At 39.5% G+C, this 72089-nt stretch overlaps 2 protein-coding genes and 1 non-coding gene across 8 annotated transcripts; 1 reads left to right on the top strand and 2 right to left on the bottom strand.

Annotated features, from left to right (window-relative positions):
- Positions 1 to 32261: 32261 nt before the first annotated feature.
- Positions 32262 to 32752, top strand: LOC138879820 (uncharacterized). The gene is made up of 2 exons (XM_070159457.1): positions 32262 to 32579; positions 32699 to 32752. Exons 1-2 carry the CDS (start codon positions 32262 to 32264, stop codon positions 32750 to 32752), a joined length of 372 nt encoding a protein of 123 aa, XP_070015558.1.
- A 5216-nt stretch (positions 32753 to 37968) lies between these two features.
- On the bottom strand, positions 37969 to 55008 carry LOC104234560 (mRNA export factor GLE1-like). Of its 6 annotated transcripts, XM_009788143.2 has the most exons (18): positions 54752 to 55008; positions 54407 to 54504; positions 53942 to 54109; positions 53682 to 53837; positions 52107 to 52227; positions 51830 to 51978; positions 50909 to 51080; positions 50327 to 50507; positions 48576 to 48617; positions 47240 to 47349; positions 46388 to 46447; positions 44098 to 44168; positions 43807 to 43888; positions 43446 to 43532; positions 40904 to 40987; positions 40551 to 40682; positions 38643 to 38765; positions 37969 to 38562 (listed from the first exon to the last, which is right to left on the bottom strand). In XM_009788143.2, coding segments are annotated over exons 2-18 (2013 nt in total). In that variant the 5' UTR covers positions 54409 to 54504; positions 54752 to 55008; the 3' UTR covers positions 37969 to 38289. The 6 variants fall into 6 exon arrangements, with proteins under 6 accessions (XP_009786445.1, XP_070016086.1, XP_070016088.1 ...); XM_070159985.1 differs by lacking the exon at positions 48576 to 48617 and having other exon boundaries at positions 47240 to 47352; positions 54752 to 55007; XM_070159987.1 differs by lacking the exon at positions 46388 to 46447 and having other exon boundaries at positions 54752 to 55006.
- Positions 50086 to 50191, bottom strand: LOC138880579 (U6 spliceosomal RNA). Its single transcript, XR_011403310.1, has one exon. It is a non-coding gene; the product is annotated as a U6 spliceosomal RNA (small nuclear RNA).
- Positions 55009 to 72089: the final 17081 nt, after the last annotated feature.

Below are 72089 nucleotides of genomic sequence, written 5' to 3'. Positions count from 1 at the left end.
GTTCGTGAAGGTTCGTCTGTGCAAAGCATCGCGTTCGCGGAGTAAGAGAGCGTTCGTGAAGAAGGAAAGATGGTCAAAGTTATTTTGTGCTTCGCGAACGCGAGGCTTCTTCGCGACCTCGCGTTCACGAAGAAGGAATTTTTTGGGCAGATATAAGATTTCAAAATTGAGGGTTCTAGCCATTTTTATCAAAACTTAAGCTTGGGAGCTTGGATTTGAGCGAGATTTTGAGGGATTTTCAGAGATATCAATTGGGTAATGATTCTTAACTCATTTTTGCTTGTAACCCATTAATCTAAACATGAATTCATCCTTTAATTTCGGAATTTGTATGAAAAATGGGGAAAAGTTCTTAGGCCAAGAAATTGAGTTTTGATTGGGGATTTGACATCGGATTTAGATAATTTTGGTATGGTTAGACTCGTGAGAGTATGAGGATTATGAAACTATAAATTTTACCCAATTATGAGATGCCAGCCCGAGGGACGTTTTGGTCATTTTACATATTTTTGCGTATTAGCTTAGAATTTAATTGTAGAATCAGTTACTTGAAGTGTTATTTATATTATGCAATTGAATTGAATAGATTTGAGCCATTTGGAGTCGAGTACTTGTGGCAAAGACGTGGTGTTGGGTTGATTTTGAGCCGGTTCGAGGTAAGTGAATTATCTAACCTTGTGTGGGGGACCTTCCGCTTAGGATATGATTGTCACACCTCCTTTTTCCGCCCCCGCGAGGGGTGAAAGAGTTTTTCCAATTAAAGGACAATCGAAACGGGATTTATTTATTTATTTCAGAGTCGCCACTTGGGAGATCTAGGGTGTCCCAAGTCACCAATTTAATCCCGAATCGAGGAAAAAGAATGACTCTGTATTATAGTCCGCGAACTAGAAATCCGGATAAGGAATACTGTTAACCTGGGAGAAGGTGTTAGGCATTCCCGAGTTCTATGGTTCTAGCACGGTCGCTCAACTGTCATATTCGGCTTGTTTATCTGATTTTATACAATTATGCGCTCATGTGCAAGTTTTAACTCTTTACCGCTTTTGTTATTATATTTTAAAAGAATGTGAACATCGCTTAAAAAACATGTCTTTGGATTTCGTCACATGAAATGCACCCGCAATCCGGAACACAATTTTATTCAATGTTTTGGGATTTGGATTTGGGTCGCATGAAAAGCGCACCCGACTTTAAGAAGGTAAGATTATTAAACACGTGCCTAAAGAGCCTATCGCGTCCTTATTTCTGGGGACAGCTGTGAAGTTTGCTAAACGACTCCTCCCGAAGTCTAAGTAATTAAATATACATTTATTGAGGGCCCCGCAGTTTGTACCTTTTTTTTGGCGAGGCTCGTCTCATTTATTTATTTATTTTAAAAAAAGGATAATCCTAAAGCGGCTATGTTTTCTATTTCGTTTGTCTCTAGAATAAAAGAAGAAAATACCTAATTTATTTACATGCTTGAGAGTTATTATTAAAAGAAATTTCGAACCTAAATAGTTAACATCGAAGATAGACGGGAACATGGGGGCTAGCACAGTTTTGGGCCCAGGTCCAGCATACCGGGCGCAGAACTGGACCTGGGCCATTTCTATTTTTTTTTTTTACGTCCGACCTGCGGCTTACTTTTACATTTTTGGTATTCACAATAAGACGAAAATGGAATCAACAACTACAAAACTCCTTTTATGACTCTAAATAAACAAACCTGTTAATTAAAACAGTTTAAACTACTGATTAATTAGCCTTTAGCCTTTATACGTATTTGAAACATGCTTTGCACAGAAATGAACTGAAATAACAAAATGCTACCATTACATTATTGGTTCTTGTAGAATAACATGCAAGGCGTTCTATATACTATTACTGCTCGATACTCAATTGTACATAGCAAAGCTACTACATGCCTTCTAACAAATGAAACTAATTATCCTTTTACACAACTTAAAATTTCAGAATATATGAAACCAAACGTTAAAATTTCAGTTCTTCATCTCATATTCATGCTTCAAATTTTCAGACCTACAACAGCCATGATAAAGTTGTGTACCTGGTAGAAGAACAAAGATACAGTAGAAAAGAAGTCAGCAGTGATAGCAGCAGTGCAGCAGCAACACAAGCAGCACTCAGCAACCAAACAAACCCAGCAGGCAGATTCAAGAACCCAAAAAAACAAGCCCCAGCAAGAAAATCCAATGATAACCAAACAGGGAAACCAGCGACAGGTTTGAACCAAAAACAGAAAACCAGGAGTAGCCTAATGAAACAGTACTCAGCAAGCAGAAAACTGGAGACTACCAAGCTAAAAATCCAACAGTACCAGCAGAAAAACAGACAGGGGCAAACAACAGTGATTTCTGATTTTTGTTAAACACTCAAAGGCAAAGACAAGTTGAAGCTCTTTGATGTAAAGCTTAAACTAGAATGAGGATCAAACATCCTTAACACTCTTGTTCTTTTCTTTTTAAATTCTGCAGCCTTCTTCTTCAACCTTAATATCTGATTTTTCTAACCTCTTCCCCTTTAATGTCTAACCCCTTTATTCTACCTTAAAAGCCTATTTATAGGCCAAATACAAGCAAGCCCCCAGGCTGCCTCGTTTCCCCAGCCCTCAACTCTGCCTATAACTCCCTTAAACTAATCAAAAATGCCTAATGTCCATCCTCCTGACAGCCCTCAGCATGTATTTTCTGCCCAAAGGTATGGGCAGCCTATAATATTTAATTACACCCCCCCATGCTACCAAGTTTTGTTCCCCACTATTGTATTAGTTTAATCTTATTTCAGTACCCTATGTCAACCCATCTTAAACTAACCAATTCTGCTTTTTTTTCACACCCCAAACTACCCCTTTTAACCCCTGCTATTACTGTTTTAAACCTAAGCTTCAGCAGTCTGAAATTTAAACTTCTGAAAGTTCAAACTTAAACTATCCTAAACTGAGTTCCAGCTATTGTACTGCAGCTACGAATCATTCACAGATAGTTTAAAACAAACAGCTAAACGACAATGATTCGATCAGTCATACGAAGCTATATGAATCAGAATATTTGAACATTCAGTCCTATAAACTAATCGACAACATTTATCTAATCGACTACACTAATTATAACATAGAACAATCAGTCCATCAAACAAACAACACGAATAGGGCATCAACTGCCTTCAACAATTTTGCACGACACAGGGAATCCATATGAATTATATGTTCAACGATATTAATCAAATCGAATATACATCTTATTATACATATTCAAACATAAACAGAAGAACAATCGACCAAATAAAAGGTCTTACGAAGACGGAGAACAAATTGGAAGAAAAATATCAGAAATACCAAACAAACTAATTAAACATGCAGACAAACTCAAACAACAAAAATAGAAAAGAAAAAGGGAACTCACTCTGGAAGCTCAAACACAGACGACCCAGGCCTGAACTGGATTTGCCCATTTGAGGTCGAACAGACTTTAATCGAGGTGTTCTCAACCGAGAACACTTCGATTAAGGTCTATTAGACCCCAACCCTCCATTTAATCTGGCCGGATTCCAGGGTTTTTGTGTTCTAGGGTTCGAACCAGTCTGATTTGGGCCTTGAGGATTTGTGGGTAGATTCGGACCAAACCAAGCTTGGTTTGGTCACGAGTGAGGCCAGGGTGGTGACTGGTGTGAAACTGGGGTGGGTTGGTGTAGGTCAGGGTTGGGCTCGAATCTTCAAATTAAGATTTGAGATGATGGGGGATGATTCGAGGCAAGGGGGTAACAGATCCGTGTTCAGGGTAGTTAGGTGCATCAGGGGTGTTACTTTAGTGGTCACCAGCATCGTGGCCGCCGGGTTCACGGTGAGAGTATATGGGGGTGGCTAGGGTTTGTCCAGGGGTGTTAGGTTAGTCTCTTGAGAGAGACGATGGAAAAGGGGGGTGTTCGGATAGGGGCGTGGGGTAAAGGTTTAGGCTTATATACGTAATGGGCGGTTAGATCCTGGCCGTTGGATGAAGTGAGATCGATGGCCAGGATCTTTTACTTAATGGGGAACGGCACCGTTTGGCCTTGGTTGGGGGTCGGTTTGAACCGGTTACTGGGTCGGGTTTGGAAACGGGTTGCTGAAAGGGGTCTTGGACCGTTGGATTGGACTGGATGGAGGGCTCAGATCGAATGCCCTATGCGGCGTCGTCTGGTGGCGTCCCTGGAACCCTGTTCTGGACTGTGTCATTGCAAATTGGTTTGGGCCTGATTTTTTAGTTAAATTTTGGCCCAAATCCGATCTTTTCTTCTTACAATTAAACCAAAAATTCCTAAAACCAAAAATTAAACTACACAAATATTAATTAACACCTAACAATAGTTATGACAACAAAATGCATATTTTTGTGATTTTCGCTTTTAAAACCAAATTATGGTTAATTAATTCCTAAATGTACCATTTATTCCTAAATGCATGCAACATGTATCTTTGTATTTTTAACTATAGCAAGGCGAGCATTTACGGACAGAACAATTATCAAAATGTCACGTAAGTTCTCAAAATTGTACCCGAAGGTAACTTGTTTTATTTCTTTTCCGATTTCTTTTGGAGTAGTTTCCGTGAAGCAAACATACTCACAGCTGCCCCTCTTTGTTCGAAAGCAAAAAGAGCTTTCGTGCAAAGATAGAGTGAGCAGACACGAGCGACTTTGCTCGTTGGAAAACTCTGTGTGAAACATTTTGTTTTGAAAAAGAATTAATCGAACCTTTGCTTCAAAGGTTTCCTACATATCCCTGGCTAGAAGGGAATCAGGTTAATGTAGTTTGGGAAGTTTTGGTAGCTGAGACTACCATGGAACTGTGATTTGGCTGTTACTGCTGCTGTATGTTGTTACCATTGCTTTACCGATCTCCTTGTTACACCGTGCTTAAAAGAAAAATCAAGAAGCTAGGCTAGACTACGGATCATGAGATCTCATTTATCTTCAACTTGTTCTTGTTGCCTTGCTTTCTTGTCAACTTGTGCTTCTTTTGGTGCTTTTCTTCCGAGAACTTGGGGATGACACTGGCCTTTTGCTTTTCTGAATACCAGTTTTCATCATTTTGCTCGGTCCGCTGGGGATATGGCTTCCTTCATTAAACTCTTTGGTGATTCCACTGGGGATACAGCTTTCTTCATCAGATTTGTTATGCTGGGCATAATTTAATGTTCACAGGCCGCTTCTTTCAAGACGCGTCTTTTCTTCCTTTTGACTCATGCGCTTGAATTTGTGCTGGGACCTCTTGTTGCAACCTTCTGCTTTCCGGTGCTGGGGATTTTTATTGTTTCCTGCTGGGGATTCCTGTTGTAACCTTCTGCCTTCCTCTTGTTATACAGGTGGGAGCCTATTTAACTAAGACATAAAAATATTCCTCTCATTATACAGGTGGGAGCCTATTTAACTAAAGCATAAAATTATTCCTCTCATTATATAGGTGGGCGCCTATTTAACTAAGACATAAAAATATTCCTCTCATTATACAGGTGGGCGCCTATTTAACTAAAGCATAAAAGTATTCCTCTCATTATACAGGTGGGCGCCTGTTTAACTAAGACATAAAATATTCCTCTCATTATACAGGTGGGCGCCTATTTGACTAAGACATGAAAATATTCCTCTCATTATATAGGTGGGCGCCTATTTAACTAAGACATGAAAATATTTCGCTCATTATACAGGTGGGCGCCTATTTAACTAAGACATAAAATAATTCCTCTCATTATACAGGTGGGCGCCTATTTAACTAAGACATGAAAATATTCCTTTCATTATACAGGTGGGCGCCTATTTAACTAAAAAAAAATTCCTCTCATTATACAGGTGGGCGCCTATTTAACTAAGACATAAAATATTCCTCTCATTATACAGGTGGGCGCCTATTTAATTAAAGCATAAAAATATTCCTCTCATTATACAGGTGGGCGCCTATTTAACTAAAGCATAAAAGTATCCCTCTCATTATACAGGTGGACGCCTATTTAACTAAAGCATAAAAGTATTCCTCTCATTATACAGGTGGGCGCCTATTTATTTAAGACATAAAAATATTCCTCTCATTATACAGATGGGCGCCTATTTAACTAAGACATAAAAGTATTCCTCTCATTATACAGGTGGGCGCCTATTTAACTAAAGCATAAACGTATTCCTCTCATTATACAGGTGGACGCCTATTTAACTAAGACATAAAAATATTCCTCTCATTATACAGGTGGGCGCCTATTTAACTAAAGCATAAAAGTATTTCTCTCATTATACAGGTGGGCGCCTATTTAACTAAGACATAAAAATATTCCTCTCATTATACAGGTGGGCGCCTATTTAACTAAAGCATAAAAATATTCCTCCTGTATAATCATTATACAGGTGGGCGCCTATTTAACTAAAGCATAAAAGTATTCCTCTCATTATACAGGTGGGCGCCTATTTAACTAAGACATAAAAATATTCCTCTCATTATACAGGTGGGCGCCTATTTAACTAAGACATAAAAATATTTCTCTCATTATACAGGTGGGCGCCTATTTAACTAAAGCATAAAAGTATTCCTCTCATTATACAGGTGGGCGCCTATTTAACTAAAGCATAAAAGTATTCCTCTCATTATACAGGTGGGCGCCTATTTAACTAAAGCATAAAAATATTCCTCTCATTATACAGGTGGGCTCCTATTTAACTAAGACATAAATATTCCTCTCATTATACAGGTGGGCGCCTATTTAACTAAAGCATAAAAGTATTCCTCTCATTATACAGGTGGGCGCCTATTTAACTAAAGCATAAAAGTATTCCTCTCATTATACAGGTGGGTGCCTATTTAACTAAGACATAAAAATATTCCTCTCATTGTACAGGTGGACGCCTATTTAACTAAAGCATAAAAATATTCCTCTCATTATACAGGTGGGCGCCTATTTAACTAAAAAATATTTCTCTCATTATAGAGGTGGGCGCCTATTTAACTAAGACATAAAATATTCCTCTCATTATGCAGGTGGGCGCCTATTTGACTAAGACATGAAAATATTCCTCTCATTATACAGGTGGGCGCCTATTTAACTAAGACATGAAAATATTTCGCTCATTATACAGGTGGGCGCCTATTTAACTAAGACATAAAAGTATTCCTCTCATTATACAGGTGGGCGCCTATTTAACTAAGACATGAAAGTATTCCTTTCATTATACAGGTGGGCGCCTATTTAACTAAATAAATATTCCTCTCATTATACAGGTGGGCGCCTATTTAACTAAGACATAAAATATTCCTCTCATTATACAGGTGGGCGCCTATTTGACTAAGACATGAAAATATTTGAATTTGTTTCCTCGTTCCTCCGAGAAAATTTTTGACAACGGCAGAAAATTTTCTGCCCCGGTCTTGGTGACCTTCCTTGTGGCATGTCTTTCTGTCATCATCAACCTTTATTTTCCTGTAGAAATCAAAGAGAACCTTGTTAGTTTTAACATGGTGAGTGATCGTGTCACTCCTGCTGGGGGATGATTTTCCTTTCCCTTTCCCTTTCCCTTTGCTCTGTGCTCCCAAAACTGGTTGGGGATAAAGTTGCTTGCTGGGGATGATATGTCTGCTGGGGATGGTATTTCTGTTGAGGATGGTTTTTCATTTACCCTTTCCCCGCTCTTTGTTGTCTAACCCCCTTGGACCTTGGTCCGTGATCTATCGAAGTTCTTGTTGGGGATCTTCTTGGAATTTGGTCCACAAGTCCTTCAACCATCATTTTCCGCCTTTTTTCGCGTTCCCCTTAATTTTATAGGCCAGTTTGTCATTTGGTTTTGCAACGAACCGCCTTTTGTCTTATTGCCTTGGCTTTGGCCTGTCCCCTTCGCATTTTGTTTTGTACCGTTTTGGCCCCCGGTAGTAAACTTTGAAAAATCCTTCTCAAAACAAATTTCTGGAAAAAGTCTTTTAGACAAAGAAATGAAAAAGATAGAAAAAGAGAAAAATCTTTCTGAACAAGTGCTGGGAGAGAAAAAAGAAAGAACTTATCTGGACAGTACGACTGGTCCCAACGATCATGTCGTGCATTATGGATTAATCGACCCAGTCTATTTGTACCAATCAATCTTCCTGATGGCCTCCCTTGCTGGGGATAAATAGGTGCCCACCTCTTCGCAAATGAGGATCCTTTTTGCCAATCTATCTTGTCGCCTTATAGTGCCCTTCGAGGGGTTTTCACTAATAAGACTCTCTCCTTTCTCTCAGCTCCCGTCACCTTATGGTGCCTGTGAAGGTTTTCACCAATAAGACTCTCTCGTTTTATTTCTCTCATCTTTCGTCGCCTTACGGTGCCTGTGAAGGTTTTCACCGATAAGACTCTCTCATTTTATTTTCTATCGGGGAATTGGAGTGTTGCCGATATGACTCTCTCTCCCGGGGATTCTTTTCGGCTATCAATTTATTTCCAGTTTATGATCCTCTTCTTTGCTGGGGATCAGTGTATTATTCTCGGTTTTCATTTGCTTGACTCGACATCTCTCGGATATTGATCGGGAGGTCTTTTTGGGACATCGATGTTGGTTTTGTGTGGGTTTAAAGAAAGGTTATCAAAATTCAAAAATAACTTCGACGGGTGAAACACTACAACTCTTGGAATCAACCCCTTTTTGAAACTTCAAAACATAACTCCTGCCCCAGTTTTCTTTCTTGGGGATTTTTTATATTTACACTATGTGGAGTTATGCACACTATGCACTATGACCGAGCCATGAGGCGCCTACGTATCCTCTTTGAGGAATCAGGCCAAACGTAGTTCCTACGGTTCCTCTATTTTCTTATGACCTTTATCTTGTTTTCATTTTTCTTTTAATTTCTTTTCTCTTTTTTCATATATTTTTTCTCATTAGTGATTCCAAAAGAGGGGTATGAAAGAATAACTAAGGCTCAAAGGGGGAAGCAAAGGTTAAAAGTGTTTGGATAGAAGAAAGAATTGCCTCCGTCATTTCATTATCCAATAAGTACCAAGTACAAACAAACGAACCAATAACTATCATAATCAAATAAATTATGCATAATATCTTTTGACTGCATCAGAATTGATAGCCATGTCGACGCATCTTCCTTCGATATCTGTTAGACATAAAGCGTCGTTGGACAACACTCTGGTCACGACATAAGGCCCTTGCCAATTTGGGGCGAACTTGCCTTTTGCTTCAATCTGATGTGGGAGGATCCGTTTCAATACTTGCTGCCCTACTTCAAATTTTCTGGGGTGCACCTTCTTATTGTATGCTCTTGCCATTCTTTTCTGATACATCTGGCCATGACACACTGCTGCCAATCTTTTTTCATCTATTAAGTTCAACTGCTCCAGTCGAGCTTTGACCCATTCGTTGTCGTCAATCCCGGCTTCAGCGACAATTCGGAGGGATGGAATTTCGACCTCTACTGATATTACTGCTTTAGTTCCGTATACCAACAAATAAGGAGTTGCACCTATGGAAGTCCGGACTGTAGTGCGATAACCCAACAAAGCAAAGGGCAATTTCTCATGCCATTGTCTAGATCCTTCTATCATCTTCCTCAGTATCTTCTTGATGTTCTTATTGGCTGCTTCAACTACTCCATTCGCCTTGGGACGATATGGGGTGGAATTGCGGTGTGTAATCTTAAACTATTGGCATACTTCCCGCATCAAATTGCTGTTAAGATTTGCACCATTATCCGTGATGATCACTTTTGGGACCCCAAATCTGCAGATGATATGGGAGTGAACAAAATCCACCACTACCTTCTTGGTTACCGACTTGAAAGTTTTAGCTTCAACCCACTTGGTGAAGTAGTCGATGGTCACCAGAATGAACTTGTGGCCATTGGTCGTTGCCGGCTCAATAGGCCCAATGACATCTATGCCCCATGCAACAAATGGTCATGGCACTGACATTGTATGCAATTCTGTCGGCGGAGAATGAATCAGATCTCCGTGTATCTGACATTGATGGCATTTCCTCACAAAATTGATACAATCATGCTCCATAGTGAGCCAATAGTACCCTGCTCGAAGAATCTTCTTTGCCAATACATATCCGCTCATATGTGGCCCACAAACTCTAGCATGCACCTCTGCCATAACTATCGTGGCTTGACCAGCGTCTATACATCTTAGCAATCCCAAGTCTGGGGTTCTTCTGTACAACACTCTTCCACTGAGGAAGAAACCATTTGACAAACGCCGAAGGGCTCTTTTTTGGTCTCCAGAGGCCTGCTCCGGATATATCCCCATCTTGAGGTACTCCTTTATGTCATAAAACCATGGCTCGCCATCCACTTCTTCTTCTACCACGCTGCAATAAGCATGCTGATCACGAACCTGGATGTGCAAGGGGTCAACATACATTTTGTCGGGGTGGTGTAACATTGATGCTAAGGTGGCCAATGCATCGTCAACCTTATTATGAACTCTCGGGATATGTCTGAATTCCACTGATAGAAATAGCTTTGTCAGATTGTGCAAACATTGTTGATATGGTATGAGTTTCAAATCCTATGTTTCCCACTCACCCTGAATCTGATGCACCAGGAGGTCTGAGTCTCCCAAGACCAAAACATCCTGGACATCCATATCTGCAGCTAGTCACAAACCCAAAATGCATGCTTCATACTCTGCCATGTTGTTGGTACAATAGAAGCGTAGCTGAGCTGTAACAGGGTAGTGACGTCCTATTTCAGAAATGAGTATTGCTCCTATTCCAACCCCTTTTGCATTTGCGGCTCCATCAAAGAAAAGCTTCCAGCTTGGTTCCTCGGGTAATTCCAGCTCACCTGTATGCATTACTTCCTCGTCTGGGAAATACATCCTCAAAGGCTCGTATTCTTCATCAACGGGATTCTCAGCCAAGTGATCGGCCAGCGCTTGGGCTTTTATGGTCGTCCTCGTCACATAGACGATATCAAACTCTGTGAGCAAAATTTGCCATTTTGCTAACTTCCCTGTAGGCATAGGTTTCTGGAAAATGTACTTTAATGGATCCAAACAGGAAATGAGATAAGTGGTATACGAGGACAAGTAGTGCTTCAACTTCTGAGCCACCCAAGTTAGGGCGCAACATGTCCTCTCGAGTTGAGTGTACTTGACCTCATATACTGTAAACTTCTTGCTAAGATAATAAATGGCCCGCTCCTTCCTTCCTGTAATGTCGTGTTGCCCCAACACGCAGCCAAACGAATTCTCCAGGACCGTCAGATAAAGAATTAATGGTCTCCTCGGCTCAAGTGGAACCAACACTGGTGGATTGGAGAGATACCCTTTGATCTGGTCGAAAGCCTCTTGACACTCCGTCGTCCAGTCTACCACAGCATCTTTCTTCAGCAGCCAAAATATGGGTTCACAAGTCGCCGAGAGTTGAGCGATGAACCTGCTGATATAATTTAGTCTTCCCAATAGACTCATTACCTCCGTTTTGTTCTTTGGCGGTGGCAAATCTTGGATGGATTTGATCTTGGATAGGTCCAACTCAATTCCCCATCGACTGACGATGAATCCTAACAGCTTTCCTGATGGAACCCCGAAGGCGCATTTGGTCGGGTTGAGCTTAATATCATACCTTCAAAGTCTTTGAAAGAACTTCCTTAGGTCTGCTACATGGTCTTCCTGACGCCAAGACTTTATGATCACATCATCTACGTACACTTTAATTTCTTTGTGTATCATGTCGTGAAACACAATAGTCATTGCTCGCATGTACGTTGCCCCAGCATTCTTCAATCTGAATGGCATTACCCGATAGCAGTAAGTTTCCCATGGTGTGATGAAAGCCGTCTTTTCCGCATCTTCTTCGTCCATTAAGATCTGATGATATCCTGCATAGTAGTCCACAAAGGATCTGATCTCGCGCCCAGCGCAATTATCGATCAGGATATGGATGTTGGGCTATGGAAAATTATCCTTAGGACTTGCCTTGTTGATATTGCAATAGTCGACACATACCCTGATTTTTCCATCCTTCTTCGGCACTGGTACCACATTGGCCAACCAATCGGGATATCGAGTGACCCGAATAACTTTTACCTGCAACTGCTTGGTCACTTCTTCTTTGATCTTCACACTCATATCCGTCTTAAACTTCCTTAGTTTTTGCTTGACCGGAGGGTATGCCGGGTCAGTGGGCAATTTGTGAACCACTAGATCTGTGCTTAATCCCGGCATATCATCATATGACCATGCAAAACATCTTTGAACTCAATGAGGGTTTTGATTAATTCCTCCCTGACGTTTGGCTCAATGTGGATGCTGATTTTGGTTTCTCTGACATTATCTGCATCCCCTTGATTTACAGCCTCGGTGTCATTCAGATTAGGCTTGGGTTTCTCTTAAAATTGGCACAGTTCTCGGTTTATTTCTTCGAAGGCTTCATCCTCGTCATATTCAGACTCATCGTCATAACTGATCTCTTGTATAATTAAGTCGGAGTCAGATTGATTTATTAGACTAGGTCGAAGATCCGTTGTGCATGCCATGTCATTAGAACCAGTAAAAAGAGAACTGTTCAGAAAGAGTAAAGAACAAAACAAAATTAAAATGAGACAAGAAAAGAGAATTTTATTAAAAATGCGGGATAACAGGGTTCACACTTGTACAAAATAAAATGAGATTTGGATTACACCCTGGAATAATCCGAAAAACAAGAAAGAAAAATCAAAGCCTACTACCAGGACTCCCCCCCCCCGTATAGGAAGAGGAGTAACCGTCCAATTGTTGGTTTTGGCCTCAGGCCCCACAAACTGTATGTCTGCTCCGCTGGAACCCTCTCCAACTTCTACCATATTGACATCAGCAAACAGCCTTTCGAAGCTCTGATTCAAATCCCCATCCATCCCAATCAATGGTCCGAGAATTTTCGGGACCGGTGACCCCTTGGCACTTGCTTTAATAAAGGATCTTGAGAGACGCGGAATGGGTTTTGGAAGAAACCAAACTCTCTTCTTCATTTTCCGCGCTCGCTTTACATCTGCCATAGTCGGTTTGAACCCCAATCCAAAGGTCTCCAAATTCTTGGGCAATGAGACAGGTTGAACAATCCCCTGAAGCTCAGCCCCCAGGCCTTTTCCTGGCACAAACCCATTACCCAACATCTATGAAACCATCATGACCGTTGCGGAAGCTACCCTGGGGTGTGGAATGATTTTCCCCTCGGGAATCTTGTTTGTTGACACTACATCGAAAATCTGGTAAACCCAGGGACCTTTGTCATCATTGGTTTCTATGAAGGGAACAATGGCGCCTCCCATGGTGCATGCAGTGTCCTCCCCATGCAGCACGACATCTTGTCTGTCCCATTCGAACTTGACCATTTGATGCAAGGTGGATGGCACCGCTTTGGCCGCGTGGATCCACGGTCGTCCCAACAAAAGGTTATAAGATACTGCGGCATCCAATACCTGGAACTCCATGGTAAACTAGACCGGACCGATGGTCAACTCAAGTATAATATCCCCCACGATGGCTGTTCCGCTTCCGTCAAATCCTCGGACGCAAATGTTGTTCTTGTGGATTCTACCATGGTCAATTTTCAACTGGTTCAGGGTGGATAAGGGACAAATATTGGCACTCGAGCCGTTATCCACCAATGCCCGAGTAATTGCCGAATCTTCACATTTGACAGTCAAGTAGAGAGCTTTATTATGTTTCGTGCCCTCCACTGGCAGATCGACATCAGAGAACGTTACCCTGTTTACCTCAAAAATTTTGTTGGCAATTGTTTCAAGGTGGTTCACTGAAATTTCATTGGGCACATGAGCTTCATTCAGTATCTTCATCAGGGCCCAGCGATGCTCATCTGAATGGATCAATAGTGACAACAACGAGATATGGGCCGGTATTTTCTTCAACTGTTCGACAACAGAATAATCCTGCACTTTCATCTTTTTCAAGAATTCCTCCGCCTCTTCTTCCGACACGGGTTTCTTTGCTACTGCTGGGTTGGACCTTCTCAACTCCACTGGAGCAAAACACCGTCCCGATCGAGTCAGTCCCTGCGCCTCACAACTATCCTCCTCCACTTGCTTTCCCTTGTACATCACCACTGCCTTTTCATACTTCCAAGGCACGGCCTTGCTATCAATCACTGGTAATTAGACTACCGGCTTTATGGTGACCAGTTCCCTGCAGACCCCTTTCAACACAACTACGGGTGTGGATGATGTCCCTGATACTACCAATTTGGCTGGCTCTGGTTTCTTTGTTGTGGTGGACGGATTCTTCCCTAATATCACCACTGGCTTGACATCTTCCCCCTTTAACTGTACCCCTAGTCTCCTACTGGTCGATTCTTCTTTCGGAGCGGCCTGGATCATCATCACTGTCTGTGAGGGCTTCCTCGGCTCTCCTCCCTTATACACCAACTCGATCATGTGAGCTTCGTGGTGTGCTGGCAATGGGTTCTGGTTGATATTGGGTGCCTCCGGTGCCTGGACCTCTATTTTGTTGGCATCAATAAGATCTTGTATTGTCTGCCTCAACCTCCAACATTTTTCGGTATCATGCCCTAGCATTCCTGAGCAGTACTCGCAGTTTATCGATCGGTCCAAATTTGGGGGTGGGGGGTTTGGCTCTCTAGGCTCGACAGGACTCACCAAACCTAGCCGTCTCAATTTGTGGAACACGGCAGTATAGGTCTCTCCCAACTCAGTAAAAGCTCTATGTCTCTGTAGCCTGTCATTTCTAGCAGTTTGACTTCCTCGAAAGCCCGCCCTTGGAGGGTTCATGTATGCTCTTGGTGGAGGATAGGCATTTTGTGGTGGTGGGTATGTGTTTTGTGGTGGTGCATATGTGTTTTGGGGAGCCGGCGCGCGCCATTACGGGCGAACCGGAGGCTGAGTGTATGTTTGGGCTTGGTGCACGGAGAAATGTGGTTCTAGAGGTGGATAGTAGTGTTGTGGCGGGCTGTATGGATAATTTGGCCTGTGGGGTCTGGGTTGGTTGTAGTATGGTTTGCCGGACCTGGACCAACTGCCTGCCTCAACCGTGGCGACTTCTTCTTTCTTCTTCCTTCCCAACGCACCTCCCGTGCCGCTCTGAATAGCCTGGGTCGTTGCCTTGAGTGCTGAGTAATTCAGGATTTTATCAGACTTCAACCCCTCTTCTATCATAACCCCTATCTTTACTACTTCATTGAAGGATTTTCCAACCGTCGTCACCAAGTGACCAAAGTAAGTTGGATCCAGCGTTTGTAGGAAGTAGTCCACCATTTCTCCCTCTCTCATGGGAGGATCAACCCTGGCTGCATGTTCTCTCCAGAGGAAACCAAACTCACGAAAGCTTTCCCCAGGCTTCTTTCCGGTCCTCAGCAATGTGAGACGGTCGGGGACTATCTCGAGATTGTATTGAAAGTGACCCGTGAAAGCCTGCGCCAGATCATCCCAAGTGTACCATCTGCTGGGATCTTGCCTGGTATACCACTCCAATGCCGATCCACTCAAGCTTTGACCAAAATAAGCTATCAGTAGCTCATCTTTGCCGCCTGCGCCTCTCATTTTGCGGCAAATACCCCGTAAATGTGCCATAGGATCACCATGCCCTTCATATAAGTCAAACTTAGGCATCTTGAACCCAGCCGGGAGTTGGACGACCGGGAAAGGGCATAGATCCTTGTAGGCCACGCTGACCTGGTTGCCCAATCCATGCAGGCTCCTGAAGGATTGCTCCAGGCTTTTGAACTTCCTCATTATCTCATCCTGCTCTGGGACCTTAACCGGCTTTTCAATCTCCGACGGTACCTCCAAGTGCGGATTATAGGTATGGGGTTCTGGTGCATTGAATGTGGGTTCAGAGGGATAGTACTGTGCATCGTGAGCTTGAAACAATGACTCACTGGTTGATCTTTGCAGTGTGGCTGGTGTGGGTCCCATAAAAGTGGGAACATTTGGTGGTAGGAAAGGTTGATGGGGTGGTGGAGCTTGGGAATCATAGGGGCTTCTCTCCTGATAATGGCGGTGATTTGGGAAGCTCGTTGAAGGGCCAGAGTGAGGGTAGTCCGGCACATGCCCTAGTGGTTCAGGGCTCTTTTGTACTTTAGCCAAAGCTAATTGCATCGCATTCATCTCCAACCCCATTCTTTCTATCTTCTCCATCGCTTCTTTTAACAACTGGCTTACTGGCCTTTCTTCCTCGGTACTGTTTTCTGAAGTAGTCATGCTTATTGGTACATGTCCCTTGGATCTGGTCTGATAAGGGTGTGTTTCCAGAACGCTTTAACGACTAACTGTATGGTATTTGTGGAAAACAACAAACTTGTTAGCGTTAGAGTTTAACAGATTCGGTAATAGCACGTTGGGGATGCAATGTTCCTAAGTAGTTAACCATTTCTAACATGTTTTTGCTTCAAATGCATACGTCATCCCGACTTGCTTTGTTTGTGCCTTTAAAGTGTTTTGGGAAACCCCCGTTTTTCTCTCTATTGTTCTTTCTTTCTTCCTTCTCTTTTTTTCTTTTTCTTTCTTTCTTCTTTTTTTTTCTCTTTTCTTTTAGTGGCGGTCGAATCTTACGTGGATTGCCTACGTATCACGTCCCCGCGTGAATCAGATCGGGCATAGTTCTGCCACAAAGTAAAGACACAAAATTCTTTTGGAATCATTCAATTCATCACCAAAATTTGCTATTACAAACTACTTATTTCAAACAAAGAACAGCAATAGTACAGATTCCAAAATTTTAACCTGACTCGATGAAAAGAAAAAACAACATATGGGAAGACAATGGACCCATAAAGCCAACAAACAAGACTCGAACTAGGGATACATTAAAGATTCCAACTTAGGTGCTTGCGAGGCATCGTTCGGCCTTTCCGCGGACTTTGGTGTAAGACCTCTCTGCAAACTCTTCAACTCATTCATGATCCGGTGGACGTAGCCCATGATGGAGGCAAGAAGGGTATCACGAGGTATTTTCTCACATGCTAGGCATCTCATGTAGATGTAGTGCCCAATCTCATCAATCCTTCCTCGGATGTTGTCCCTTTCAACGAACAATTGCTCTATTCGCCGGTTCTTTAGTCCCAGTGCTTGAGCATTGTCGGCGAGTCGATCCTGGAACCTTTCCATTTGTCTTTCCATTCTGGTCATCATATCATAACAGCGCCTTCTGTCAGCTTGGGTATCTTGGGCTTGTTTGAAGATCCGCTCCTGAAGAGTGGAGTTCGTTTTCCTTAATATCTCGATGCTCATTTCAGAATCCCTTATGACTTGTTGCAGATGCTTCCTCCGGTCCATTGTACCTTTTCCCATCTGACCCTCATTCTTGTTATGCAGGCTTCAGATCTCTCCAAGTCCTCTCGGCTTTTGCTGACCTAACTCCTCAGCTCTGCTATCAACCTTTCATCGAAGTGACGTTTCTGTCGGTCGCTGTTACTCTTACTGACTTGGCGAATTCGGGCTTTCAGTGTCTGGTTTTCTTTGGCTAATTTGTTCTTTTCACCCTGTTCCGAGGCGACTTGCACGTTGTTCTCAAATATAAGCCTTTCAACTTGTCGCTTCAGTCTCCCGATTTCAGCCCGGTAGCCTTCCTCTCTCTTTAACCAGCCCCACTGTTCCTGTGAATCATCTGTAAATTGTTGGACGTGAGCTCTTTTAGCAGGTCTCTGACAAATCTGGAACCTTCTCCTGAACCAAACATCGTACTTTGGGTCTACCTCACCCTTAGCCAGTTCTTGAACCATAGTCTTGGGCTCCAAGAATCTACATTCGTGCCACAACTTTCTAATTTTTCCTTCGGGAAATACGACTCCTGGGCTCAGCTCAATGGCGTGCTTGCTTAGATCCTCATCAGTGGGAATTACTTGAAATTTTCCTAGCTGGCATAATACCCGATGAGGAGCATATGGTTGGATGCTCCGAAGTCCCATCAAAAGAATATGACATTCCTCAGCCACCATGTATATTACCTCAGTATCAGTCAACCACCCAAATGCCCATTCAATTTGGTCGGCTGTTGTTGACCTCAATCGTGTAAGCCATGCTTCGACACCTTCGGGGAATACGACGCCTGTCATTCGTTTCTCAAAACCGCTGATACAGTTTCTCTCGGTTAACCCGTGGTTCATGTATCCTGCTCGGTGATAGAGGTGTTCTTGCATCCACAGCTAGAGTAACATATTGCATCCCTGGAAGAACTTGCCTCCTTCTCGGCATATAGTTAAAGCTCGGTAGATTTCGGAAAAAATCAAAGGAACCACAGTACTATCAGTTCTTTTGATTGCAACATCAGCCATCCCTACAAGGCCTATCTCTACTTTCTTATCTTTGCGGGGACAGACCACGATTCCCAGGAATGTTGTTATGAATGCCAAAGTACGTCTCGCTTCCCACTTGTTTCTGTTCCCAGCATGAATTAGTCCGAGGTTTGGTTCTTCAAAACCCTGAGGAGTACCATACCGTTGATATAAGAATTGGAGAGAACAACATCCTCTCGACAAATCATCATTTTTCACCTTCCGACTAATGCTTAGAAAATCCAAAAACGCGTGCGGAGATACTGGTCTTGGTGAAAGTAAATACTGTCCTCTTAATTTTCCATTCAATCCCGCATATCCGTCGACTTCCTCTAGTGTAGGTGAAAGTTCAAAGTCAACAAAACTGAATATATTGCGGGTTGGGTCCCAGAACGGTATTAGAGCCTCGAGGATATCTGTCCTTGGCTTGATATTCAGCAGACTGACAAAACCTCCCAAAACTCTTCCCACTATCTCTTTACTATCGGCTTCCAGATCATTCCACCACATGTGGAGTTGTAGAGGGACCTCGCTAAAGACTGAGAACGGTTCATTTTGATTTGTGCTCATCCTGCACATTTATTAAGGTAATTAAAGAAAGAAAACTTTTATTAGACTCAAAACAGAACTGTTTGTATTCGATTTTTTTTTGAATTTTGAAGATGAAGGACTCGGTTTTCAGATACGGCCTTTCAGCACTTCAGGGACGAAGACTTTAAGGTTGTGTGGGTATACCGGTCAAAAATCACAAAAATGGCCGTTTGTGCAAATTCAGCCTTTCGGCGCCCCTTTCGGGAATACTCGGCTATTTATGGCAAAACAGCCTGACTTGATTTATTTTCTGATGAAATTAACATTTGACATATTTTGGTTATTTTTGGCAAAAGGGGAGGTTGGACCCGATTAGGGAAGCCTACGTATCTCACATCCGGTGAGAATCAAACCGGCGTAGTTCGCCCAATTAAACAAACTATCTTGAAACATTCCAAGCAAAATAAGTGAAAAAATATTTTAAAAAAAACTACTTTTTCAAACACAACCTAATTTCGCTTCCGTGGGCAAATAGACTATTTTGAAACAACAATCAAGACTCTTTTCCCATAACAGAACAAACTATTTTTCATTTTCCATTTTTGCAGACCAGACAAACTAAAAAATGATAGACTCCTTTTTTCTAAATAAATAAAATATTTTTCAAAATTTCGTCAGAGTTTCGACACTATTTAGACATTGTTATTATTTTATTTTTTTTAAAACAGAAGATTAACCCTATACACTGCTATATTATTTTTTTTATTTTTTTTTTCAATATTCAAAATCGGTCATCATGGAAGTCTACAGCAAATAAATGCACAAACGGTGAGTAGGATGCATCAGGATGGTCTTTTCTGTTTCAAGTTGCTATTCCTAGACGGACCCAACCCCTGTGTTGAGCCCCCTAAGTCAAAAATGCGCATGATGCAGGTAAGCGTTCCTACTAAGGATCCGGCATGAAGTTGAGTTATTCTAGGTTCAGAACCTGGGTGTTTGTTCTAGACCTGGCTTACCCGAGCGGACAGCTCGAGCCGAGGGGGCAGCGTACCGGGAATACAGAAGCTTCATCGGCTTAGCAACTTGTCCGAACCTCATTCTAAATTGGGATTTGACACTATACAGAAAAGAAGTCGTACGAAGTACACCCTTCTTCATGATTTAGAAGACTCAGAGAAGAGATGGGTTTCGGCACAGTTTATATACATTTCACAAAATATCAAAGCGGTAAAAGCAGTTAGTTAGCACATTAAGCACAGATCATGTAACAAAATCAGATAAAGCTAAACACAACAATTTATTCTAAGCTCAATTTCTAACACTGAACCAGTGGTTCTGGGTTAACGATCCCCAGTGGAGTCGCCAGAGCTGTCACACCTCCTTTTTCCGCCCCCGCGAGGGGTGAAGGAGTTTTTCCAATTAAAGGACAATCGAAACGGGATTTGTTTATTTATTTCAGAGTCGCCACTTGGGAGATCTAGGGTGTCCCAAGTCACCAATTTAATCTCGAATCGAGGAAAAAGAATGACTCTGTATTATAGTCTGCGAACCAGAAATCCGGATAAGGAATTCTGTTAACCTAGGAGAAGGTGTTAGGCATTCCCGAGTTCCGTGGTTCTAGCACGGTCGCTCAACTGTCATATTCGGCTTGTTTATCTGATTTTATACAATTATGCGCTCATGTGCAAGTTTTAACTCTTTACCATTTTTATTATTATATTTTAAAAGAATGTGAACATCGTTTAAAAAACATGTCTTTGGATTGCATCACATGAAATGCACCAGCAATCCGGAACACATTTTTATTCAATGTTTTGGGATTTGGATTTGGGTCGCATGAAATGCGCACCCGAGTTTAAGAAGGTAAGATTATTAAACACGTGCCTAAAGAGCCTATCGCGTCCTTATCTCTGGGGACAGCCGTGAAGTTTGTTAAACGGCTCCTCCCGAAGTCTAAGTAATTAAATGTACATTTATTGAGGGCCCCGCAGTTTGTACCTTTTATTTGGCGAGGCTCGTCTCATTTATTTATTTATTTTAAAAAAAGGATAATCCTAAAGCGGCTATGTTTTCTATTTTGTTTGTCTCTAGAATAAAAGAAGAAAATACCTAATTTATTTACATGCTTGAGAGTTATTATTAAAAGAAATTTCGAACCTAAATAGTTAACATCGAAGATAGACGAGAACATGGGGGCTAGCACAGTTTTGGGCCCAGGTCCAGCATACCGGGCGCAGAACTGGACCTGGGCCATTTCTATTTTTTTACGTCCGATCTGCGGCTTACTTTACATTTTTAGTATTCACAATAAGGCGGAAATGGAATCGACAACTACAAAACTCCTTCTATGACTCTAAATAAACAAACTTGTTAATTAAAACAGTTTAAACTACAGATTAATTAGCCTAAAGCCTTTATACGTATTTGAAACATGCTTTGCACAAAAATGAACTGAAATAACAGAGTGCTACCATTACATTATTGGTTCTTGTAGAATAACATGCAAGGCGTTATATATACTATTACTGCTCGATACTCAATTGTACACAGCAAAGCTACTACATGCTTCTAACAAATGAAACTAATTATCCTTTTACACAACTTAAAATTTCAGAATATATGAAACCAAACGTTAAAATTTTAGTTCTTCATCTCATATTCATGCTTCAAATTTTCAGACCTACAACAGCCATGATAAAGTTATGTACCTGGTAGAAGAACAAAGATACAGTAGAAAAGAAGTCAGCAGTGATAGCAGCAGTGCAGCAGCAACACAAGCAGCACTCAGCAACCAAACAAACCCAGCAGGCAGATTCAAGAACCCAAAAAAACAAGCCCCATCAAGAAAATCCAATGATAACCAAACAGGGAAACCAGCGACAGGTTTGAACCAAAAACAGAAAACCAGGAGTAGCCTAATGGAACAGTACTCAGCAAGCAGAAAACTGGAGACTACCAAGCTAAAAATCCAACAGTACCAGCAGAAAAACAGACAGGGGCAAACAACAGTGATTTCTGATTTTTGTTAAACACTCAAAGGCAAAGACAAGTTGAAGCTCTTTGATGTAAAGCTTAAACTAGAATGAGGATCAAACAGCCTTAACACTCTTGTTCTTTTCTTTTTAAATTCTGCAGCCTTCGTCTTCAACCTTAATATCTGATTTTTCTAACCTCTTCCCCTTTAATGTCTAACCCATTTATTCTACCTTAAGTGAGCCTATTTATAGGCCAAATACAAGCAAGCCCCCAGGCTGCCTCATTTCCCCAGCCCTCAACTCTGCCCATAACTCCCTTAAACTAATCAAAAATGCCTAATGCCCATCCTCCTGACAGCCCCTCAGCATGTGTTTTCTGCCCAAAGTTATGGGCAGCCTATAATATTTAATTACCCCCCCCCATGCTACCAAGTTTTGTTCCCCACTATTGTATTAGTTTAATCCTATTTCAGTATCCTATGTCAGCCCATCTTAAACTAACCAATTCTGCTTTTTCACACCCCAAACTACCCCTTTTAACCCCTGCTATTACTGTTTTAAACCTAAGCTTCAGCAGTCTGAAATTTAAACTTCTGAAAATTCAAACTTAAACTATCCTAAACTAAGTTCCAGCTATTGTACTGCAGTTACGAATCATTCACAGATAGTTTAAAACAAACAGCTAAACGACAATGATTTGATTAGTCATACGAAGCTATATGAATCAGAATATTTGAACATTCAGTCCTATAAACTAATCGACAACATTTATCTAATCGACTACACTAATTATAACATAGAACAATCAGTCGATCAAACAAATAACACGAATAGGGCATCAACTGCCTTCAACAATTTTGCACGACACAGGGAATACATATGAATTATCTGTTCGACGATATTAATCAAATCGAATATGCATCTTATCATACGTATTCAAACATAAACAGAAGAACAATCGACCAAATAAAAGGTCTTACGAAGACGGAGAACAAATTGGAAGAAAAATATCAGAAATACCAAACAAACTAATTAAACATGCTGACAAACTCAAACAACAAAAACAGAAAAGAAAAAGGGAACTCACTCTGGAAGCTCAAACACAGACGACCCAGGCCTGAACTGGATTTGCCCATTTGAGGTCGAACAGACTTTAATCGAGGTGTTCTCAACCGAGAACAATTCGATTAAGGTCTATTAGACCCCAACCCTCCATTTAATCTGGCCGGATTCCAAGGTTCTTGTGTTCTAGGGTTCGAACCAGTCTGATTTGGGGCTTGAGGATTTGTGGGTAGATTCGGACCAAACCAAGCTTGGTTTGGTCACGAGTGAGGCCAGGGTGGTGACTGGTGTGAAACTGGGGTGGGTTGGTGTAGGTCAGGGTTAAGCTCGAATCTTCAGATTAAGATTCGAGATGATGGGGATGATTCGAGGCAAGGGGGTAACAGATCCGTGTTCAGGGTGGTTAGGTGCATCAGGGGTGTTACTTTGGTGGTCACCGGCATCGTTGCCGTCATGTTCACGGTGAGAGTATATAGGGGCAGCTAGGGTTTGGCCAGGGGTGTTAGGTTAATCTCTTGAGAGAGACGATGGAAAAGGGGGGGTGTTCGGATAGGGGCATGGGGTAAAGGTTTAGGCTTATATACGTAATGGGCGGTTAGATCCTGGCCGTTGGATTAAGTGAGATCGATGGCCAGGATCTTTCACTTAATGGGGAACGGCACCGTTTGGCCTTGGTTAGGGGTCGGTTTGAACCGGTTACTGGGTCGGGTTTGGAAACGGGTTGCTGAAAGGGGTCTTGGACCGTTGGATTGGACTGGATGGAGGGCTCAGATCAAATGCCCTATGCGGCGGCGTTTGGGGGCGTCCCTGGAACCCTGGTCTGGACTGGGTCATTGCAAATTGGTTTGGGCCTTAATTTTTAGTTAAATTTTGGACCAAATCCGGTCTTTCCTTTTTACAATTAAACCAAAAATTCCTAAAACCCAAAATTAAACTACACAAATATTAATTAACACCTAACAATAGTTATGACAACAAAATGCATATTTTTGTGATTTTCGCTTTTAAAACCAAATTATGGTTAATTAATTCCTAAATGTACCATTTATTCCTAAATGCATGCAACATGTATACTTGTATTTTTAACTATAGCAAGGCGAGCATTTACGGACAGAACAATTATCAAAATGTCACGCAAGTTCTCAAAATTGTACCCGAAGGTAACTTGTTTTATTTCTTTTCCGATTTCTTTTGGAGTAGTTTCCGTGAAGCAAAAATCACGTGCTCACAATGACATATTTGATAATTGAAATGCCTTGTATGTGAGGTGACGAGCGCGTACTTGAGCTAATTGTGGAAAATCCGATTTTTTCTTAAGTATTTCAATTGAATTCTTTTTCCTGTTTTATTATGCTTGTGAATTTAGCATGTTGCTAGTTTAGAAAAGCATGTTTAGTTGACTTAATTGCCTATTTTATTAAATTGCCTTAAGTGTATTACCTGAAGCATGTTAGGCTAGGATTAACTGTTTACTTGGTATGAAATTTAGCTTTATTGGGTATTCTTGTGTTGCTGCTGTGTGTTTTTACTTTGGGACTACTGCATGGCATCCCGGGAGATTCCCTGTATGTATTTATGATCTAAACTGAGGTGCGGGATATCAAGAGATCCCTGGCACGTATATTGAGGATACCAAGAGATCCTCGGTATACCAAGAGATCCTCGGTATACCAAGAGATCCCTAGCATATATTGAGGATACCAAGAGATCCTAAGGATACCGAGAGATCCCTAGCATATATTGAGAATATCAAGAGATCCCTAGCATATATTGAGGATACCAAGAGATCCTCGGGATACCAAGAGATCCCCGGTTATCATCCTTGTTATGAGTGGTACTTCCTTGCGGTTTGTCTTCATCTCTGTTTCCGTTATTGTACTCTTATTATCCTGTGTATATTCTTACTGTAGATTTTCAATTGTACTGCTTATCTTATCCTGTCATCTTTATATTTATTTAATCTCAGTAGGGCCCTGACCTTCCTCGTCACTACCCAACCGCGGTTAGGCTTGGCACTTACTGAGTACCATTATGGTGTACTCATGCCTCTTCTGCGCATGGTTTTCATGTGCAAATCCAGGCACCGCTACTCAGACCTATCATCTTTGAGGAGGCGACTGCTCTAGAGACTTCGAGGTATATCTGTCGCGTCCGCAGACCGAGAAGTCCCTTTCTATTCCTGCTTTTAGTATTTAGCCCTTCTGTACTTTTCTGTTCTTATTAGACATTCCGGAGTTAGAGCTATGTATTATTGATCTTAGCTTGTGATTCGTGGGTTTTCGGGTCTTGGATTTACGTATGGGTATTGAGAGTTAAACATGGTGTATGCCGAGTGGAATATTTAAACACTATTATTACGTTATTCCTGTTTAAATTGTTTTACTTCCACAAATTTTGGTTTTTCTTTCGCAATTTAGGCTTACCTAGTCGTAGAGACTAGGTGTTGTCACGATCATTGGCGGAGGGCGAAACGAGGTCGTGACAGTGTATCAGTGTGTGCTTGTAAGTATTGATGTCTAAGTCTGACCGTGTGTGTTTGAAAATCAGAACAATGGAGGGTTTTATAGCATATAGTAGAGTAAAACCAAATAAGGTACGAGAATCAATGGTACACTAATAAGGCAAAGAGATCAATCAATCAGTCAATTAGGGCTTAATAGGAATTAATTAATAGGCAGAATCATGGAGGTATCACTTAAATTAATACGGAATAAATCAGCAGCCGAGATTGAGGTCTAAATAAGGTAAGTAGTAGGTCCAAAAGTCAATTAAAAGGCAGAACACAAAATCAGGCCAGTAGCAAGGATAATTAATCACATAAATAAGGTAAACATGTAAAATCTTAATAAGGAGATGCGGGTACTAAAATCAAGCCCTAATTTGGGTAATAAAATCAATTAACACTGAATTGACAGGATTAAAAGTAAACAGGCAAAAGACAGCAGGATAAGCAATCAAATAATCAAAACCCTAAAAACACAAAGACATATAAATGGAGCTGGATTAAATCAAGTAAAAATCAGTCGAAGAGTAAATAAGAAAGTCAGATATGAGAACATTTAAGCGTTAAAACCTTTTTCAGAAATCCCTCAAAAATCAAAACCCTAGCTTTTAGAGTAAACGAAATCGGTCAATAACAATGGTAAAAATAGAAAATATTAAAGGAGAAATACCAAACAAACACAAAATCATTTCAGATCTAAAGAGATTTGGACGGATTCAACCAAAAAATAGCTAGGTTCATAAAAAGGACAGAAGCGAATCAAATCTGGTTTGAACTAGAGATTTGAAATCCAAAAAATATGAAGATACTCATACCCACAAGTATCGGAGTGAACATAGACGGAATAATCGAGATAGGAGAAACTTTGAACCAGATTTGGTTCGAGACTCTTGAGATTCACATCAAACAGCGTAGAAATCGTATAACCAGTCGAGATAGGAGGTCAGGTAAGGCCCAAGATCGAAAAGAAACCCCATTGATCGAAGGGGTTCAGGTGATGGAATGCTACGGTTTGAGAGTGAAGAGAGGGGAGATTGATAGAGAAGAGAGGATGAGGGATACCAGGGGCAGCGGAATTAGAAAATGAGTAGGGTTTGGGGGGGTTATAGGTAATTGAAAAGGGAAAATGATCATGGACCGTTGATCTTTAGAGATCAACAACCAGGATTTGATCTGAGGGGTTGGGCGGGTATAAAAATTGGGTCAGGGTATTGGGCTGTGATTTTAATAGGGCTGGGGGTAATAATTTGGGCTAAGGTCCGAAATTAAACCAAATTAAAAGAGGCTATAAATACCTAATTAATTGATAAAATAATTTATAAAAATAGTTAATTAAATGATAAAAATGATTTTTATGCATGAAAATGATTTAAAATAATTACTTAATATAATAAAAATACAAAAAATTATTTTCTTGTGAAATCAGGTAATTATGCACACATGGGCTATTATTGCAAAGTTATTACAATTATAACCCTAACATATGCATGTGGCTATTCATGAAATAATTAAAGCTTAGTATAAATATAAAATAATAAAATTAAGCAATAAAATTATCATAAAACCGTTTGTGATGCAATTAGTAATTATTTGGATAATAAAATGCTAAAATAAATTAATTAAAATCCTTTTAAATTATGGAAAAATATTGGTTGATGCTCATGTACTATTTTGAAAGTATATATGTATTTTAAAATATATGAGGGAAAAATTGGGTATCAACACCATATCCCTCCTATGATATCCTATTTAATTAAATACATTCCTTCTACAAAGTAATACTTTCCCATAAAAATTCATTTAGAACTGGGTAGACTAATTCCTAGTCTTCTTTTTTAGTAATGGATATATCTTCGATGGCCAATCATCAATGGTATGAAACTCGGTATTTAATGGGGTCGCATCACTACCCTTCACTTAAAACTAAAATTTTATCTAATGCTTTCTCCACTTATAATTATGTGACTTTGGGGGGGGGGGGTCGGCTTGGTTTTCGGAAAGTTTTGGATTGAATTGGGACACTTAGTCCCTTGATTGGAGGCTCAAATTGTAAAAGTTGGCCAAAGTTTGACTTTTGTGTAAACGACTTTGAAATAGTGTTTTGATGGTTCCAATAGCTTCGTATGGTGATTTTGGACTTAGGCTTACGTCCAGATTTGGATTTGAAGGTCCGTAGGTTAATTCGGTGCTTTTTGGTAAAAGTTCGAAAGTTGAAGGTTTAGAAGGTTCACATGTATAACCGAAAGTTGACTTTGATGATATCGGTTTCAGATTGTTGTTCCAGGAGTTAGAATAGGTCTGTTGTATCATTTGGAACTTATATACAAAATTTGAGGTCACTTGAGTTGATTTGATATGATTCGGCATGAGCTTTGAAAGTTTGAAAGTTTATTACTCCTTCTGTTCCAGTTTATGTGAACCTATTTCCTTTTTGGTCCATTCCAAAAAGAATGACTCCTTTCTAAATTTGGAAACAATTTAGCTTAAACTTCCAATTCTACCCTTAATGAGAAGCTTTTATAACCACACAAATACTCTAGACCCATTTTTGACTTATTTAAGACCACAAATTCAAAACGTCTTCATTTTTTCTTAAACTCCGTGCCCAGTCAAACAGGTTCACATAAACTGGAATGGAGGGAGTAGTTCATTAGGCTTGAATTGAAGTGTGATTCATAGTTTTGATATTATTTTGTGTGATTTGAGGCCTCAAGTAAGTCCGTGTTATGTTTTGGGATTGGTTGGTGTGTTTGGACGGGGTGTGTTTCGGATGAGTCTCAGATGGAGTCACAGAAGCGCAACCGAAGATGCATTTAGGTGACCGGCAGAAGCGGGATGTCAAGAGCCAAGGTAGGATCGCAGGTGCGGTCTTTTTACCACAGATGCAGTTAAGTGTCCGCGGATGCATAATCACTGGCGGGTTTTATATTTCGAAGGGTTTGGTTATTTTCTCATTTTGGGAGTTGTGGAGATCGGCTAGGGGCGATTTTTGGATTACTTTTCATCACAATTGAAGGGGTAAGTAATATTTACTCGGTTTTAGTGTCAGATATTGATTACCCATATATTATTGCAATTAATTTGTAAGAGTTAGTGGTGGGATTAGGGGGGTTGGAGTTGGACAATGATTTTGGAGAAGGTGAATTGATAATTTAAGGGCTGATTTGAAGTTGGAATTGGATGAAACACATACATTTGGACTCATATCGGAATGGTTGTTCGAAATTTGTGAGTTTTGTCAGGTTTTGGGGTGTGGGCCCAGGGTTGAGATATGTTGGGGGTGATGCACGTGCTAGGTGATGGGTGTATGTACGTGCATCGGGGTATTCATGATCCGAGTGGACTTTAGACTAATACGAGACTTATTTGCTATCATGCCTTGTTATACCCGTGTTTTCTCTACTTGTATGATTATTTGAGCTATGATTCATGTTAGAAATAATTTCTAGGCTGTATAATTATTTGTTTGAGACATGATAGTGTTATTCTTGTTGTTTTTAGCTGTTTGCATTAATTGTAAACATACTCTCAGTCATGATGCTATATCCGTGTATGACATCTCTATCTCAGAGCATTCTTTTTTATTTCTCACATGTTGTTAATGGCTCATATGTGTAACATAGTTGAGTTGAGTACCATGAGATGTGGTTAACTGAGACTTGAGTGGTTAATGACTGAGTATGGACCATAGAGCCGATTTGGTATTGATTTTGAGGTCACATGTATGCCAGATGCATATTGGGATAAGTGGTACTAACTAGTGGCGACACGTGCATCAGGCCCCACTATTGGTCTATGTGATATTGATCAGCTCTGAGGAAAGGATCCGCCTCTCTAGAGTCTGGTATTCACAGTGAGTACAGGCACAAGATTATATATGTGCTTTGGTGAGGGGAATTTGTTCCAGGCACCCATATAGTACTGAGTGTGGTTGTGTGCGTGATGGTGAGGGGCATTTATGCCAGGCACCGTGACCGTGCTGAGTGTGATTATACTTGATTGTTTCGCTATGATGTTATTGACTTGATATGTATATTTGGCATGTAGGCATAGAGATCTATTTTTCTCATGTTAGATGGTAAATGAAATGTCTTATCTGTTGTTGAAAGTTTGGGAATCGCAGTTCCTTGATAAAACTCACATTTCAGAAACTCGGTGAAGGATTTGGGCTTTGACTGTCATACTTGGAAAGCATGTCTAAATTTTCTTAATTGTGAACGAGCTGAACATGATATTTTTGAGTTATTTACTTTTACTCTCTTCATTTTATCCTGAGTTGTTATTGATTATTGATGTTAGACAGTGACTTTTCTTATGAGCTCATCACTGCTTTTTGCCTAAGATTTGGTTTGTTACTTATTAAGTACATGGGGCCGGTTGTACTCATACTACACTCTACACTTCATATGCAGATCCAGGTACTTTCGGGTGCGATGATTGCTAGAGTTCGTGTCGTTATCAGCTTGTGTAGACTTTGAGGTAGCTGTTATGTCATCCACAGACCTTGAAGTTCTCTTCATTTTATTTATGATATTATTACTCTAGTGTTCAGATAGTTTGTATTGAGGATTTGACCATGTATTTGAGATATTTGTAGTGCTCATGTACTTTTTGATATCAGATTATTAGCATGGTTGTAGTTGTGTTATCATTGTCCTATCATATATTTTAGGATATTCTTATTGGTGAGATTATTAAGTTCTGTTTATTGAGTTCATTATTATTATGAAACTGTTGGCTTGCCTAGCAAGCAGTGTTAGGTACCGTTACAACTCCGGTGGGAGTCTGGGTCATGACATCAGCCCATATCTATTCCATTGTTCGCATAGATCCAGCTAAGTTGAACGAGTTGAAAGAGCAGTTGCAGGAGTTGCTGGATAAGTGATTCATTAGGCTGAGTGTTTCTCCTTGGGGTGCATCGGTGTTGTTGTGAAGAAGAATGATTCTATGAAGATATGCATTGACCACAAGCAGTTGAAAGAGGTCACTATCACAAATAAGTGTCCATTGCCTCGCTTTGATGATTTATTTTATCAAATTCAGGGTGCTAGGATGTTCTCGAAGATTAATTTGAAGTTGGGTTATCACCAGTTGAAGGTCAGGCCTTCAAATATCCCTAAGACGGCCTTCAGAAATCGTTAGGGACATTATGAGTTTTCGGTGATGTCATTTGATTTTACTAATGCCCCAACAATTTTCATGCATTTGATGAACAATTGTTCCAGCCTTATTAAAATTCTTTTGTCATTTTGTTCATCGATGAAATCTTGGTATATTAACATTTGAGGATTATGCCTTAGATTCTAAGGGGGAGGAAGTTGTATGCTAAGTTCTCCAAGTGTGAGTTTTAGTTGGACTCGGTGGCATTCTGAGGCCATATGGTTTCTTGTGATGGGATCAAGGTTGACCCGAAGAAGATTGAGGCAGTTCAGAGTTGGTCTAGACCTTCTATCACTATAGAGATCAGGAGCTTCTTGGGTTTGGCTGGTTACTATCGTCAATTTGTGGAAAATATTTCATCTATTTCAGCTCCATTGACCAAGTTGACTTGGAAGGGAGCTTCGTTTAGATATTTTGATGAGTGTGAGGAGAGCTTTCAAAATCTCAAGACTTCTTTGACTACAGCTCTAGTTTTGGTATTGCCTTCAGAATCGGGGATGTATACTGTCCATTATGATACTTCACGTGTTGATCTTGGGTATGTGTTGATGCAATATAGTAGGGTGATTGCATTTGTGCTTTTCCAGTTGAAGCTCCATGGGAAGAATTATCTGGTACATGATTTGGAGTTGGCAGTTATTATTCACGCGCTCAAGATTTGGAGGCACTACTTGTATGGTGTGTCTTGTGATGTTTACACTGATCACTATAGTCTTCAGCATCTATTCAAGCAAAAGGATTTGAATTTGAGGCAATGAAGGTGGTTGGAGTGTTGAAGGACTATGATATCACTATCTTATATCATTCGGGTAAGAGTAGTATGGTAGTGAAAGCTTTGAGTAGAAAGGCAAAGAATATTGGGAGTTTAGCATTTACTCCAGCTGTAGAGAGGCCTTTGGGTATGGATATTTAGGTTGTTTCCAATAGATGCATGAGATTGAATATTCTGAGCCTAACATAGTTCTTGTTTTTGTTGTTGTGCAGTCATCCTTGTTTGAGCGCATCAAGGCTCGTCAGTTTGATAATCCCATTTTCTTGTCCTTAAGGACACGATGTTGCTATGTGGTGCTAAAGAGATGGCTATTGGTCACGATGATGTATTGAGACTTCTAGGTCGGATATGTGTTCATAATATGGACGGTTTGAGGGAGTTGATTCTTGACGAGGCTCATAGTTCACAGTATTCTATTCACCTAGGTACTAGTACTACGAAGATGTATCGTGACTTGAAGTAGCATTATTAGTGGCAGATGGTGAAAAATGAATTTGTTGGGCATGATTCGCGATATTTGAATTGCCAACACATCAGGTATGAACATCAAAGTCCAGGTAGTTTACTTTAGGGGCCAAATATACCGGTGTGGAAGTGGGAGTGCATTGCTATGGACTTTGTGGTAGGATTGCCATGGACTTTGAGGAGATTTTACGCTATTCGGATTATTACGGACAGATTGACCAAATCTATAAATTTCATTTCAGTCATGACTTCTTACACTTCAAAGAAGTTGTACCAGATCGACATTAGCGAGATTGTCTGGTTGCACGGTGTGCCCGTTTCTATTATATCAGCGGGACACTTAATTAACATCGCACTTTGGAGAGTTGTGTAGCGTGAGTTGGGCACGCAGGTGGAGTTGAGCATAACATTTCACTCTCAGATGGATGAACGGTCCAAGGTGACCATTCATATCTTTGAGGATATGTTGAGGGCCTATGTTATTGATTTCGGAGGCCACTGCGATCAGTTTCTACCATTAAGCGGAGTTTGCTTACAACAACAACTACTAGTCTAGTATTCATATGGCTCTATATGAGGCATCATATGGGATTCGGTGCTATTCTCTAATTGGTTTTGAGCCTGGCAAAGCTATATTATTAGGCACAGATTTGGTTTGTGATGCTTTAGAGAAGGTGAAGTCGATTCAGGAGCGACTTCGTATAGCGCAGTCCAGACAAAAGAGTTATGATGATTGGAAGGTTTTTGATGTGGCTTTCATGGATGGTGCAAAGGTTCTTCTTAGAGTTTTGCCTATGAAGGGCGTGATGAGATTTGGAAATAAGTGCAAGTTGAGCCCTCAGTATATTAGTCCATTTGAGGTTTTGGAGAGAGTTGGTGAGGTAGCTTACAAACTTGCTTTGCCACCCAACTTGTTGGGAGTTCATCCGGTATTTCATGTTTCATACTTTAGAGGTATCATGAAAATAAGTCACATGTGTTGGATTTCAGTTTAGTACAGTTAGAAGAAAATTTGTCTTATGAAGAAGAGTCGGTGGCCAGTTTGGATAGGTAGATTCATAAGTTGAGATTGGAAGAGATTGCATCAATGAAGGTTCAGTACAGAGGTCAATCGATCGAGGAAGAGACTTAGGAAACCTAGCATGATATGCGGAGCAGATATCCTCATCTTTTTGGCATTTCAAGTATGACTCTAAACTCGTTCGAGGATAAAATTTTGTTCAAGAGGGGAGGGGGAGAATGTAATGAACCGGCCGGTCATTTTATGTATTTGAGCTCACTTCTCCTATTTGATGATTCCCATAGCTTTTTTTGATATTTTATGACATTCGGGACTGGTTGGTTTGGTTTCAATAAGTCTTGAAAGTGATTTGGAATACTTAGTTCTATTTTGGAAGCTTAAGTTGTTAGTGCAATATGACAACATGAATCTATCCCCAGGCTCGAAATACCAAACGGGATCTGATATCACCAAAGTTTGCTCCAAGTCAAAGTTAGCGAATTCAAAAACTTTCAAAATGCCAACTTCCAACAATAAGCACCAAAACGCTTTTGGACCACCCGAAACTCGATCCGAACATACATCCAAGTCCAAAATTACCATACGAACCTATTGGAACCTTCAATTCTGATTCCGATGTCGTTTACTCAAAATGTTGACTTAAGTTAAATTTGGCCACCTTATGCCACTATTATAGAATTAGGTGTTCCGAATTCGACTTGAACCCTTTCAGAACCAAACCAATTTTGCCCCTGCAAGTTATAAAATAGGAAAAACACATACAAGAAGTCTCAAATATGGGAACAAGATACATCAATCTCCAATTGTTCTTGTTCTTTTTGCACCAATCTTTCTCAACAAAGAACAAGAACCTCGAAGAAGAAGATCTATGGAAAAATAATGTTAGGATTGAAGAATGAAAAGAAGAGATTGAATAATAATAATAATAATAATAATAATAATAATAATAATAATAATAATAATAATAATAATAATAATAATAAGAAGAAGAAGAAGAAGAAGAAGAAGAAGAAGAACTTGAACGGGAATGGAGAATAGGTGTGGGGGGCAGGAATGGGTGCTGGGAGGGTTTCCCATTATTTTTAGAGGGCGTGGGGCCCGTTTAGGGCCTTTGTGATAATTCTAAAACTTTGAATTTTTTTAAAAATTTCTTTTAAATAATAAACACTAACAATGAAAGAGTATTTTTTTTTACATCAATCTTTACATTTTTGTCTTAAAAATTGATGTAAGTTTTCAAAAGTCTAAAAAATTTAGAACCCCCGGGATTGTTCTAGTTCAGGCTCGAGATTTAAGAAGAAATTAAATATTTTAAAACTTGTCTTTTGAGATGCCAAAATATTTGTACATTTATAAAAAATTTAAAACATGTAATCTTAAATCTGTCGTAACAATTATATGACTAAAAGAACTTCTCATTAGAGAAAAATAAAATATGTCGTTCTTTCTTAAACAGATTAACAAAAAAAATATCAAGTTTGTACTATAAAGCAAAAGGGGAGATGCTTAAAAAGTAAATTATTAATTTTAACAATATTCTTGTCACGCCTCGAAACTGGATTGGGAATTGATGGCATTCAATCTACCTATCCATCAAGCGGATCTTGATCTAAATAGCGGAACATGATGCTTAGTTTATTAAAATAGGCATAATATGAATATGTCTCATATCATAAGTATTTAAAAACGGTTAACTAAAGTTTAGAAAAGAATATTTGAAAGCTAACCTACCAATGATAGTCATGAGCCTCTGAGTAATAAAACTAAGAACTTTGTCTTCGGTGCATCCCCATGGAGTGAAATAAATGAAAGTCAAAAAGCAGTCAACTATCACTGGAAGGAATGAACAGAGTCTATTTATTAGATCCACAAGAAATTTGACAACCCCTAAATAGAGGACAAGACTGGCATGGACTATACATTAAGTTGCAATAAGTAGAGCAAACAATTTACATAACTGCTTATTAAATAATTTGAAAGTTGAAACTGATTTTGAGAACTGAACTTAAAACTGAAAGCTAAAACTGAAACTAATTCATGAAATCTAAGGTGTGCATTAAATATGAATTTAGCTGAATTTACTTATTTCGAAGATCATGTCTGACAAAGAGTGGCACCTGCAAGTGTGAGGATGATTTTCCCATACCTCGGCCTTAGAGACTTTTAAACTCGTGGAGGTTGGTCACGTTTCCCAAATAAATAAGTCTAAACAATCAATGGCACCTGTAAGTGTGAGGATGGTTGTCCCATTCCACGGCCCTGGCGGCTTTTAAACTCGAGAAAGTGAACCATATTTTTCCTTTCTTAAGCTGGATCTAAACGTGGAGCACCTACAAGTGCAGGGTAACTAACCTTGACAACTACGCAACTTACATCCAGGAAGGTTGGCTACTTCTCACATACAGTATGTGATCACATTTATCTAATCTGAGCTGCAACTAAATGAATGCAAGTAATGGCATAACAATAATCAAATCAAACAAGAGGTTCAATTACTTATGATACTCTAAGGATTTTAAGATGAAATCTTGTTAGAATCTATGTTGGGGAGCGCTAATCAAACTTCAATCGCGTTAAAAGCTCACCTTAGGCGTTGAAAAATGATCTTGGGTCGATTTGAATAGAACAAATCATAAGTACTTGTGGTGTCACGAATGAGAAAAAAAACATGTTTTTTAACCTTTTATAGGCCTGGGGTAAACTGTTTCCACAGTTTGGATCCGTGGCCACAGTTGGCCTGGTCCCTTAGGCCTTTTTTCGAAGCCACAAGCTGAAGTTTGCCACGGTTCAAACATGGCCACGGTCGGCCGCCATGGTTTGAACTGTTGGCCACTGTTGGCTCGGGGGTCAGGTTACTACTCTGCTACCCTTCAGCAAAAAGGTCATAACTTTTTTGTAGGAATGTCGGAATAACAAACAGTTTGAAGTTTTCGAAACTAGACTCAGAGAGCTTTCATTTGGTATAGGCTCATAGCTCAATTCATTACACATTAGAATATGTGATCCTTTAAATTTGAGACATGTGTGACCATGTTCGCTTTCTTCTCTTGAACAAATTTCAATTTATTCCATCACACCTCTTACCTCTTCCAAATAAGGGTGTTCGTCAGTCAGTACAATACGGCACAATAATTAGTCATTTCGGTTTGGTATTTTCGATATTTTCGGTATTTGATCTCTTAAAATGCTACACCAATACTATACTTAATTACATTCGGTATGGTTCAACTTTTCTCCTTCCTGTTTCAGTTCATTCGGTTCGGTAATTTCTGTTTATTCGGCTTGAATATTAAGTAGTGCATAGAGTCATAGAGTGTAATATTCTTAATTAAAGTACTCAACAGAAACGTTCTAAACTCACCTGACTGTTGACAAAATCTTTGTCCAATACCATCAAGTATCAACTAAGAGAAAAAAGGTAGATAAAGGAATACATTTAATCATTGAAAATATCATGGTACTTGCTTAGAGTTAGTTGTTGAAATTAGAGAATACAACAAGGACTAATCCAACATATGCAACAACAATACAAGAGTAACGGAGAAAGAAATACCTCAAAATTGTTGAAATATTAATTTAAACTGCTTGACAACCTAGAGAGTAAGAATTAAACTCTGCATCCTACCTTGTTCCATTTTCCTAAAAAAGTACATTGCTTTTACCGTCAACCTCAACATGAACGCTAAAGAAAAGTATTGTGTAACTTAGTATGTTGATCAATAATATCTATAATGTGTAATTTAGTTTATATTTTTTTAGAGTATTGGCATTTCTGTATTATTTTTTAAAATATCAAATACCATATCTAATACCAAATTATTTTAAAAACTTAAATCAAATACTACCAAATAGGGGTGTACAAAGGAAACCAACAAACCCTATCAACCCGATAATTCAAGTCAAACCGAGAAAAAAAACCTGACTATGGTTTGGTTTGATTTGGTTTGGTGTTGGAAAGAAAATCCGACCATAATTGGTTTGGTTTGGTTTTAACTAAAGAAAGTCAAACCGAAACCAAACCAACCCGACACTATATATATAGAAATTTCAGATATATTTAATATATAAATATACTTATTGTGATGTAATATATAAATATTTTTTTAAAAATTTCATAATTTTATCTTTTAAGGTATTATTTCAAGGTTGGACTTAGAACTTTTGAATGCTTAGCCATTAATATTAGTAAATTAAATAATGCTAACAAAAGCCAAACCAAAATCAAATCAATATTAATGCTAACAAAAGACATTCAATTTAATATTATGAACGGGAATGTATTGAATATCTATTTTTATTTTGCAATAATTTAGATAAAATGCATAACCTATTTTTATTTTTCTTTAGCGTTTAGCCATGTAATTAATACTCCCTTGTTAGTCTATGTATTTTAGCATGATTATGTTTATTTTTATTATGGCTTTTTAATTAGCAATATTTATATTACATAATTTTATTGTCTTTATTGTTGAATATTTTAGGATAATGCCATGACACATCTCATATTTTGTATTATTTTCTTGAAAAATACTTCATATAGTTGTATCTTACTAGGATTAAAGAAATATTTTGAGCATACGTTATATGTTTTGTTCTACGAAGATTTTACCGGGAAAAAAAAACCCGAAAAAATCCCAATAACCCGAAAACCCGAGAAAAATCGAGAATGAAAAACTCGAGCTTTATTGGTTTGGTTTGGTCTTTAGATTTAGTAACCCAACACAATTGGTTTGATTTGGTAATTGTAAAATCCGAACCAACCCAGCCTATGTACACCCCTAATACCAAATACCAAAATACCACATACCAAAATATTGATTTTGATACAGTAATTCGATATTCGATATTTACCATATAATGCACAGCCCTACTTCCAAACATTCATACTACCTTCGAAACATAATACTTAGATATTATACACCTTCAAAACGTTCTGAATACCATTGTGTCCAACTTAAAGCATGAACAAGAACGTAGCTAAAACTTTTCTGATTCAGACTAACAAGGCTTTTAACTCAAGGGGATGAAGTTACCACTCTTACTTCACGTCTTCTTAATCGTTTATCACGACTAACGTGAATGAAATAGTGAAATTATAGTAATTATTTTCATTTACTCCATCACATGAAATCTGGACATTATTCAGTATTATCAAGGTCGTCCAATGTAATACCTTTCAGTATCAAAATGAAAATCTGAATGAAGAAGAATAATTGACACAAACAAAACATTTGGTCTTTCAATCATCGCAGAAGGAAATGCAAAGAGCTTGATTATTAGTAAAACTTTATATAATCTTAAGTTAACTCTTACATCAACCAAGTCATAATTCTATGTTCCTTACAGTGACTTGCCCTTGGCCTGAGATTCTATGAGTGAAAAATGGAAGTGTAGAAATAGAGAAGAGGTACACAACTTCCTTTTACAGTCGTTAACGATATACAAATGATACAGGAGTTACATATTCAAATTATGGGAACAAAGCGTCTTAATGATATCATTAGACTTGAAACAAATTTTCAGTAACTGAAAGAAAAGAAGAAGGGACCAAAGTTTTCTACAGTACAGAACTAGTAATAGTATCTATTCTGTTGGTAACCATACTGCTGTTGATGATCCGACTCTGGAGTGAAATTGTGTGATTCCAAGTTACTCCTTAGGCGCCAGCCTTCAGGTTCCTTCAGAAACTGATTTGACTCTATATAGTTGCGGATATTCACAATCACCTTGTTCAACTTTGCATCACCTCGATCTTTCAATGCAGTTAGAAAATCTTTAGCAATGACGTCCAACATCTTTCTGAATTGTGTCTTGTATCTTTTGTGTAGAGCAAAGCCTGCCATCTGGGTAACCAAGACATTTTCTTTTAACTCCAACCCCATTTCATTAACATAAAAGGGACTGAGAAAGAGCTTCAACTTACTTCAAGAAAAGCCTGCAAGGCAGCTGCAGTATATAAATTTGCTGGGAGAACATTTAAGAATCTGGCTATCCATGCCCAACCTTCTCTGAGGCCATGCAAGTTTTGGCAGCCTTCAACTTCAGTCTGCCCAAAATGCAGTTTACTACTAAATCAGTTACTATACAAATGAAGGAAAAAAAAAAACAATTTTGGTCCCTGAATTATTTTGTTATTTTATTTTTTGTCCTTGTATTATTTGGCTGAGCAAATCTGACCTCCAATTAAACAAATTGTGCAGTTCTAGTATCACAAAATAAATATAACAGGATGTCATATTCAACTAACAAATATTAGTTTGGGATTCTGTCACTTCTCCATCGAACTCAGGCCAAAGGAGCTCTGCACCAAGAACTCCCTTAACAAAATTCCTATACGTGGAATAACAAATATTAGTTTGGGCAAGCACAATCATATGGCATTGATCATTTCTGGCAGCTTCACAACCTGTAGTACTGGTAACTAATATTGCAAAAAGGACATCTTGTCTAGAATGTTTCCGGCTCTGCTGATGAAGTTGGTTCTGTTTGTGGACAATGATTCAGATACTGAACTGAATGCTAAACCATTTGAAATATTGTTTTGTCAAACTGAAGGATTTCGAATAACCTGATGAGATAGTGGCTTTGCTGCTGTAACCTCGGATAAAATTCAGCATTTTTATCATACAAAGCCCATTTTACTTCCCCAACCTAACATGAAAGCCGCTTCTGCACTGAAGGCTCTTGTTTGGATGGAGCACAAGTCTCCAATATTGATGTCTAATGGTGACTTTATCAACCTGAGGGGTCCATTGCAATCTTTTTTAATCCCACTCCACTGCTCTGAGCTAGAAAATGAACACTGGAGACAAGTAGTTGAGATATGTTCTATAGTTGAAGGAAAAGTCCTTCAGATTTCAACGCAACCTCTTGAGTCCCTTCAAAGTCATTCTTCTGCATTTTCTTCTCGCAGAGCTCTTTAGCCCTTAGGGCTTCATTTGTTGCACCCCATCACAAATTGCAATCAATGTTAACCAGTAAGATACACCAGACATGCATACAAAAGTCACCAACTTATATTCGTCATGCTCAATTCTGTGTTCCTTATACCTGGGAGCGAGTGACGAAGATGGGTTTATCACACTGGCGATGGCTTCTTATTGAACATAGAATATCAATTAAGCACTAATCCACTCCAAATATCCTGTAGGTGGAAATGCCAACATAGTTTCCATTTTGAAGGGCAGACACATTCTCTAAGACAAAAGGATCTCTATTTGCATGCTTTAAAGGGAACATTAGAAGGGGAACCTTGGAGCAACGGTAAAGTTGTCTCCGTGTGACCTATAGGTCACGGGTTTAAGCCGTGGAAGCAGCCACTAATGCTTGCATTAGGGTAGGCTGTCTTCCCCGGACCCTGCGTGAATGCAGGATGCTTTGTGCATCGGGCTGCCCCTTTCTAAAGGGAACCTAACAAGAAGTAGAAGTAAACCACAACTCAAAAAGATGATGGGCACGAATTATGATGATTATATGTATATTTGGTATTCCCTTTATTTTCAAGTTGAAATCATCAATGGATAGAAACTGCTAATGTTGGTGCTAACTGAGAGAGGAAGAATGGCCAGTTTGATGGAGAAATAACTGCGATGTCCGTCGGCAGAAGATAACATCTGTTAGTTTCAATGAGTGATTGGACCAAAATCGCACATTTGTTAAATTGAAGGTAGGATATACTCATGCAAATAATGCAGGGACTAAAACCTGAATAAAGCAAAACTCAGAGACCAAAACCACTATTTTCCCGAAAGAGTAAGATAGACGAGAGTGTCAGCAACACAGGCATTAAGGATTCTTGAGGATAAAAGTAACAAATGTCTAAGCAACTGACCTGAACAAGAGCACCATATAACTTCATGTATGCACTTAAGCGATCCACATAACTATCAGTACTTTCTATCTTCCCATCTTCCTCTGTGTAGCCAATAGCTTTGTAATAAGCTTCTTTTGTCTGAAATGCTGCCTGAAGTGAAAGAACACATCAAAGTTAATTTTCGTGGAGGTAGCATAATACGATGTGAATATGGGGTGAAGGTTAACTAATGTCTGCGACAAGTTCTTTTCTCACCACTTAATTGAAGAAATATCATGCTCCAAGACAATCAAGTAAAAAGAATCCCACAAAAAGACAATAATGAGATGTGCAGATGCCAAACAGGTAATACTAAGGTAAATAAGAAGTACCTCTGAGTAAATAATGTACTTAGGAACTGCGTAAATGCAAACTTTATTCAACTCGCCTATGAGAATATCCATGGCAAGAGGGACCTGTGATGAAAAGCAAACCAATATGTAAGGATGGTTATGACGACCCGACAGGTCGTTTTGAGTACTAGCCTTTATTTCTGTATTCTGAGACCTCTCATAGCTTCATTTGATGTTATATAACTTGCGTGCGTGATCCGTGTTGTTTTTCGAAAAAATTTTATGTGAAATTTTGAAGAAAATGTGATTTTTGACTTAAAATGAGGCTAGAGTTGACCACGGTCAACGTTTTTGGTAAACAACTCCGGTTCGGTGTCATGACGATTCCGGTAGGTTCGTATAATATTTTTAGACTTGTACGCATGTTTGGTTGGGGTTTCGGGTGACTCGAGGGCATTTCGGCGCATTACGTGAAAGTTGGAAAAAAATTGAGTTTCAAGGTTGAAATCTTGAGTTTTGATGATCGATTCTCGATATTTGATGTTGTTTTGATGATTAGAGTGAGCAAGCGAGTTTATAGGATGTTATTATACTTGTGTGCCTGTTCGGATTGGAGCCCGAGAGGCTCGTGTGAGTTTCGGATGAGTTTTGGTTGATGGAACTGTTGGTGCAAGTCTGTTGCTGGTGTGAGTTGCAGGTATCGCATTTGCGAAAACCTGATCGCAATTGTGAGCCTCGCATTTGCGATTTCAGGCTCGCAAATGCGAAGTGGGGGCTGATTTCGCTTTTGCGAAGAAGTCATCGCATTTGTGATCCGGAGATGGTTCGCATTTGCATCCATTTTGTCGCTTTTGCGATGGCTGGGATTCTTGGACTGCTTCGCAAATGCAAAGCTTGCACCGCATTTGCAATGGTTGGGGACTTCGCAAATGCAAGGTCTATGTCGCATTTGTGACTTCTGAGGGACTGTGGCACTGTTCGCATTTACGAAGAATTGTGATACCTGCAGTTGGGTAAAAGTGGGGAATTTCGGGACTTAGCTCATTTTACACCATTTTTCAACCCTAAACTTTCTAGAGGCGATTTTTGAAGAGGATTTTCTCCCCAAAGAGGATTCGTTGCTCCTTTTGGAAATAGGTTTACTTTATGATTCTTTATTTACTGCACCGTCTATTTCCCATATACTTGCGCCTATCCCGTTGTTTCATTTAACTTTTTACTTTTTATACCTTTATATATATATATATATATATATATATATATATATATAGAAAATTGCACGGGTTTATTGTAGGTGTCTTGTCTTAGCCTCGACACTACTTCGTCGAGGTTAGGCTCGACACTTATGGAGTACATTGGGTCGGTTGAACTCATACTACACTTCTGCACTTCTTGTGCAAATCCTGACATCGGTACCAACGGAGCCCCGAAAGGTGCTAAGCCGATACTGTGTTTGTAATTCGAGGTAGAGCTGCATCCCGTCCGCTGGCCTTGAGTCATTATCTTAGCTCTATTGTATTGTTTCCACTTTATCCGGACAGTGTTGCATTTCTTTCATAAACTTGTATTTAGTTGGATCTAGAAGCTCATGTACATGTGACACCAAATCTTGGGGTGGTTTACGTTAGTTATTGGTTATAGAACTTTTTTATGTTATCACAGAGCTGTTTTTACATTATGGTATTGATCAGTTGTCAGATATTTATTGCTTTTCTTTTCGTATTATCTGTTATGTTGGCTTGCCTTGCGAGCGGTGTTAGGCGCCATCACAGCCCTGATTGGTTGGGATTCTGGGTCGTGACAATGGTAATCTACATTAGTTAGTACTTTCTGATCATATTCATGATCCCTTTTCATACACTAAGTCTCCTGTCCTAAATTAAACCTTTTATGTTGTTTAACAATCCTAGAGCCCTTCTCGTGCTATCAATACAACCTCTAGATTTCCCTTCATCAGAAATTCCTGACATCTATTTTAAATTCGAAGGTATTCCCCATTTTTTCCAGCAATTCACATTTTGGGCTCAGGTCTGGATATTGCGTTTGGATAGAAAACAAATTATTTTTGGTGGTTTTAGAAAATTTAGATTCGGGTTTGTGTTTGGATATGGCTTTTGGTAAAAGATATCACAAAATCCCTAAGCAATTTTTTAGGCCTTCAAATGGGTGAAAATTGGTTGAAGAGAAACAACAAATATTCTGTTGAAGAAAAAATAAAGGGGGAGTCTAAAGTGTTAAGTGGAGATGTAACCAGTACTTAACCAATCACTTTAGCAGCGGAGAGGCTTGCCTGACAATTTGAGACCCCAATTTGTTTTGGTTGTGGAGAACAAGGTTAGGTTAGAAAGTTTGGTATAAGAAACAAGGACCCTCAATGTGAAGTCAAAACGTGACACTCAATCTGGAACTGAGCATGACTAGGTTTAGATGAAAGCATAATGGTTTTTTACTGATTAGTGAAGGAACAAAAATGCTTTAACTGCTTTCTTTTCAGTTATTGACGTCAATCTCCTGATTATAAAACAACAAGAACTAATATTGAACTATAATAGCAAGAGGACCAGAACAACACCATAATTACCTTTGAAGTAACAAGGACAATTACACGACCATACGCATAGACAGCACTGTTAAAGCTTCCTGTAGGGTTCACACACAGCGACACAACCTATAAAATTGAAAGCCAGAACCACAGTCAATATCCTTATATTTTTGGGCAAAGCTCCAATAGTAGAATATATTCAATATACACTAATCAACTGCTGCATCAAGAACCACAATTTTCTACAAGCATAAACATATGCAAACTCCAAACTCCCAACATCCGCCCCCGTTCATGCCCCTCCCGAAAGAGAAAAGGAAAAAGAGAAAGAAGTAAAAACAATGACATCATAAGAGACACCGAAAGAAAAAATCCCCGTTGAAGTACTTCAGGATTTTACCTTCTGTGCAAACATGGCAATGCTGATGGATTGTGGACATGTTGAATCACTGATAAGCTTAATTAATTCATCTGCTTTCACTCTGCAAAAGGAAAAGTAACATACATGTATCAAACAGCAATATAATTCTTGCACCTCGTGAAGTTTATTCCCAAAAGTGGTTCAAAAATATAGGTCAAAGCAACTAAATACGTGACTTAAATATGGGAGGTAGAAAATGGTTTCAACAAGAAAAACCATTAAAGCTACAGGAGATAGGGCTAATAATCTAAGAGATGAGTATCCAGGTACCTGACATTTTCTTTTGTACCAGTTATAGTTCGGATTCTTCTGGCTATTTCCATTTCATATTTTCGGCAAGCCTGTTAAGAACGAATTTGTGTTAAACTATAGAATATCAGAAGTACCCCAAATCTGGATTGTGGGGTAGTAGTAATAGTAGTTGTTGTATAAAAACATCAGAAATTACTTAACCCAAATTAACATCCTTAGGATCTCAAATAGAACTCTGGACCTCTGTACGCCAAGATGGAATATAATAATTCAAAATGCATCTGATGACATTCCAACTAAACAAGCAACTATTCTGTTTCTTTTATTAAAAAATGACCACACTAGCCAGAAGGTGCAAGTAGCACGCATTTAGGATAAAATGAGAGAAGATCACTTGAGATGTTACGGTGATGTCCTTCGTCGACCTACAGATGCAGCGGTCCATAGGTGTGAAACTATGGGGAGTGAAGGTGTTAAAAAGGGGACGAGGTAGACCTAGAATCACAAGGAGGGAAGTTGTCTTGAAAGACCTACAATTACCTGGAATCAATCAAGATTTGGCTAAAGATAGGGCACAATGGAAGAAAAAGATCCATATATGTGATATTTACTACTTGGGAACAAGTTTTAGTCTTGTTAGTACGCCGATTTTGGACCTATTGCTTTACTAGGAATATTTTGACCTTATCATAGATTTCTATGCCAGTAAGAAATATTGTTGTCGAGTCGAGGGATTTGAGACAAAAGCTTTTATAAGAAGGCAAATCATGGACGCGACTCTCATTGGTTCATTGCTAATGAATGTTTTAGATTCTAATTCTAGAAAGAAAAGCAACAACCAGTGTATTGATGCAAGTTAGACATTGAGAAAGCTTATGATATGTCAATTGGAACTTTCTGATGAACATGCTTGAGGATTTGGGATTTGGTAGAAGATGGATCATGTGGATTTCCTTTTGCATCAGTACAGTTAGATATTCCGACCTTGTTAATGGGAAACCAGTGGGTTTTTTTTTTTTTTTTGCAGCTCAAAGAGACATACGACATGGAGATCCTCTTTCTCCTTTCTTATTTTTACTGGTGATGGAATGTTTTAGTAAATGTTGTCTGTTACATATGTGAATCGAGGGATAGGAGGATTCAGAGTCAAAATAGTAACCAAAATGCCATGGAAATATCACATTTATTGTAAGCTGATGATACTATGTTGTGTGATGCGGAGATTGAGCAACTTAGGCATCTGCGGCTCAAATTTGTATATTTTGAAGCAATTTATGGCCTTCATGTTAACTGGAGAATAAGCTTTTCATATCCAGTTAATGTCATCACAAATTGCAGCAGAACTACTGGAACTTTAGGATGTCAGGTTGGCACTCGGCCAACAGTCTATTTGGGATTGCCTTTAGGGGCCAAGCATAGAGCTAATAGTATATGGGAAGAGGTCTTGGAGAAATGTGAAAGAAGGCTAGTAAGCTGGATGAAGCAGTATTTATCAAAGAAGGAAGATTGGTATTAGTTAACAGTGTGCTGGGCTCAACATATGTGATGTCTCTTTTCTCTTTGCCTACTAAGATTGAGAAAAGAATTGACAAGCTACCGAGGAACTTTATTTGGCAAGGTAATAAAGAAAAGGGCAGCCCGGTGCACTAAGCTCCCGCTATGCGCAAGGTCCCGGGAAGGGCCGGACCACAAGGGTCTATTGTACGCAGCATTACCTTGCATTTCTGCAAGAGGTTGTTTCCATGGCTCGAACTTGTGACCTCCTGGTTCTTTACTTTAGTGAAATGGAACCTATCGAGGCTAAGGAAAATGGTGGACTGAGGATGAAAACCTCAGAAAACACAATAAAAGCTTGTTGATGAAGTGGCTATGGAGATATAACTCGGAGGTTGATGCCCTTTGAGTTGGTGTGATTAAGAATAAAAATGGAGTTGAGTATCAATGGTGCAGCAGATAAGTAAAAGCTGCATATAAAGTCTCAATTTGGAGAATAATTCGAGCTCACTGCTCTTGTTTCACATCTAGAATAGGCTTCAAGGTGGGCAATGGGATGAGGATATCCTTCTGGAAGGATATGTGGATTGGAAATGAGCCTTTATTAGACTTATTTCCTGATCTATTTTTATTGGCAGCAAATGTTTCAGCTTTTGTGGCAGAAAATAGAGAAAATGGGACTCGGAATACAATCTTCAGAAAGAGATTCAATGACTGGGAGATCGACAGTGCTACAAAATTTTACAACCACTAAAGCACATTCAAACAGCTTACTGATTCAGAAGATGGTATCACAACAGTAAAGGAATTTTACTCTGTCTTCTTGGAAGCAAATCTGGAATACAAAAGCCCCTCTCAAGGTAGCTTGTTTTACCTGGATAGTGAGCAAAGAAGCTTGTCTTACTTACAAGAATTTATTACTATTATTTATATGTACTTAACTTATTTTTCACTCTTATATTTCACTTTTATTTTTATTTGGTATGATGATGACATGAGTTGAGCTTAAATGGAGAAACATGGTCAGTGAGGATTCATATAACCAACCTCAACTTGTTTGGGACTGAGACATAGTTGTTTTTTGTTGTTTATTTCAGCTAAAAAAAGACTCAAATGAACTTATCAAAATGTCTCAATAACTTTTTCAAACATGCAAGGATCGCATAGTTAAATGTAAGCAGTTTCATGAACTTGGAACTGCAACTCCCAAAACACAATTGGATGGGTAAATGATTATGTTAGTAGGGAAAGAGTTAACTTTCAAAAGTCATTACTTCCTGTGTCACATGAAATGTGAGACAACTTTCTTCACCAACCACAGAGTTTAAGATGTTAATTTGACTTTTTTTTTAATGTATTAGTAGTGGTGAAAGAAAAATATAAAAACAGTTGTTGAAAGATTAGTCTGATATTGCAAAAACACATCAATGCATATAGTTAAATGGCTTTTAACTCTAGCAACTGTGCAAGTCAAATAGAATAACAGTATTAATAAAATGGTGTCAAACATTTGGGATATCCAAATGGAAGAATGCCACATAAATTAGGATAGAGGGAGTAACTGTTTAGGAACCCCCATTCCCGAGCCTCTGCATAGAACACTTTACTTTATGCAGCAAGAAGCCTAATCTGCAATGAAATTTCAAATATTGTTTTGCAAGGTTACCTTATTAGAACCCGATCCCAGTGCTTCATTCTGGGAAGCTATTTCATTGTAAATCATCAATCTTTTCTCCTCCAGCTTTTGAGCATTTTCTGACGCCCTGATTGTATTTCCTGCTATATCCAAAATTGCAAACTTGAAATGTTTCATCTTGCCACTTGGAGGTTGGCGTATCATACACTATTTGATAAAAAGAAATCATCCAGTAAAAGTAGTAAAAGTTTTGACAATAACTTTTTATATTTAGAATATAAAGGAAAAACCAGAATAGTCCTTTAAATATAGGGTAGCTCTAACTTGGTCTTTTATATATTTCATTGAGCATGAACACTCCTTTATCTTTGTAATTAGTGACCACCTTTAGTCCAGGTTAGTCTCAAGACCATTCACTAACAGAAAAGATTCACCTAAGGCGGAAAAAAACTAACTGGACTAAAGGAACTAACGGGAGAAGAGACAACACTAATGGAACAGAAAGAAACCGCAAGTATTAACTTATGGAAATTTGCTTACCAGTAGACGAAGTTTGAAGCTAACGAATTATGTTTCTCTGTTCTATTTTTTTTTTTTTTTATGGATAATTCTCTGTTCTATCTAACCAAATCATATTTAATTCTAAGCAAAGCATATCTATTAGCAAATTATGACTAGTGCATGCATATTAAATGTTTGTCTCAGTATACTATTATTATTGATGGTAGAAAAACCTTTTCCAAGCAAAGAAAGAGATGGACTCTTACCTAATCAAATTCGAACTCAGAAATATTCAATCCCAGGAGGAAACTATTAAAGCTGGATTCTTGATATTTCTTTCATTAATGGTGCTTCTTTTGTTTCTGAAATTTTCTATAAAAAAAAAAATGTGTATGCGTACATGGTATACACATCTAATAAATACCTGGTATCTAATACACAATCTAAACCAGATTCTTTAATTTGGAAAAGGGGTGCCAAGGGGAGATTCAAGGTTAAAGCTTTCCATCAGCTTTTAAGGTCTTCTGTTGGCAGCATACCCAAGTCGCCATGGAAATGCATCTGGAGAAACAAAGCAACCCTAAAGGTGGAATATTTCACATGGCTGGTAGCACATGGTGGATGCCTAACTCATGAGAATCTCCAGAAAAGAGGACTTCATATATGCAGTAGGTGCCCATTGTACGAGAGAGAAAATGAGGATGTTAACCACCTCTCCATTAATTGCTCATTCACCATGCAGATCTGGCATATCATTCTTAACATAGTAGGAATCAGCTGGACAATGCCTGAGACAACCATAGCGCTACTACATAGCCGGTATATGGAAGGGCTGGAAAAGGATAAGCTGAACACTGGAACTCACCGCCTTCAGTCATCTGGTGGATCATTTGGAAGGAAAGGACCACTAGAATTTTTTAAAGCAAAAAAAAAAAACAATCTGTAATTAGTATTAAGTATAAATGCATTTCTTTACTGTTCTTTTGGTGTAATATGGCAAGTGCAAATGAACAACAATCATGTTTGACTTTTTGAGCTCATTACACAATATGTAATGTGGCTGTTCCTTGTAAATATTTGCAGTACTTTGCTGCCAATTAAGTGTTTACCAATCAAAAAAGAATCCGTGAACAGAATCACAGATATATTTTGCATAGAGATGAAGACAGGAACATATTTACTAGTCAAATGATCGGGTTACTGGTAAGAATATTTTCTCTTTTTTCGGATACCTCTATGCTTTACTCAACCTAAGAAACTAAGGGAAATTCGTTTTATAGCTGGCCAAGCTTCTAAAATCAGCTTATTTTGAGAAGCGCTTTTCCCAAAAGTACTTTTGGTGAGAAGCAGTTTGTATTTGGATACTTAATTTGAAAAACACTGTTGACCAGCAATTAGTATTTGGCCAAGCTTTTAAAAAGTGTTTCTAAGTGTATTTTTCTCAAAAGTGCCTTTCAAAAAAGTGCTTAGGGGGAGAAGCTACTTTTTTCTGTTTCTCAAAAACTGCTTCAGCTTCCACTCAAAACCATTTTTTTCCTCCTAAAAATTTGCTCAAATACCTTAACTTTGGGGAAAAAGCACTTTTGGCCCCAAAAAAAGCACTTTTGGCCAAAAAGAAGCTTGGTCAAACATGCTATTATTCAATCTGCAGTAGCAACTACAGAACATTAATCCAGAATAAAGATTGACATTTTGCTCTGAAAGATGAAATACAAGACGAGAAAGGCAACATTAGTGAAATGATATCCATGTTTCTCCCTTCGAACCGATTTATTAGACTTGTGACGAAAAATAAGTTTCATCTCCGCTTCATCATGCACTTCCTCGGCATTGGTTCTCATAAACCAGTACACCGCAATTGCATGGTCCTTGGCCACAAAGAAGTTTCACAGCTTTGAAGGTGACTTGTAAAAAGCCAATGGTTCGTCAGACACATAAATACTGATCAGTCACCCGCTTAATATTTAGGTAATTCTCAAGACTCCATTCCCCAAGTTCGCCTCTAAAACCACTATGTTTTGTTACCACCCCACATCCCCCAATGGAGGCTGTCAAAAGCATGGTTGTGAACAGTTGACCCAGATAATCCCAGGTAAGAATATTTTCATGAGTATATTTTCCAGGAATATTTCTTGGAGAGAGTTTTATTTTCAGAGTTACTCTCTTTTCCAAAGGCCTAGTTCCCAGCGTCAGTGAATAGCCTGCAATCTACCCCTAGATCAAAAGTGCTAACTTTTTACAAAGATGAAGGATTGTTTATGTCCAACTTTGAATATAAGGGATCAAAACAAATCTACCCTTAGGGCTTATATTCCTTCTAGGGTTTTTCCTCTTAGATTATGCACAGCGCATTTTTTGACCAGGTAAGGTAGTTTAAAAATCAGGACCATATCTCGATTTGCATGTGTCATCCTTGTGCAGGGGCCATCATGCTAATCTTCTCTGTGTCGTTCCAATTTTATCGGATGTCTCTGAAGGGACATGCACAGAGCATTTTATTTTAAGTTATTAGTTATTTGAAATGAAATGCCTAATATATAAAAAGAAAAAGAGGAGTAGGAGGAAGGTCAAATCTCCATCTCCACTCCCTCACTAAGATTACACAGTGAGACATACCTGCTGAATGTTTATGACTAGTGACATCCTTTGGAACCTTGTTAGCCTCCGAAGGAGCATTCATCAATGACTCAGATGCCTTCTCCGCAGCAGCTGCAGCTTCTTTTGCTGCTTTCCTCTCAGCTTCCAGAGCTGCGGCTTTTTCCTTTTCAACTCTTTCAGCTTCCAGCCTAGCCTGCACCTGATGAAATAAAACTTATTATTACCCACAAGGAGAAAATTCAATCACAAACAACAATTTTGTAATAGATGCAGCATGAGGGAGACAAATAGACAGCTAGATTTCACAGGAAAGCAGGGATGCTAGAACCAGGGAATGTGAGCATTAGCACTTGCAGAAGTATGCCACAGAGAAGGAAAAAAAGCACAATTACTTCCTCGTTTGATGATGATTCTCACAAATAGCTAACTTTGTATAATCTCTAAAAATCACAAAATGGCAGGTGACCAGAAATGCAATTGGATAAATATAGCTTTCTAAACATTTTTCTCCTTGAAGAAACTTTTCTACTAAGCATATGAGAGAATTTCCAATGAGCATATCAAATTGTGTGTCTCTCTCGATAGGAGTAAAACACATACCTTGGCTTCTGCTCTGATCATTTCTTGCCGGGCTTTTTCTTCTTGAAGAGCTTTTTCTTTCCTCTTGGCTTCTTCACGAGCAGCATCATCTCTTATTCTCCTTTCTTCAATTTGGGATCTGTGTTCGTGATCCCTTTGTACAGCAGTTAGGTGATCATCAAGTGCTTCTGCACTACAGTAATACAATTGAAGTCAAAAGTATATTTTTACTAAAATTAATCTGTAGGAAAATGCAAATGGTGATTAAACTTCAAATTCTGGGTACTCCGAGCATGTATAGAGTGAACAAGAAACATTAACAAAAATTTAATATTTGTCAGTCGCAAAGTTTTTTTATTGAGACCAAGGGCATGCATGTTGTTTGAATCAGAAAATAGTCATTTGCAATCAAAGTGACATGAATTCCTGTTGGTGTCCCTTCTATACAGTAACTCAGTCGCTGCCCATACCCCTGAATCTGTTTTACACCTTCATCTGTAATTCATGTCAACAAGAAATGATGAACAAATCACCCTATTCGCTTTCATTCCCAACCTAAATAACATTAGTGGTTTATGATCAATTGTCTATCTAACATCCTTAGTGAATTTTTTTGCAAGTGAATTCCTCACAAACCAGCTCCCATTTAAGTAATTGAGATTTGATTGGCATGTCTTCAGCAATTATATTATTTCCATTGGTCCTAGAGTAGCAGCAGCAGCAGTTGAAGTGAAGTCCACAGAGAGGATAAAACAAATACCCTGGTCTTTAGTGACCAAATAGATAATTCTTCCATCAGTTCCAGCAGACCACTATTGGACCAAAACCCACTGAGGAACATCTACCTTGTTATACATCATTGAACAAAGAAAAAACTAACTAGATGACAAACTTAATGCAAAAACAAGTCTTTTTTCATAAAAACAGAGTAATTCGCCTTACATTTTACGCTGGTACTGCATGTCAAATTTTCTGCTCATTTCCCTTTGAGCTTCAGTATTTCTCTCAACCCGTTCAAGTGTAGAGGCAAGCTTCTCATTTTCATCCATTACCTCAGCTTCAAGTGCTGATAGTTGATCTCTCATTTCCTCCTGTTGTAAGGTAATAAGAGAAAGAGATTCAGTTTAATATATTCATCCCTTCTTTTCTTTTCTTAAGTGAAGCAAGGCAGGGACATGGACAGAGAAAGTTAAGGAAGCACATAAGTGAAGTTACAAACCGCAATAGTAAGCTGGTGCTCATGAGCTAGTTCAGATAAAGCACTTTCCACTAATCCCACTTTATCCATTAGATCATGTTGAAGTTCAATGCCCAGGCCTTCTTCAGAATGGTCGCTATCACTGAAACAACATGAGAAATGCTGCACTAAGGCCTCATTTGTTTGCAGTCTGAATCTTAATTATTCAGATCTCAGACATTAAGTGTGTTTGTTTTTAAAGTCTGAATCTTAATTATTCAGATCTTAATCATTAAGTGTGTTTGTTTTTTTTACTTCAAAACCACTTAATGGGTTTGAATAGGTCTGTATGATTAAGATCCATAACAGAGACTTAATAACAGTGTGTTTGTTTTTAAAGTCTGAATCTTAATTATTCAGATCTTAATCATTAAGTGTGTTTGTTTGTTTTTACTTCAAAACCACTTAATGGGTTTGAATAGGTCTGTATGATTAAGATCCATAACAGAGACTTAATTTCATTAAGATGCTATGATCCATATACATTATTAATTATCGCCACTGCCAACCATTATCAACTACCATCATGCCACCACCATACTCAACCACCACCACCATAATCGACTACCACCACCCGCCATCTCCACCACTCCCATCACCATCATTCTCAACCACAAACAACACTCATCCACCTCAACTACCACAACTAACCACCCCATCACCGTCAACAACTATAATCGGCACTGCCCATCATTATAAACTACCACTACCCACCACCACTTTCCTCAATCACAACTATCACCACCACCCGCCATTATTAACTATCACCACTCACCACCACCCTCCTCAATCATAATTGCCACCACTACTAATCACCACTAGCTACTACCCTGAACCACCACCATCAACCAAACCTACCACCAACCACTGCCTCTAGTCGGCATTAACAAGCACCACCCGTTAACCATCACCACCAGCAACTACTATATTTTAAAAAATTTATATATTTATTGATAGAATATTAGATTAATTAATATTTCATTTGAATTTTATGTTTATTAATTTTCAAATAAAGATAAATTTTATACATTCAAATGCTAAAAATCAAACAGTCTTAATCATTTAGTATTCAGATCTTAATACACATCTTAATATTCAGATGTGTATTCAGATTCAGATATCTTAATCTTAATACACATCTTGATATTCAAATGTGTATTCAGATTCAAACGTCTTAATCTTAAAAAAAACAAATGAGGCCTAAGTATTAATCAAGAATGAAACGGAAGTTTATTATTAATAAAATAACTTCATGACGCATTTGGAAAAAAAATTATGAGGTAATATTAAGTGCTTCATTACCCCCTCCCCCCACCCCACCCCACCCACACATACACCTATCCTCCTTATTTGGCTAAGGATGTCCTTAACTCTTGGCTCAATAAGTAAATGTTATAAACATGTAATGCCTTAAACAACTATAGAGCCAAGCAATTATGAGATGTTTAACATGGGGAAGGGCATTTGTAGCAACATATTTCATAGCTTGTTTGTCTGTTCTAAAAGACCTCCTCTCATTCTTACACTCTATAATGTTTGCAATTGTTGAGTGCTCACCTCAGATAGATTTCGTCACAGGCAAAACGTTTTCTCCCCTTAACAAAATGATCACCAACTTCATCCTTAGTGTCTCTTTCCACATCCACCACGTCGTCATCAGACACTTGCATAATAAAGCCTCTCTGAGAATTATTCTTTGAAGCCGATAGTTCTCTGAGTAAAGATAGATTAGACAATAACATAGAAAATTTACTATCCAAATGGACCTAAAATGCTTGATGTGATTTTCACTAAGAAACCTTGTTAAAGTAACATACCGAGATTCTGCTTTGATAAAAGGTAATGGAAATTTCGATGATCCATTGAGCTTCTTCTCTATCGAGTTGAGCTCGACCAGTAAAGCATCAAAGCTCCAATCAGGGTTTGGATCCAGGGTCACTCCATCAACATTTTTAGGCAACGGAAGTTGCAGTTTAACAGCACCCCTGAGGAAAATAACCATAACTCAGCACAAACCAAGCAACAAGTAGAATATTATAGTAATAGAGCTTAAAAAGAAGTTATAGTTCCAGATTTTCTATAAACTTGTTGCAATAAAGGAAAAACTGAAATGTGATATTGTTATCACTACAACTATGAGAAAGGTATTTTTTCAAACATATGCATAGAGATACATGAACCAACCCCTCCCTAAAAGAAAACTAAAAAATGGCATCAATTTTTCGTGGACTGCTACAAATAGAGAAAGAGATGGAAAAAAGGTATCAGAAAAAAGTACTTACATTATTATTTTCCTGCCTTAAGAACACGTTTAAATAAAGTTGTGTACAACGCTGGCTTCACACACTTGAGTCTTGAAATTTGAGATATAATTAATTACCTGTAACAATTGAAAAGCAAAAGTTACAAACAGAAAATGTAGAAGATCATAACATGAACACCCGTAAGGGAAATTTGAAAGCTAAACCCTAATATTACTAATACAGACAAGAGTATGAATAGAGGGGAAAAAGAAAGCACAAAAAGGGATAAAGAGGGGGCTGATTTGAGATCAAAGTTTCATTCTTTATATTAATTTTCTCCAAGATTTATTCAACAAAAGGCTCTGCTCTCTGTGAAGCGTCTACCTTTGAAGTTTTCTTGGATTTGCGGTTGTGGTTTCTTGAAATAATAGCTATAGAAATTCAATAAAATCAAATGGATTTTTTTACTATTCCGAATTGGATAAACGGAGTATTGAATAAATCATAAGCTGAGGGTATGAATTTTGAGAAATTGAAGAGGAAGCGAATCAGCGATGAAGGGCGGGAGAAAAGAAAGCTTAACGGGAAAGAGGAAGTGAAAGTGCTAAAAAGTAAAAAATGAATGTACTATGCTGATGTAGCCAAAAGGAGAAGTTTTATTTTGGGTGTTATGTCATAAAAGTATAAAATAAAAAAGTTGTTTCGTAAACTAATATCAGTTGATACACAAAATAAAATTTTCTAGCTAAAAGGTACTCCTTTAACTAAAAAAAATTGTATCTATCCATCCATCCCTCAATTTACATAAGTCTTACACCTAACTTTTCTTCATTACATCCTACTCTCAGCCTTCTCTTCGCCGTAAACTTTGTCACATGTCATGTTTTTTTAATTATTATTTTCTCTTTTATTCATTTTGACATCTTACTACAACTAATTAAAAATAACTAAATGATGGAATCATACTCGTCTCTAAATATTTTCTTATTTGATTATAATAATAATAATAATGTCCCATATTTAGACGTTAACATTTTATCTCCCCCCCCCCCCAATAAAATTCATGTATCTTTAAGTTTAAATTATATGAGAAGAACCATTAATGGCAATTCCATAATCAATAAATCAATTATTGGTTCAATTCTAAATCGTTTACGACAATGATCTATCCCACCCACGAGTTATATAACAAAATAAGATAAACAATAAGTGCTCAAAAAAATCCAATTTATCTTTATATGGAGAACTAGTCTAATCTCAACTTTATTATTTGCATCTTGTACTTTCATAGTTTCATTGTATTTTATCCTAGCTAAATCTTCATTAATTTTGAAAAGTTTAGATATCTTGAAAAATATTTTTTGATATAAAATAAAATCATTTGAAATATTAATTTTAGCTATTAAAGTAAGACCTAAAATAGCGTCCGCAGAGACGCCCGGGCAGTCGACCAAAACGCACAGAGGGGTGAAGAAGGCGGGATTAGCCTTCGAATGATATTTGAAATGTTGCAGACTCAGCAAGCTGCGATAACGCAGCTTCAAAATTATAATCGAGCACCAAGCAGAATTGAGCTCGATGCATCACAGGAAGTTATTCACAGAGTCAAACCTGTACCGGAGAAATCGAATGATGGATCGGGAACTGATCCCTACCATTATGAAGATGCTCGAGGAGCTCACTAAACTGATCGAATCAGGAGAAAAGAAAATTGAGGCTAATGATAAAAAGCTAGAAACATACAACTCACGGGTTGATCAAATACTGGGGCACCCCCAATTCTAAAGGATTTAGATTCGAAAAAGATCGTACATAAGCCTTTCCCACCAAGTGCGGCTCCGAAGCCCATTCCAAAGAAGCTCTGCAAGCCAGAAATTCCCAAGTACAATGGAACCACTGATCCTAATGAGCATGTCACTTCTTATACATATGCAATAAAAGGAAATGACTTAGAGGATGATGAAATTGAATCTATTCTGTTGAAAAAGTTCGGAGAAACTTTATCCAATGGGGCGATGATATGGTACCACAATCTGCCACCCAATTCCATCGATTCCTTCGCCATGCTTGTTGATTCGTTCGTAAAGGCACACACCAGAGAAATAAAGGTTGCGACTATGAAGTCAGACCTCTTCAAAGTGAGACAAAAGGACACTGAAATGCTAAGAGAATTCATATCTCAGTTCCAGATAGAATGCACGGACCTACCTCCGGTCATCGATGAATGGGCTATCCAAGCCTTCACTCAAAGTTTGAACGAGCAAAGTTCGGTAGCATCACGACAACTAAAGAAAAATTTGATTGAATATCCAGTTGTGACCTGGGCCGATATACATAATTGATACCAGTCAAAGATTACAATCGAGGACGATCAGTTAGGGGCCCCTTCCGATTCTGTTTACCCAAATAGATCTGAAGGCATGATTCAAAGAGATATCAACAGAGAGCCCCGATCAAACAGAGATCGATACCAACCATACAATGTAGATCGTAGAAATAAAGGATCAGGACGTAATCCCATTCGGAATGATCAAAGGAATGATCGAGGACAAAGTTCCTGAGGGCTCATGAGTAAGAGTGGCTTCGATAAACATGCTGAACTCAAAGAAGCGCCACGGTTATCATAATACAACTTCAGCATTGATGCATCGGGTATTGTATCAACCATTGGACGAATTAAGGATATTAGGTGGCCTAGACCCCTACAGAGCGATCCGGCTCAAAGGAACCCTAACCAAATATACAAATACCATGGAACCCATGGTGATAAAACCGAAGACTGCAGACAATTAAGAGAGTAGATAGCTTGTTTATTCAACAAGGGTCACCTTCGAGAATTCTTGAGTGACCGAGCTAAAAATCACTTCAGAGACAAGGATGCATATAGGAAAAACAAACATGAAGAACCATAGCACGTGATTCATATGATCGTTAGTGGGGTCGATATTTCTCAAAGTCTGATATTTAAATGTACCAAAGTGACAATCATAAGGGAGAAACGTATCTAGGACTACTTACCAGAAGATACCTTATCTTTTAACGATGAGGACGTAGAAGGGATCGAACAGCCTCACAACGACGCACTGGTAATATCTATCCTTATGAATAAAATTCAAGTTAAACGTGTGTTGGTTGATCCAGGTAACTCGGCAAACATTATTCGATCAAGGGTCATAGAGCAACTCAGCCTCCAAAATCAAATCGTGCCTACAGCTCGAGTACTCAATGGTTTCAACATGGCAAGCAAAACCACCAAAGGGGAAATCATATTGCCAGCAAACATGGCTGGTACTATCCAGAAGACAAAGTTCCATGTAGTCGAAGGTGATATGAGATACAATGCGTTGCTCGGAAGACCTTCGATTTATAATATGAGGGCAGTACCTTCGACGCTCCATCAAGTCTTGAAATTCCCAACGTCAGAAGGAATCAAAACGGTGTACGGCGAACAACACGCCGCCAAAGAGATGTTTGTAATCGATGAAGTAGTGCCGGTATCGGTGCTTTCATCGGCAAAGGAATTGGAGCCAAAGGGAAAACAAGAAGTCAAATAGCAACCATAAGTACCGGCCTTGACCCCGTCGGAGGAGCAGGAAATCTTCGAGGATGAAGATTTTATGATACCTCGAACTTTCATGACCCTCGATGATTCTGATGCAATAAAATCATCGGTCGAGGAGTTGGAACAAATCATATTGATCGAGCATCTTCCCAATCGAAAGGTATACCTGGGCACGGGGTTAACTCCCGAGCTTAGGAAAAAACTCGTTCAATTCCTTTAAATAACATGGATTGTTTTTCTTAGTCCCAACTGGATATGACAGGAATCCCATCGGAGAACACAACATATCGGTTGAGCCTGGACCCGAAGTTCAGATCAGTAAAACAAAAGAGAAGGCCCCAGTCCGAGGTAAACATACATTCATCAAGGACGAGGTAACTAAGCTTCTCAAAATAGGGTCCATCCGAGAAGTAAAATATCCCGAATGGTTAGCAAACGTAGTTGTAGTCCCCAATAAGGGGAAAACCCTTAGAATGTGCATAGATTATAAAGATTTAAACAAAGCATGTCCCAAAGACTCTTTTCCTCTGACAAATATCGATCGCATGCTCGATGCCACGGCCGACCACGAGATCCTTAGTTTTTTCGATGCATATTCCGGGTACAATCAAATTCAAATGAACCCAGAGGATCAGGAAAAGACTTCCTTCATCACTAAGTATGGCACCTACTATTATAATGTAATGCCGTTTGGGCTAAAAAATGCCGATGCTACCTACCAACGCCTAGTGAATCGAATGTTTGAAGAACAAATAGGTAAATCAATGGAGGTATATATTGATGATATGCTAGTTAAGTCCCTGCGCGTAGAGGACCATTTGACACATTTGCAAGAAACTTTCAACATATTGAGAAAATACAACATAAATCTCAATCCTGAGAAATGTGCATTCGGGGTCGGTTAGGGCAAGTTCCTCGGCTTTATGGTGTTGAATCGGGGAATTGAGGTCAACCCAGATAAAATAAAGGCGATCGAAGACATCACAGTCGTGGATAGCATTAAGGTCGTACAAAGATTAACAGGGTGGATAGCCGCCTTAGGCCGGTTCATCTCGAGGTCTTCAGATCAAAGTCACAAGTTCTTCTCACTGCTCAAAAAGAAGAACAATTTCACTTAGACCCCGGAATGCCAACAGCCATTGGAAGAGTTAAAGCGGTATCTTTCGAGCCCACCATTGCTTCATACTCCGAAAGCGGACGAGCATCTCTACTTAGATTTGGCAGTCTCGGAAGTCACGGAAAGTGGTGTCCTAGTTCGAGAAGAGCAAGGTACCTAATTTCCTATTTAATATGTCAGTTGAACTTTAGGTGAAGCCGAGACCCCTTACCCACACTTAGAAAAATTAGCGCTTGCTCTAACAAGCACCTCTAGAAAATTAAAACCATATTTTCAGTGCCACCCAATTTGTGTGGTAACCACTTACCCTCTTCGTAATGTGCTGCACAAGCCCGAACTCTCGGGCCGATTGGCTAAATGGGCCATTGAAATCAGTGGGTATGATATCGAGTATCAAATCCGAACGGCCATCAAGTCTCAAATCTTGACAGACTTCATGGTCGACTTCATGCCAGCCCTCGTACCCGAGGTCGAAAAGGAACTTTTGTTAAAAACGGGTACATCTTCGGGTGTAGACCCTCTTGACAGATGGTGCTTCGAATGTGAAGGGGTTCGGGCTAGGCATCATGTTGAAGTCGCCCACAAGCAATACAACTAGACAATCTATGAGACTAACAATGAGGCCGAATATGAGGCCATGATTGTAGGTCTCGAGCTAGCTAAAAATTTGGGAGTAGAGGTCATCGAGGCCAAATGTGATTTCCTACTTGTGGTTAACCAAGTCAACATGATCTTCGAGGTTCGAGAAGATCGAATGTAGAGGTACTTGGACAAGTTATAGGTAACCTTACACCAGTTTAAAGAATGGACCCTACAACATGTACCTCGAGAACAAAACAGTGAGGCCGATGCCCTTGCATATTTGGGTTCATCAGTTGAAGACGACGAAATTAGCTCGGGGACTGTTGTACAACTTTCAAAGTCAGTAGTCGAAGAAGGCCACGCCGAAATAAACTCTACAAGCCTAACTTAGGATTGGAGGAACAAATATATTGAGTATCTAAAAAGCGGGAAGCTTCCATCGGACCCTAAGGAATCAAGGACTATGCGAACAAAGGTTGCACGATTCACATTGGCCAAAGATGGGACGTTATACAGAAGGATGTTCGATGGACCATTGGCATTGGGTCCGGGAGACACCGACTACGTCTTACGAGAAATTCACGAGGGTACTTGCGGGAATCATTTCGGTGCCGAATCACTGATTCACAAGGTCATTAGAATAGGGTATTATTTGGCCAATATGGAAAAATATACTAAGAAGTTCATTCAAAAATGTGACAAATGCAAAAGACATGCACCGATGATCTACCAGCCCGGAGAGCAACTTCATTTAGTCATATCCCCATGGTCGTTCATGAAATGAGGAATGAATATCGTCGGCCATCTGCCAACGGCCCTAGGTAAAGCTAAATTCATTCTATTTATGACTGAGTATTTCTCTAAGTGGGTTAAAGCACATGCTTTCGAGAAAGTCAGAGAAAAAGAAGTCATAGACTTCATTTGGGATCACATCGTATGTCGATTCGGGATACCCACTGAGATCGTATGCGACAATGAAAAACAATTTATTGGCAGCAAAATAACGAAGTTCCTCAAAGATCACAAGATAAAAGGATCTTGTCAATGCCATATCATCGTAGTGGGAACGAACAGGCCGAATCGACAAACAAGACCGTCATTCAGAATCTAAAGAAAGGTTGAACGTCGCTAAGGGAAAATGGAGTGAAATTTTACCCGAAGTCCTTTAGGCGTTCCGAACAATGACAAAATCCAGTACGGGGGCAACACCGTTCTCCTTAGTATATGGCGCCGAAGCACTGATCCCGGTCAAAGTTGGGGAACCTAGTGTCAGGTTTCGATACATGACGGAGGAGTCAAATCACAAGGCTATGAATACAAGCCTCGAATTGCTAGATGAAAAATAAGAAGCCGCCCTTGTTCGAATGTCCGCCCAGAAACAACGAATCGAGAGATATTACAATCGAAGAGCCAATCTTCGACACTTCAAAATTGGGGACTTAGTCCTGAGAAAAATCACCATCAATTCTCGAGACCCAAATGAGGGAAAGCTTGGTCCAAACTGGTAGAGACCGTATCAGATCCTCAACATCATCGGAAAAGGATCTTACAAACTTGGCACAATGAACATTGAACAATTGCCAAATAATTGGAACATATCACTCCTCAAACGATATTATTGATAAGGTATGACCTTCTCTTTTTTAAATTTGTACTTTATACTAACTTGTTGCAGGTGTTCGATCGAAAGCATCGAAGTTATCTCCAAAAAACAAAGTCCTTAGGTTTGAAAGCATGCGTTGCACTCTTTTTCCCTTCGACTGGTTTTTATTCCAAATGGGTTTTTTCGGCAAGATTTTTAACGAGGCAACCATTGTTTGTGCTAACTTAGAGCAATTCAACAGTATCTGATGCTTCTTTGCAATCAACCTCGAATACTAGGGTGCATCACCCTTGGATGTTACGTTTTCAAGGAAAATACTTCGTGTCAACAGGGTCTCGATGCATAAATTTTGTAAAGGGCCAAACGGTCGAATGAACCGTGTCCATGTAGATTACTCGAGACCTAATGACAAAACATATACACATGAATGATCTGTTGAAAGAAGTATTTTTTTTCCTTGCCTGATGTTCCATGCCTTAGTGAAATTTCTACTTTACAACTTCATACTTATGATCTATTGCGGAAACTGGCTCAAGCACCGATCACAACTAAAGCTATAACAATCAACCCCGTACTCGGGGACTGCCATCCAAAAATTGACATGCTCGAATTATTAAACTCCAAGATTATGAGACCTTAAAAAGGCAACCCTCGTCTTTACGGGCCACGACCATCCCACTCGGGGACTGACGCTTCGAACAAGTTTGAAGTGTAATTGAGAAACAAGCCCGAAGGGAAAATCTCAAGTTAAAGGTTACGGCCAAACTAACACAGTTCGGAGACGTCTGAATTCCGTAATAAAAGAGGCCTTCCAATATTTCATAAAACCGATTTAAAAAAGGCTACCCTCGGCAAAATTATAAAGGGTTTCGATAACATCAACCCTAAAAAACCTTAAGGGGTACCAAATTGTTCGAACTCTCGAACAAGCTTATGCTAAGGCATAAAGGGTTTCGATAATACTAACCCTCGATAATCCTAATGAATACGGATTTACCTCGTACTAAGGCATAGAAATTTTTTATATGATTAAACTTTTTAAGCCGAAAAGGAAAAAAAGCCATTCTTTTGAGGCCATATCGGCCAAATTCAAGAGCCTAAGGGCCATTATATTTTTTGAGTTCGAGAATACACCCTCACTCAACTAAAACCTAAGGGTTTTTTTACTTCGAGTTCGAGAAAGTACTCACTCGATTATAGAGACTATATTAGTTTGACTTCGATCAAGTTGCCTAAGTTTCGGATTCATAAACAAAATTTGCACAAAACAGAAGTGAGTCAAAATTCTCACAAGGTACAAAGCGTATTCAAAATTTTCATAAGGCAAAAAGCAAATAAAAATTTTTGCAAGACAAAAGTCGGGATAAGAAAGGAAACTCTTTATATATATATATATATACAAAAATTTACATGGATCGGTCAGGATCCTACACAAAAACTCCAAAAAAGGAAAAATACTAAGTGCTTAATTTTCTTTGGGAGCTGCATCTTCGTCACCAAAATCCCCTCCATTCTCGGATCCACTCATGCTCCCAGAGTCGTCATTATCATAAGAAAGCAACGCTTTAGCTTCAGCCTCGAGTACTTTCGCGTTCTCGATATTGACATCAAAGTCAAAGCCACAAGCATGGATCTCCTCGAGAGTCTCTCTTCGAGACTGGTACTTGGCATGCTTGACAACCCAGTATGATCGAGTCTGACCGGTGCCAACCACTTCTCTCGCTCGAGCTTGAGCAGCTTCAACATCAGCTCGGTAGACGGCCACGATTACCTCCACTTCAGCCTTTACTCTTTCTACCTCCACAGCCAATTTTCTTAGCTCGGTCCAAGTTTTCCTCCTTCATGTTTTGGAGTTGGAGTTCGACCGACGACAGTTGGGCTCGAGCAGTATCCTTCTCCGAGGCAAGGCGGTCCATGTTTTACTTCCACTACAAAGTCTTCGCCTTCATCATGTTGGCCTCCTCACGGAGTTGCTCGATTTTTTTGGCCTTCTGTTGAACCTGCAGGATCAAAGTATTAGTCATCATTCCCTAATTGATACATCGAACTTCTAATAAAATTCTTCATTACCTGCTCAATTAGGTCGGTCTGCTCTTTGTAAGTTATGGCTAGTTCAACACGGAGGTCCTTGATCTCCTCTTCTCTTTGCCCACTGAGAAGTTTGAGGGCATCTCTCTCCTCCGTGGGCTTTTTAAGATTGGCATCACACAGGTTCAGCTTTGCCCGGGATTTAGAAAATGCTTTCTGATGAAGCGTCAAGGCCTATGAAGACAGAAAGGAAATCAGGTAAGAGGAAATAAAGGCAAATGTAATATTGATAAAGGGAGCTAAGGCTTACCTGGCTCAGGAGCCGCTAAGCCTCATCGAAGATACTTGATGCATCACCCAGATCGGAAGCATCTTCGATTCCCGTGAAGCAACCATGAAAAAGGTCCTCCCCTTCGTGGGCCATTCCCACATCTGGGTTCTCTATGGCTTGGGCTTCCTGAATTCGCCCCTCGGAAAATGTGGGAAGGGGTGGCAAATCGTCAACATTTATTTCCCTGAGCAAGCACATCCGCTGATTGCTCATCACGGCGAGAGGCATCTTCAGCCTCCGAGGACTCGGGGACTCTGCTCGGGCCACCTTCTGAGATCTCCTTGGTCCGAGGCTGAACCTCTTCGATCATCACCGGCTCAGCGGCCTTCGTGGCCTCAACTCTCCTCTTTATTCGAGCTACTAACTCGAAGTCAACATCTTCATCTTCCTCCCTTAGACACTGAGCTACATCAACAGGCAGGGCGGCGATGTCCTTTTTTGACCTGCGAGCCTTGCTCTTCTTGGGCTTTGGAGTATTGGAGGGTGAGACCCTTTTCCTTTTCTTTTCCTACGACGGCTTCGGGATCGGGGGGGGGCCTCCTCTTCCCCGGACAGGACCTTATGACGACATCTTTCCCAACACATGTATGAAAGGAAATCTAGTAAGTATAAGAGGGAAACATTTTAAGGCCATTAGATACGTAAAGAAAAGGCTTACTGTGATTTTTGACCTCCCATCGTCCCCTTGCTAAATCATTCCATGAGCGCTCAGCATACGAGGAGGTCGAAGCTAGGGTCCGAAACCAGCTCTCGAGGTCCGAAATCCCACCAGGCATCCAAGAAATTGCTACATCATAGAAGAGGATGTTAGTGAAAAGAAGTAAAGGAAACAAAACAGTAAATAAAAGCTAAAGGAAGGATCAGACTTACGCTCCATATTCCACTTCTCGGGAAATGGCATCTTCTCGGCAAATTAGGTCGGATGTTTTCACTCGAACGAACCGACCCATCCACCCTCGATCCTTATTCTCGTCGATGCTCGAGAACAACACCTTGGTGGCCCGACGTTGAAGCTTTATCAACCTACCTCAAAAAAAATGGGGCCTATACAGCCTGATGAGGTGATCGAGGATGAAAGGCGTCCCTTCTTTTTTGCTCGCAAAAAATCGAAACTAAATGACAATCCGCCAAAAGGAAGGGTGGATCTGGCCTAGGGTTATTTGGTATTGGCAGAAAAAATTGATGATGAGGGGATCGACAGGGCCCAACGTGAAAGGCTAAGTGTAAACACTTAGAAGCCCTTCGACGTGGGTAGTGATATCCTCCCCGGCAGACAGAATCACCACCTATTTGTTCTCCCAATGGCAGTCTTTCTTGACCTGCTCGAGGTCGCTCTCAGTTATCGAGCACATGTACCTAGACATTGGCTCACATCGGCCACGGACAGAAGAAGTTTTCTCAACTTTAAAGTCAAAAGAAAGATCGCACCCCATCTCGGGAACGCATTCCTCAAGGCGCGGCTCCACCGGTGTTTTTTTGCCGGCCGGCTGCGATGAAGAGGCTTTTTCCTTTTGAGAAACAATTTTGATGTCTTAGCCATTTTTGTGTAAAGAAAGAAGAAGAGGATAAGGTTTGGTGTTTTGAGGAAGGGTTGGTAACGGAGCCTAGGAGACTACGCAGAATGGGAAGGCTTAAAAAATGTGAAAAGCTTTGAGGATTTGCAAATAGACTTGAAGAACTCAAAGGGATTTTTGAAGATTAGTACAAGAAAAATTCAAAGTAAAGTTTGAGGAAGTGAGAAGAAGATCTATTTAAGGATTCACGACGACGGTTCAAAGGCACTGGTGGTAGTTGACCGCCAACTAACACTGACTAATGATTTTGGGAACTATACTGACGGGACGTTTTGGTTTCTTCCGTCGCTTACATCACGAGGATGACGTCATGATAGATCGAGGTACAAAATCGAAGGCTCAATTTGTTTCTTTTTCATGATAGATCGAGGTACAAAATCGAAGGCTCTAATTCCAAGAAACGAGGGGACTATCTGTATACGATTAAAACCGGGCTGACTCGCTTATGCTATTTGATCGAGACCAGGGGACTGCATCGAGGGTTAGCCTCGTAATGGATCAGACCAGAACACGAAGACGAGGTATCGAGTCCAAGGATTGAGGTGCCTATCGAGATCGAGGCCAGTGTCACACCTCCTTTTTCCGTACCCGCGGGGGTACAAGGGATTTTTTCCAATTAAAGGACAATCGAAACGGGATTCATTTATTTATTTTAGAGTCGCCACTTGGGAGATTTAGGGTGTCCCAAGTCACCAATTTTAATCCCGAATCGAGGAAAAGAATGACTCCATATTACAGTCTGCGTACCAGAAATCCGGATAAGGAATTCTGTTAACCCGGGAGAAGGTGTTAGGCATTCCCGAGTTCCGTGGTTCTAGCACGGTCGCTCAACTGTTATATTCGGCTTGATTATCTGATTTTATACAAATATGAACTTATGTGCAAATTTTAACTTTTTACCGCTTTCATAATTATTATCATTATTTTTACAAGGAATTGGAACGTCGTGAAAACATATCTCGAACCACGTTACATCAATGTACACGTGGTTGTTGACATATCTCGACTCGGTTGATATTTGGATTTGGGTCACATAAATGTGCACCCGAGTTAAGGAAAATAAATTATTAAAGGCGCGCTTAAAGCAACTAGCGCATTGTTATTTTGGGGAAGGCCATGAAATTCGCTAAACGGTCTGTCCTCGAATTCTAAGTATTTTAATATATACATTTAGAGGGCCCCGCAACTTGTGCATTTTTGTTTGTCGAGGCTCGTCTCATCCATTATTTTTATTTAATTTGCAACGTCATGGAAATGCATTTCAGACCACGTCACAATCAATGTGCCCGTGATTAGAGACACATTTCGATTCCGTTGAGATTTGGATTTGGGTCACATAAATGTGCACCCGCGTTTAGGGAGATAACATTATTAAATACGCGCCTAAAGCGACTAGCGTATCATTATTTTGGGTAGGGCCGTGAAATTTGCTAAACGGCCCGTCCCGGAATCTAAGTATTTAATACATATATTTTGTGAGGGCTCCGCAATCTGTACATGTTTTTATTTAGCGGAGCTCGTCTCGTTTTTTATTTTCTTTTATTTATTTTTTTTAAAAGGAAAAGGACAAGGCTATAATAACTACATTTTTTGCTACTTTGCTAGGTCATGGGTTGTAAATTGAACTTATTTGATGAAACGAGTATTTTTTCGCGGAATTAAAATTGCTACTATAATTTCAACATTTGCTACCACATGTATAAACAACTATTAAGACAAACTAAAATAATTAACACCTTTCCCCTATTATGACAAATATTTGGATAACAACAATCTAAACATGAAGAAACCAAAATGTCAAATAACTACTTGAAGCAAACGAAACAAAGGAAAAGGCGTTCACGGCCAAATTTCAATACCATACGGAGTTAATTAACAAAAATAGCCATTCGCAAACATCATGTATATATGCCTCGCTCAATTCGTGCACTATCCGCATGAACTAGGATGGTATCCTAAAACATCACATATACATATTACTAACAGAAAATATGAGGGACACGGACAGAGATGACCTACTTGAGATTAACGTCCGATGCGTTGGACCTGCGACGAAATCTCGGACAACAAACTCGACGTACCGGACCTCGACGAACCAAAGACGACCTCAACGGACTGAAGCAACGGCCGAGCTGCTCAACGACGCAGCAACGCAGCAACTGGACATGCGAGTGGCGATTGGATAATCGCTTGGCATGGCGCGCTGGTTGGTCGCTGGGGAAGGAGGCGAGCTGGGTTTGGTTGATTGGTTGTCGACTGGTTTGATGGAGCTAGGAAGAGGTGGAGTGGTCGTTCATGGCTTGAGGGAGTCGTTTGGGCAGTGGTCGAGGACTGATGGGTTGTTGTTGTTGGTCGTGGTGTTTGGAGTAGGGTTTGTTAGGGTTGGGGGTTGCGACTGGTTATGGCGTGGGGGCGTGGGGTCGACGGGCAGGAACGGGGGAAGCAGGAGGCGGAAGCAGCTGCGACGAGCAGCTGGGACGGCGGTACAACAGCTGTGGTCGTCGGATTTAATGGAGGAGTAAGGCGATGGTCGTTCGGACGTGAGGGGGGCATCGCGGCTGGTTTTGGGTAGGTGTTTGGGTGGTGGTCTGTTTGGTGGTGGTTTGGCAGTGGTCCACGGGCTGGTGGGTTGTCGCTGTTGGTCGTGGTCGTCGACTGGTGAGGCTGGTCGGAGGTGGTTTTCGTTAGGGTTTTTCTGGTTTTTTGTTCTTCTCCTTTTGGAGAAGATGAGGAACAGTGCACTCCCCCTCCAAATATTTTCGAAAAAGTCCCTCCCCTGTGCCTTGTGTTTGCCCGTGCATTTGTAGCACTTGCCAAGGAAAATGAGCCCCACGCATGGTGGGGTTCGAGACTTGTGTCCCCCACGCGTGGTGGGGTTCCCCGTGTGTCGTGTTCCGTCCGTGTTCTCCACGCGTGGTGGACTCAGATTATTATGGGCTAGGTCCGAAAATTAAGCCTAAAAGCGGGTAAGTTTAAACCCAAATATTATTCTTTTGCCCGGACCCGAGAATAAGAACACGACGTTGTTCGACTAATCCTATGTAAGCAAAGTAACTACCAAAATAAGACTAATATTTAAACAAAACTATATCTTTTTTAATATTTTTTCAAGATTAAAATAGCTCCAAAATATTAATAAAACTATTTTTGTAATTTTCGTTTTTTATATAAAGATAAAATATAAAGTAATTTTTTTTTTGTATTTTTTCAAAATTAAAATGACTACAAAACATTAATAGAACTATATTTTTTGGTAATTTTTGAAATTATATAAAGAACAAAACAATGTACTATTTTTTATATTTTTCAAGTTTATGAGAAATACATAAAATAAAAATTTATATATATATTTTTGTAATTTTTCTTTTGCAACGAAATAAAGCAAAAATAGTCAAAATAGGTATATTAGACCTAAATTACATGTTTATGCTAAAAATGTGAAAATTCCCGGGGAGGGTCAAAAATCAGGTGTCTACAGCTGCCCCTCTTTGACTGGAAACACGAAGAGTTTTCCGACAAAGAACGACTAGACATGTTTTTGACCCGACCATTATTTGGAGGGACTACACTAAGGAAAGGGAGGGAATGTGACCGAGCCCTGGTATCTGAGCTGCCTACATATCCTTGGTTATATAGGAATCAGGCCACGTGTAGTTCGGGAATGAGAGAGATAGTAGAGTGTACCGAGGTGAAGAGCCGATCGAGGTGTCGTTCCGTTGAGGTTCCGGTCCGTGGTCCTGTCATTACATCAAAAATGAAAACTGAAAAAGACTAACTAAGCCTATCAGCTACTAGTTACAAGGATTCCTATCTTTAAGTCTTCTGAAACTTGATCTTGAGTCTTGAATGGTGCTTCATACAGACTTTGGATTTGAACCTTGATACTTGCTAGTTGTAGGTGCTAGTTCTTGAACAGACTGCATATATTCTCCACTTCCGTACTTTGGATTATTATTTTTTTTTTGTTTTTTTTTTGTTTTTGTGACTTGCTTTTGCTGACTATCTCAGACTGTTGACTCGCATTCTTGAGGCGAGCTTCTTGTTGTTTCTAACTTGGATTGAATGCTGGGGATTTTTGTTGTAGCCTTCTGCCTTCCAATGGGTTACGGCTTGACCTTGAACGATGTTCCTCTGTTCTACAGGCGGACCCCTAACTTCTTCAATCTTCGACGTATAACAACCTCCGCTCTACAGGCAGGCTCCTGACAACTAAAACAAACAACACAACTGAAATTACTTAACCCAGTTTGCACTGGGAAGGTTTGTGAGTCGTTAGAAAAATCGTAACCCACCGATACTACTGATGCAGTGCTGAGAGTGAACTAAAGACTACACTAGGATGTGCATCTCGTACGAGTAAAATCTCAATTTAGGAAGTGAATCTCCTAAAATAAAATATAACCTGAAAAGCCAAGCTAGGAAGTGCGTCTCCTATTGGTACGACATGGAATGTATTCCCTTTTTTTTTTTTTTGATCCTAGGAGAAAATTCATCGGACTAGGTCTTGTTTTTTATTATCTTAGGAGAAAGATTCATCAGACTAAGATTTTGATCCTAGGAGAAGGTTCGTCAGACTAGGTCTCTATCTTAGGAGAAAAATTCATCAGACTAAGATTTTGATCCTAGGAGAAGGTTCATCAGACTAGGTCTTTTTTTTGGTATCTTAGGAGAAAGATTCATCAGACTAAGATTTGGATCCTAGGAGAAGGTTCATAAGACTAGGTCTCTATTTTAGGAGAAAAATTCGTCAGACTAAGATTTCGATCCTAGGAGAAGGTTCATCAGACTAGGTCTTTTTTTTGGTATCTTAGGAGAAAGATTCATCAGACTAAGATTTGGATCCTAGGAGAAGGTTCATCAGACTAGGTCTCTATCTTAGGAGAAAAATTCGTCAGACTAAGATTTCGATCCTAGGAGAAGGTTCATCAGACTAGGTCTTTTTTTTGGGTATCTTAGGAGAAAGATTCATCAGACTAAGATTTTGATCCTAGGAGAAGGTTCATCAGACTAGGTCTCTATCTTAGAAGAAAAATTCGTCAGACTAAGATTTTGATCCTACGAGAAGGTTCATCAGACTAGGTTTTTTTTTTTTTTTGGTATCTTAGGAGAAAGATTCATCAGACTAAGATTTTGATCCTAGGAGAAGGTTCATCAGACTAGGTCTCTATCTTAGGAGAAAAATTCGTCAGACTAAGATTTTGATCCTAGGAGAAGGTTCATCAGACTAGGTCTTTTTTTTGTATCTTAGGAGAAAGATTCATCAGACTAAGATTTTGATCCTAGGAGAAGGTTCATTAGACTAGGTCTCTATCTTAGGAGAAAAATTCGTCAGACTAAGATTTTGATCCTAGGAGAAGGTTCGTCAGACTAGGTCTTTTTTTTTTATATACTTTTTATTCTTTTTTTTTTTTTTGCATACAACTTAAGAGGAAATGCATCTCCTATGGGTAAAATAAACTTAGGAGGAAATTCATCTCCTATGGGTGAAACTAAAACAAACTTAGGAGGAAATGCATCTCCTATGGGTGAAACTAAAACCAACTTAGGAGGAAATGCATCTCCTATGGGTAAAAACAAACTTAGGAGGAAATGCGCCTACAATGGGTGAAACTAAAACAAACTTAGGAGGAAATGCATCTCCTATGGGTAAAAACTAAACTTAGGAGGAAATGCATCTCCTATGGGTAAAACTCTAATGATTTCAAACTAGGAAGTGCGTCTCCTATTAATGAAATCTTCGCTTAGGAAGTGCGTCTCCTATGTGTGAACCATTTCCTTCTTCCTGAATTATTTACTTACCTATGTTGTCTTCCCTCGAAACTGCTGGGGATTATTTTGATGGGGATGACTTTCCTTTTTTTTTTCATTATTATCTTTTTATTCTTTTTTTTTATTATTCTTTTTTTTTATTCTTTGTTTTGTTTTTGCATAGCTTCTTCCTTCGAAGACTACCTCCCTTGAGAGTCATTTTGCCTTTCCCCGAAAGGAACCGCTGAGGATACCGACTTTCCAACCTTGTGTTGGACTCCTCGAAACTGCTAGGGATAACACTGTTGGGGGATTATTTACTTACCCGTTGGGGGGTAACATGTTATCAGCTGGGGATAACGCTGTTGAGGATAACACTGCCGGGGGATTTTGATTCCTTCAGAACTAGTGCTTCACTCTTCGGAAGGCCGTTGGGAATGATGTTGGCCTCTTGCTTTTTCTGAGCTCAAGTTTCATCCCTTTGTTGGGGAACAACTTCCTCCATTGAAACTTATTATGTTGGGGGCAACACTGGTTCTAAGACCACTTCCCTCGAGACTGGCGTTATCTTTTATTCTTCCCCGAATGGGTACCTGACTTCCAGAAAATTTTCTAAATGGAAGGAAAATTTTCTGCCCCAGTTTGATAATATCCCTGTGCATGCATTTTGGCATCAATGCCATCTCTTCTACGTGCTTCAAATCAAACAAAATTTGTTAGTTTAAAACGCGGTGGTTGGTTGTGATGGAGTTCCCTTTCTCCTTCTTTGCTCTGTGCTCCACAACTTGTTGGGGATGATATTATTTGCTGGGGATATCCCTCTTTTTTTGTGACATAGCTCGGAAACTGGCATTTTCCCGACCTTTTAGTCTAGTATGAATTTCCCAAATCATGCTCATTGCTCTCCTTGATTTGCCCACGGGCTTCGGCCTTGAGGTTTATAACCTTTGATTTTGGCAAGGGTATCCCTCTTGACACTTGTCAATCTTTTTGTCAATTCCCTTTTGCTGGGGATATCTTTTTTGACACTGGCCTCGCGCTTGTTCCTTGCTGACTATACCACTTGGATGTACTAGTCAGATCTCATCTTGCATATTTGGAAAGCTGATGGCATATTTTGAAGTCAATTCACACTTGTTCTGACCAAACAGACTCTATTGGGGATTTTTCTATGAAA

Source organism: Nicotiana sylvestris, chromosome 10 (assembly GCF_000393655.2).
Source record: "Nicotiana sylvestris chromosome 10, ASM39365v2, whole genome shotgun sequence".
NCBI classification, from domain to species: domain Eukaryota; kingdom Viridiplantae; phylum Streptophyta; class Magnoliopsida; order Solanales; family Solanaceae; genus Nicotiana; species Nicotiana sylvestris.
The sequence above is the reverse complement of the archived record's forward strand: the minus strand, read 5'-3'. Positions and strand labels throughout refer to the sequence as shown.

What these genes read in the sequence shown, in the direction of transcription:
- LOC138879820 (XM_070159457.1), top strand. Translation starts at nt 32,262, where the DNA reads ATGGCTCTATATGAGGCATCATATGGGATTCGGTGCTATTCTCTAATT. An exon ending in TTTTGGAGAGAGTTGGTGAG is followed by an intron (nt 32,580 to 32,698) that starts GTAGCTTACAAA and finishes AGTTTAGTACAG; the next exon opens with TTAGAAGAAAATTTGTCTTA.
- LOC104234560 (XM_009788143.2), bottom strand. An exon ending in TGATCAGAGCAGAAGCCAAG is followed by an intron (nt 50,508 to 50,908) that starts GTATGTGTTTTA and finishes TTATTTCATCAG; the next exon opens with GTGCAGGCTAGGCTGGAAGC. An exon ending in CCTTGCAGGCTTTTCTTGAA is followed by an intron (nt 38,563 to 38,642) that starts GTAAGTTGAAGC and finishes TTGGTTACCCAG; the next exon opens with ATGGCAGGCTTTGCTCTACA.